This window comes from Lactuca serriola, chromosome 5, assembly GCF_051521515.1.
Source record: "Lactuca serriola cultivar US96UC23 chromosome 5, Lser_US96UC23_V15, whole genome shotgun sequence".
In the NCBI taxonomy this organism is placed as follows: Eukaryota; Viridiplantae; Streptophyta; class Magnoliopsida; order Asterales; family Asteraceae; genus Lactuca; species Lactuca serriola.
In genome coordinates, this window is record NC_136412.1 from 76,219,612 (window position 1) to 76,291,700 (window position 72,089).

Sequence of the window (72,089 nt, forward strand, 5' to 3'; positions counted from 1 at the left end):
ACGCAACTCTTGATGCGATGACCTGGGCTGATTTTACTACCAGGTTCAGAGCCGAGTTTGCACCAGTTATTGAGGTGCAGCAGTTAACTAGGGAGTTTTAGGACCTCACTCAGACTACAAAGACAGTGGCAGAGATTACCGCCAAGTTTAAGGAGAGCGCTCTTCTCGTTCCTCAGTACGCAGCTGATGATGAAATGAAGAAGGTCCGATCTCATGAGATGTTGCGGAGTGATATCCGCCAGTTTGTAAGCCGGTCCAGCTGTAAGACGCTGGATGATATGATTGCGAGGGCTCGTGAGCGAGAGATAGATCTGGAGATGGAGAGGAAGAGGAAGCCAAAGGTGGCTTCTGGTATAGGGAGTTCGGGCAAAAGGTCCAAGGTATCAGATCACATATTTAGAGGACAGCAGGGCTACAGTCGGTGTGGCAAGTGTGGGAGATTGCACGATGGGGCGTGCAAGGTAGGGAGTCTCGGTTGCTACAAGTGCGGCTAGACAGGGCATATGAGTAGAAATTATACAGTTACTACCACCACCACCACATCATCTAATCTGATTTGCTTCCATTGCAATTAGAGGGGACATAAAAAGTCCCAGTGTCCGAGTTTAGCAGCATCAGGGAAGGTGGCGACACCTGCCCCTGCTACATTGAGGATTATAGACGGCCGTTAGGGCCAGGGTGAGGCGACAATGGTGAAGAGTAGAGCTTTCTAGATGACAGCAGAGGAGGCGCGAGCGACTCCTGATGTGGTGAAGGGTATGCATTTTCCTCTTACCTTTTTATTGATATTGATTGTTTCTCATGGTTATATGTTTTCGTATAGGTTCGTTCTTAGTGAACGACATTTCAGCTATAGAATTGTTTAACTCGGGAGCTACCCGATCATTTGTTTCACTTGCGCTTAGCAAGAGGTTTAGCAGAGCTCCGGGGGAGATGGATTGTCCACTTGAGGTTGAGATAGCGGACGACAGTACCTTCAGGGTCACGAGAGTACATAGGGGGTGTTTGCTGCGGTTATTTGATGAGTTGTTTTTAATGGATTTGGTTCCTATTCCCCTGCGAGGGAATAAGGTTATAGTGGGTATGGATTGGCTAAGGCCCTATGGGGCAGTGATTGATTATGAGCTGCAGTTAGTAAGTGTTCGCACTCCCAGTGGGGGAGAGTTAGTGATTTAAGGCGAGAGACAACAGTGCAGACCAGTCCTTTGTTCAGCAGCGAGAGCGAGATGCTACATTCAGCAGGGTTGCGCAGGGTACGTCGCCTATGTTATAGATGCCCAGGAGAAGGGTAATGCGACAGTTGACGATGTACCAGTAGTGCGAGAGTATCCGGACGTATTCCTGGAGGATTTACCTGGGATACCTCCGAAAAGGCATGTCAAGTTTCAGATTCACCTGGTTCCGGGTGTGGCTCCGATAGCCAAGTCACCATATCGGTTGGCTCCTCCAGAGATGCAGGAGTTGTCTACGCAGTTGCAAGAGCTGCTAGACAGGGATTCATTAGGCCGAGTAGTTCACCATGGGGAGCCCCGATCCTGTTCGTGAGAAAGAAGGATGGGTCGCACCGTATGTGCATTGATTACCGGGAGTTGAATAAGGTAACGGTGCAGAACTGTTACCCACTCCCAAGAATAGATGATTTGTTTGACCAGCTTCAGGGAGCATCTTGGTTCTCCAAGATTGATCTACGGTTAGGATATCACCAGATGCGGGTCAAGGATGAGGATGTGCACAAGACCGCTTTTAGGACCCGCTATGGCCATTATGAATTTGTGGTGATGCCGTTCGGGCTCACCAACGCACCATCCGCGTTCATGGATCTCATGAACCGCATATGCAGACCTATGTTGGATCGGTCAGTGATAGTGTTCATTGATGACATATTGGTTTATTCCAAGACTCAGGAGCAGCACGAGGAGCATCTGAGAGAGGTGCTAGAGACGCTGAGGAGGGAGAGACTTTTCGTGAATTTCTCCAAATGAGAGTTCTAGTTGCGCGAGGTGCAGTTCCTTGGTCACCTCGTCAACCAGAAGGGTATACTAGTAGATCCAGCCAAGATAGAGGCCGTGATGCAGTGGGAGGTCCCGAGGTATCCAACCGAGATTCATAGCTTCCTAGGATTGGCAGGGTACTACGGGAGATTCATCTAGTATTTCTCCAAGATAGCAGTTCCACTCACCCGACTGACCAAGAAGTCGGTGGTGTTTTGCTTACGCCTCTAGACAGTTGAAGCCTCATGAGGCTAACTATCCGACGCATGACTTAGAGTTGGGGGCAGTAGTTTTTGCCCTCAAGATTTGGCGGCATTACCTCTATGGGTTCTGTTGTATGGTTTACACAGATCATAAGAGTTTGAGGTACCTCATGGATCAGCCGAATCTGAACATGAGACAGCGCCGATGGTTAGACGTGGTAAAGGATTATGATTGTGAGATCCTTTATCATCCGGGCAAGGCCAACGTTGTGGCCGACGCCGTGAGCCGTAAGGAGGTAGCAGCCCCGATCAGGGATATATGTTTGAGGATGACAATAATTACTCCATTGTTGGAGAAGATTAGAGAGACACAAGTTAAGGGCCTAAAGGAGGAGAAGCAGAAGTGCGAAATGATTATGGGCCGAGTAGCTTCCTTCGACTATGACAGTCGAGGATTGTTGACCCTTCATGGGAGAGTTTGGGTGCTGTACTGGGGCGGAGTACGGTAGGTGTTGATGGACGAGGCTCACAAGTCTCGATTCTCCATCCACCCAGGGGCGACGAAGATGTACTGAGATCTTCGACCAGATTATTGGTGGCCCTGAATGAAGTGGGACGTAGTCGGGTACATGGAGAGATGCCTGGCCTGTAGGAAGGTCAAGGCGGAGCATCAGAGACCCCACGGCAATATACAGTCGATAGATATTACCGTGTGGAAATAGGAGGATATCAGTATGGATTTTATCACTAAGCTCCCTAGCACCACACGTGGAATCGATTCGATTTGGGTCATAGTGGATCGGCTGACCAAGAGCGCGCATTTATACTGATTCAGGAGAGCATATTGACCGAGAAGCTAGCCGATATTTATGTGCACGAGGTAGTGGCACGACATGGAGTGCCTGTATCAGTAGTATCAGATCGAGACATCCAGTTCACTTCCAGGTTTTGGAAGCGGTTTCAATACGAGATGGGGACTCGTCTTCACTTCAGCACCACTTTCCACCCTCAGACGGACGGGCAAAGCGAGAGGACGATGCAGACTCTCAAGGACATGCTTCGGGCATGCATCCTAGACTTTGGTGGTAGTTGGGATACGTATCTTCCGTGGCGGAATTTTCGTATAACAACTGTTACCACACCAACATTGACCGCCCTCCCTTTGAGATGCTCTACGGGAGGAAATGTAGGAACCCGATATGTTGGGGCGAGGTTGGTCAGAGAGTCATCGGGAGTACTGAGGTGATGCTAAGGACTACAAAGTTGATCCAACAGGTCCGTAGCAGACTGCAGATTGCGCAGAGTCGACAGAAGAGTTACGCCGACAGGAGGCGTTCGGGTTTGGAGTTTCAGGTGGGCGATATGGTCCTCCTGAAAGTGTCACCCTGGAAGGGTGTCATTAGGTTCTGAAAGAAGGGAAAGTTGGGCCCCAGGTTCATTGGTCCCTTTAGGGTTTTGGCTCGGGTGGGTCAGGTTGCTTACCGTTTGGATCTTCCAGCAGAGTATAGCCAGATCCACAACACTTTCCACATTTCTCAGTTACGGAAGTGTTTGGTGGACAAGTCAGCAGTAGTAGCATTCGAGGATATCCAGGTTGATAGCAGCCTGAATTATATCGAGAGACCAGTTGCGATCTTAGATCGAAAGACGAAGACCTTGAGGAACAATGTGGTTCAGTTAGTGAAGGTGTAGTGGTAGCACCGGAAGGGTTCAGAGTTGTAACATACATGTTCAGTTATCATGTATTGTAAATTATAAAAGTGAATAATATTACGAAATATTATGTGAATTTGAATGTTGAGTTCTAACAGATGGTTTTTACTAGAAATAAAGTAAAACTATGCTTAGAATCATTCATAAAGTATTGGAAGTCTTACGAGATTCCATTGAAATAAGTACAATTTTATTATTTAAAGGTGTAAAGAATCTCGTTAGAAAAGTTTAGACGAAAACTTTGTCGAAATCCGAGTTATAACGAAGAAGTTATGACCAATCGAAGATCCACGATAAAACCGACAAACACTATGTCGCGTAAAAAGTGAGTTTACGATAAACTACTTTTTAGCCTTAATAATCTAAATAAAAGTTGTAGAACACGTTAAAATAATAAACCTTCATATAAAGAACATTTAAATCTGACTTCGTAAGAGGAAGTTATGATTTTTCTAAGTTTCAGAATAGCAGTAGACAGCTAAAAACTCGAAATAAAGATCGAGCGATATTTAGCCAATACAACCTAAACGAGAATCAAAGGTCCCGTCAATAGTTGTACAACGGTAAAAAGTACGACAAAAACGAACATTGGATGAAGAAGTTATGAATTTTTAACGGATTTTCCTGTCCCGGTTTGTTAAAAATAATAATATAAAAAATAAATTCAAAATTAGCCGACGAAGTCTAAAAGAAATTTGTAGAGCATAATTTTACCTACGTGTGCCTATAAATAACGTCAAAAACGGAGCCCGTATGTGAAAGTTATGGATTTTAGAAGTTCGGGGCACAAAAATCAAAATAAATGCAAAATCCGAGAAAATTCCCAAGGCTCAGGTTCGCCCACATCATCGGATCCTCCCTGCTCGCCCTGTGTCCGACCCATGCGTCACCGGTTCCTCACATCCAACGCGTGTCACGATGAATCCTTGCATCCGAGGCGCTAGACCAATCCGAAGCCGACACGTGTTGCGCCGGTGTCCGATCTTCGCTTGAGTCGCGTGTCTCTCTCCCTCGTTGCCACCTAGCTGCTGCTGCTGACGCGCCCTTCTAATCCGGCCTCGCATCCTCGCCCTATAAATACAAGGCATGCAAGCCTTGCCGAGTAATTTTGGAAAATTGCCAATTTTGACCCTTTTTTCAATATTTTCACTATTTTGACATCCCCCGAAGCCTCGATATCAATTTTAGCACCCGAAACATGCCCCGAAGTGCCCGAAGACCCCGAGAAATTTATTTTTTCAGTTTGAAGCCCTACCTTCGTAGAGCCCGGTTTTCAAGAAAGCTCCCGGTTTTTATAGAAGAAAGCTATTTATAGGAACGAAGTGCTGCACAAATTACTATTTTAACCCCCGGTTATTTCAAAGTGAGCTTCAATATATAGAAACAATTGTATGTTATGTGCTATATGTGCTATGTGCTTTTCAATTGTTATTATTTCCGTTATTTATGATAGGAAAATTATACCTTTGACCATGTGATCAGTAAAAGGACTTAGATTCACGATGGTACTGGTATGTAGCCTCTGACCATGTAGAGCATGTCTCCGTAAGAGAATGACTTCTATTCTATGGTATTGGCAAATGGTTAGACATGGCTATAAGCATGAAATCTACCAAAATGTTAATCAGAAATTGTATGTCTTCTGTGCCATTTGGGCCGAAGCTTTTTTGATACATATCAAGTTTGGAAATTGTCATGTCTCATTGATTTTATATCTTTGAATCAAGTCATTGATTAATATGGAAAGTTTGTCACATGATTCACATATGCCTTTTTTGTCCCTTGTTCCTCTTTGCTTCTGCCATATTGAAGTGTACATATGGCATAACGTTATATTGTATCTATTATTGAACTCACCAAGCGTCACCACTTACCCCTCTTAATGTTTAACAATTGCAGGAAATAAATAAGCAGTATGGTAGTATAGTGTTGGAAGATTTAGAATAGTTTGTAATAGTACTTTTGTATATGGGTTTATGTTTGTATAAAATTACAATATCCTGGATAGTTATATAAAATATTAAAACTTAGCCTGTTTGTATCCAGTCGTTTGTAAACAAGTTATCAATGTAAAATATTACTTGTGAATATGCATGTAACATGTTTTGGAGTAATAATGTAGAATTTATGAAAGTGTGGGTCTTTCAATCATGGTATCAGAGCAGTAGTATAAGTGAACTAAATTCCATGGAGATGACCCATAGAATTCTAGGTGGGTGATTTCGTAATGTTGAAGGTATCCCCATGGAAAGGTCTTATGCGATTTGGAAAGAAAGGAAAACTAAGTCCCAGATTTGGTGGTCCTTTCAAGATTATTCAAAGAATTGGTAAACAAGCATACCGCTTGGAATGACCTGAAGATTTAGCAAGTATTCATGATGTCTTTCATGTGAGTTATCTGCGCAAATGCTTGAGCATCTATGATGAAATAGTTCCATTATCCGAGGTGAAATTGGATAATAAGTTAAGATATGTAGAAGAGCCTGAAGATATCGTGAATGAAAGAACAACTAATCTACGTAATAAAGAAGTAGAATTGGTGCTTGTCAAATGGAAACACCATCGATGCCTAAATTATACTTGGGAAAATAAGAGTGAAATAAAAGCAAATATCCCCATTTGTTTTAATCGATGTAATTTCGGGGACGAAATCCTCAAAAGGATGAGGTATTTGTAACATAAACATTTAGTTATCGTGTATTGTAAATTTTAAAAGTGAATAATATTACGAAATGTTGTGACATCCCCAATTTCACGGCCAGAAAAGACCGATTTGTTTATGCTTTGTTTTTTAAATCAGAGTAATCTTTTAAAGAAAAAAGTTGCGGAATTTGTTCCCAAAATATGACAAAGATTTATCAAAGCATTTCTTTAAAGAAATGTATTTTCATTATATAACAAAATCTTGGGATGTCATGTTCCTATACAGGCACATAAGCATAAACAGAACTTACATTATTTACACTAAAGATTTTACATCTCCTTTAATCTCTCTGTGAAATATATCTTCGTATTGATACCTGTGATACAAAGAAAACAGAGTGGGTTAGGCTTGAGAGCCTGGTGAGCATATAGGTTTTTCATCCCACAATATTATATCATATATTTATAAATATAGAACATTCAAACTTGTACAATTTCACCATATAAAGGCAACTCTTATCCCACCCCATAGATCCTTACAACGACACGATCTAAACTCTCGTATCTAAAATTTTCATCTTTACCTGATCCCTACTCACGGATCTAAAACTAACCTTTCCACCTGATCCTTACTCATAGATCTAAAATTTCCTGATCCATACTCACGGATCTAAAACTAACCTCATGATTTGATCCATACTCCCGGATCAATAATTGTACCCAATCCATACTCCCGAAATAGGGACAATTAACTCTACCTTAATCCTGATCTGATCCATACTCCCGGATCAATAACTGTGCCCAATCCATAATCCCGGACTAGGGACAATTAACTTAGTCTTAATCCATACTCCCGGACTAATAACAAGTTTTATCTTTTTACCTGATCCATACTCCCGGATCTAAAACTAACTTCTTGGTCTAATCCATTCTCGTGGATCTAAAATTAGCCTCTTGATCTGATCCCTACTCACGGATCTAAAACTAACCTCTTGATCTGGTCCATACTCACGCATCTCATCTACCCATGTATTGCCCAACATATTTGTAGTTATAAAATACATATACAGTTTAGCTCATTAAAACCTATATAGTTCATCCATTCCACCAACATCTCAAATAAACAACAATACATAAACACAAAGCACGTATTTCGTAGCAAATACTTCATACTTATGTGTTAGAAGAAAGTAACTATACACTCACTTGATTAGAAGATGTCCGGACAACGTTACGACTTATAGAAGTAGTATTCTTCGGTAGATCTTCACAAAAATTGGCTTCTCGCAGGCAGAGCTTCGGCTCGGAAACTTTACTCCTCGGGATCTTTGGGGCTTTGGGATATTTCTTGCACAAAAATCGAGGCAAAACGAGAGAGAGATAAGAGAAAATGAGCAAAGGAATAAGGCAGCCCCGCATTCTATTTATAGGTGCTGAATCCGGGATTACGTTGGGCGTCCTCAGTACGCTGGGCATACTAAGCCTTACGTTGGGTGTACGCGACGTCATTGCATGCGTATGCACTCGAGTGACGTCATTGCATGCGTAGCTGAGGCGGTTCTGAGTACGCTGGGCGTACTCCAAAATTACGCTGGGCGTACTTGATTAAGCAGACTTCAAACTTGTGTAACTTTCGTATACGAGCTCCGTTTTTGACTTCTGTATATCCACGCGTAAGTGAGACTAAGCTCTACAGCTTTCATTTACACTCTGTCGGCTAATTTTGACTTTATTATTATTATTATATTATTAATAGGCCGGGACAGGAAATGTTCGTTAAAAATTCATAACTTCTTCCTCCGACGTCCGTTTTCGTCTGTCTTTTCACCATTGCACTACTAATAACGAGATCTTCAGTTCTCGTTTAGATTGCTTCAGCTAGAATTCACTCGATCTCATAATCGAACTTCGGGTTGCACACTGCTAAGCTGAAACTTAGAAAAATCATAACTTCCTCATACGAAGTAAGATTTGGGCATTCTTTTTATGCACGCTCTCGGTTTAACGAACTCTACGACTTTCATTTTGATCACTAAGGCTAAATATCTCTCTAAGATTAATTCATTTTTTACGTCATTCAGCGTCATGCCGGTTCAATCGTGAAACTTCGACATGTCATAACTTCTTCGTTATAACTCGGATTTCAACGTTCTTTATATGTACGGAATCCTTGTAACATATACAACAATTTAGTTAAGATTATTCATTCTAAATAATCTTCTATCAAAAAGACATTTTTGATGCTTATCGTCTCTAAATTGACTAGCCCTAATCTACGGGCGTTACAAGTATTAGGTGAATTTGAATGTTGAGTTCTAACAGATGGTTTCTACTAGAAATAAAGTAAAACTATGCTTAGAATCATTCAGAAAGTATTGGAAGTCTTATGAGATTCCAATCAAATGCCAAATACTGAAATTTAGCAAAAATATAAAATTTGAAATAAGTAAAATTGTATTATTTAAAGTTGTAAAGAATCTCGTTAGAAAAGTTTAGGCGAAAACCTCGTCGAAATCCGAGTTATAACGAAGAAGTTATGACCAATCGAAGATCCGCGATAAAATCGACAAACACTATGTCGTGTAAAAAGTGAGTTTCCGATAAGAGAATGACTTCTATTCTATGGTATTGGCAAATGGTTAATCAGAAATTGGCAAATGGTTAGACAGGGCTATAAGCCTGAAATCTACCAAAATGTTAATCAGAAATTGTATGTCTTCTGTGCCATTTGGGCCGAAGCTTTATTGATATATATCAAGTTTTGAAATTGTCATGTCTCATTGATTGTATATCTTTGCATCCAGTCATTGATTAATATGGAAAGTTTGTCACATGATTCACATATGCCTTTGTTGTTCCTTGTTCCTCTTTGCTTCTGCCATATTAAAGTGTATATATGGCATAACATTATATTGTATCTATTATTAAACTCACCAAGCGTCACCGCTTACCCCTCTCAATGTTTAACAATTGCAGGAAATAAATAAGCAGTATGGTAGTATACTGTTGGAAGATTTAGAGTAGCTTGTAATAGTACTTTGATATATGGGTTTATGTTTGTATAAAATTACAATATCCTGGATAGTTATGTAAAATATTAAAACTTAGCATATTTGTATCCAGTCGTTTGTAAACAAGTTATCAATGTAATATATTATTTGTGAATATGCATGTAACATGTTTTAGAGTAATAATGTAGAATTTATGAAAGTGTGGGTCTTTCAAGAGTGGACGTGGGATACTGAGGAGGAGATAATGGAGCACTATCCGGAGCTATTTTCGGGATCAGTAGCAACAGACTTCGAGGACGAAGTCTAAGATAAGTGGTGAAGATTTGTAACACCCCAATTTCTGGTATGTAATTTAAATATGGTTTTCCCTTTTTAAGAGGTACTCGACGAGTCAGTGGCCTGACTCGTCGTGTAGAGACGCGATTGGCTTGCGTTTTTAGCGGGCAACTCGACGAGTCCATAATCCGGACTCGACGAGTCTGCTAGTCTGGATGAAACCCTAAATCTAAAGGTTTGTATCATATATAAACGTCATTATAGCCTCCCGTTCCAGCCTCCAACACCTCTAGAGCATTTCCCCTGTAAACCCTAGCCCCATTGTTGAGATTGAGTGTGTTTGTGCTAGCTTGGAAGCTTTAGAGGAAGAGGAAGGAAAGAAGATCAAGAGAAGAGAAAGGAGGTCCAGAATCTAGTCTCCATTTGCTGCATATTTTGGTAATAAAGTTAACACCTTGCTTATTGTTCCATTAAACCCTCTTTTATGCTTGTTTATGCTTCTCTTAGAATGTTGGTTTGAGTCAAACTCGAATTTGAACTCCTCATTGGATGGAAACCATAGATCTGGACATTATTGAGCTCCAGGAGCTCAATACAGCCACCTTTATGCAATCATAGACTTGTTCCAAACCCTAAGTGCTTATTGTTGGAGGATTTTGGTGTTTAAGCCCCATTCTCTTGTGCATGCACGTAAAGTTGGAAACGTTACGTGTAAAACCAGCCCTAGAAGCCCAGATCTATGAATTGGAAGCACTGAAATCGACTAGAATCGACTGTATAGTATTAGCATGCATGAGACTCGACGAGTCATCCTTAGGACTTGGCGAATCGGTTCATGCCCAAGAACAGACTCGACTTGTTGTTCATACAACTCGTCGAGGCACAGATTGGACGTGTTCATATGATGAAGGAGAACTCGACGAGTTTTTCATACAACTCTGCGAGTAGGATATTGTTAGACTCGATGTTAGTATCGAAGAAGAACTCGTCGAGTCTTTGCCAAACTCGACGAGTAGAAGCGTGTAGAGGATTAGAACGGATGATAGGGACTCGGCGAGTTGGCGGCCCAACTCGGCGAGTCCGGTCAACTGAAACTTGACTTTAACTAGGGGTAAAATAGTCATTTTACCCTGAGATTAGTTATCGGTATTTGATTTAGTGTTTATGGGATTTGTAGCCGGGGAGTTTCAGAGCAGTAGTCAGACAGTTTCGGATTTCGCATCTTAGCAGCCAACGTTACGAGGTGAGTTTCCTTCCAGTAGGAATAGGTTTACAGCCACAATGTCGACCCGCTTAGTTAGCAGTAGTTCCGGACTTCGGTCTGATGCAGTAGTTCAGTGTGCTTGATGTCTTTGTGATTCAAGCATGTCTTTGTGTTATGTGTTCCGGACTTCGGTCCGATGCAATATGCAATATATGTGTTTATGCTAGTAGTTATGATTAAGCTATGCTATGTTCAGTACGTTCCAGACTTCGGTCCGATGCAGAGGGCGAGACCTTGGTTAGTTCCGAACTTCGGTCCAATGCAGTTTCCGGACATCGGTCCGATGTAAAGGGCAAGGCCCTGGTTAGTTCTGGACTTTGGTCCGATGCAATTTCGGGACAACGGTCTGATGCAGAGGGCAAGGATCTAGTTAGTTCCGGACTTTGGTCCGATGCAGAGGGAAAGGCCCTGGTTAGTTCCGGACTTCGGTCCGATGCACTTTCCAGACTACGGTCTGATGTAGAGGGCAAGGCCCTGGTTAGTTCCAGACTTCGGTCCGATGCAGTTTTCGGACATTGGTCCGATGAAGTGGGCAAGGCCCAGTAGTTGCTTTATATGTTATTGTATGGTATGTGGTAGTTTCGGGGAGCTTAGTAAGCTTTGGGCTTACAGTTTCAGTTTTTGGTTTCAGGTACTTCCGCAAGTAAGGGGAAGAGCTTGGGATAATGGCATGGCACACACCACAACTTCAGTTTAGCCTAGTAGTTAGACTATGATATTTTGATATGATCTTGACACTAGTTTCGAGTTGATAAACTTATTATGACATTTTGAGATATAAGATTCATGGTTTTTATCTTTTGATACTTGATATTATGGTTTAGTAAAGTTTTCAAACACAAATTTTGGGTTGTATTTTTGGGATGTTACAGAATATTCATCTTATCTTTATAGCTAAAATCATATGGATAGAAATCGATCAACTTCCGTAACTTTGATGGGCCAAAGTCACAAAATGAATCATGTGGATTCAAATCTGTCATACAAATAAGCAATTCGGAAGTTACTTCACTATAATGATCACCGAACTCTTGAATTTGCATATCCAAAACCATGTTAAAACAAATAACTCGTAATAATGGTGATTGGAGATATTGGTATGTTGTCTTAGATTTCTTGGATTAACATAAATATCCTCCATGTTCAGCGTTTGAATTTCATTATTCTCACAAAAAGAGTTGATGTCCAACATAAGTGAATCAAACCCATCATTTCTCATCTTTTTTAACGTTGCAGCGGTTGATTTCACCAAACTTATGGCATTCACGATATCTTAATCCTTTCTTTATAGAGATTGTGACAATATGTTTGTGATCCCTAAAATTTTCAACATCAATTGTAAATGGAACACAAAATCAAATGATCGAAACTTTGGCTAAAACTATTAATGCGTTCATCCTCAACATATTCAAGCACATCAATAACAGATGAAACAAACCAACCAAATGCAATAGAGTTTTGAAATGAGAATTCCAACGTGTATCTCTGGCTCTAGTAAGAGAAAGCTCTTGGTTTAATCCACATCCCGTTTCAATTTCACCACGGCCGATGGAATCTTCCAGTTTATCTTTTTGGCTTTCACGCATCATATTTGTCTGTTTACAAGAAGCACACACAACATTCATTAGAACGGCTACCATATAAAAAAAAGTCTCCAACGTCATGATGTTTTTTGGCAACCGCCACAATAACTAGTTGAAGTTGGTGAGCAAAACAATGAACATAATAAGCAGAGGCATTTTCTCTCATGATCAAAGATTTTAACCCGTTAAACTGTCCACTCATATTGCTTTCTCCATCATAACCTTGACCCCTGATCTTCGCCAAACTCAATCCATATTCAGAAAATAAAGAGTAAATAGCAGATTTTAGCGACAACGCCGATGTCTCTTTCACATGAACAAGTCCAATAAACCTTTCTTTAACAATCCCACATGTAACATATCGGAAAACTACCGCCATTTGTTCTTTTTGGATATATCGTTGGACTCGTAAACTAATAAAGCAAAAATATCATCACCAATTTCTTCAAATTTTGATTGAAGTACTTCTTGTACGAAACAATGAGAAATATCTTTTTGAATACATGGATCCACCATCTGAATGTTCCCCGGAGCATTTAGTAATGTCACTTTACATACACTCTTATTTTGTTGTCGAATCAAATTCAATGTTTTCAGGAAATTTCCTCTAAAAAGAGACATTTCAAACTCATCGTGACTACGAAAAGGCAATGCACATTTCAACAAATGTCTACAAGCATCAATGGAAGAAGATAATCGAATTCGATGTTCAATCTTAACAACCTCATTTTGCTTGTGAAGAGCAGTAGCAATTGATTGATTTTGTCTCGTTAAGTGTTCACATTTTTTAAGGGCAATGTAATGAGAACTATTAACATTATCTCTATCATGAGTTTTAGATCTTTCTGGTTTATTCTAACTAGTAAAGCCTTCCGTCACAAAAACATCACCCTCACCCATTTTACTTGATCCATCTTTAAATAAATAACATTAGAAACAAAATGCTTCATCTTTTTTCACACTATATTCCAACCATTTTTTTTAATCATTAAACCAATATGGATTAAAATATCTTGTCCTCTTTCCTATCACCCTTGGTAGAAACTTATGAACACGTGGTTGAGAATGTCCTCTAATTAAATATTTTCTTCTTATTTCATCTCTTTGATTTGGGTGATAATGTGAAAACTTTTTTCTATCAGCCGGATCCCAAGGAATTTCAATCATATCATCTTCAATCAGGACTCATGGAATAGAGCTAAGTTGAGGAATTTCATTAGAAACAGTTTCGGATGAAGATGCTTCATTTGTTGATGGTTTGCTTTTCAAATATCTTAACATTTTCTTTGTTAAATAATCATCGACCTATAGATAGCATATTTAAAACATAAATTATTAGAATTGTAGTTCAAAATATTTTAAACAGAATGTAAATAATCATTTTTTTGCCATATATGAGTTAATACGTTTAAACAGGTAACCTCAATTACAATCATTTTTATATATAATCTATTTAATATTACTTCACCTATTTCCTTCCCATATATACTAATATGAGTCAAATTTTCCTTATAGTTAATATATTTGATATTTATAATCGTGTATTCTAATTTTTTATAACTAAAATATTCTCATAAATAATCAAAGAATTAAGATTTTTAACAATCCCAAAGAACATTTATTACAATCTAATACAATCAAAAGAACGTCTGATATCAACACCTAAAAAAAACAAACAAACTTCAACATTTCCCAAAATCCCAATGAATCGAACATATGTAAAAACAATATAACAGAATCAATTTCAAAAAATCAACATATTTAACCAAACAAATTATACCTAGAGTGATGGACTCGCGAACGTTCAGTTGTTGGGGCGGTCTTGCCGATTGTCTTTGACCCTCCGAGTTTCCGACAGCTTCTTCTTAAGGAACCGGCGGCTTGCTAGGTTAAAATCAAAGTAAAAATGAAGGAAAATGGAGGTTCTTGATATATTGGGGATTGGGGGATTTTAGAAGAGAGAGGAAGTGTGTAGAGTAAAACAAAAGATTGCTGAAAATTTTAACCAAAGTCAAGAGGGGTCAGACCAAATCTCAAGAGGGTACCATTTCTTAAAAAAAAAACCTAACAGGTTGGGTCCATTTTCAAGTGGGGCCATACACGCCACTAAGCAAAGCTTAGCTCCGCCATTGATCTTAAGCAACGGTGGAGCAAAGTCTTGCTTAGTGGGGTGTATGGCCCCGTTTGAAAGTGGACCCTACCTGTTATTTTTTTATTTTATTTTTTTAAAGAAATGGTCTCCCCTTGAGATTTGTTCTGACCCCTCTTGACTTTGGTTAAAATTTTCAGCAATCTTTTGTTTTACTCTGCACGCTTCCTCTATCTTCTAAAATCCTCCAATCCCCAACATATCAAGAACCTCCATTTTCCTTCATTTTCATTCTGATTTTAACCTAGCTAGTCGCCTGTTCCTTAAGAAGAAGTTGTCGGAAACTCGGAGGGTCAAAGACAATCGATAAGACCGCCCCAACAACCGAAAGTTCGTGAGTCCATCGTCCCTGGTATGATTTGTTTGGTTAAATATGTTGATTTTCTAAAATTGATTATGTTAGATTGTTTTTACATATGTTCGATTCTTTGGGATTTTGGGAAATGTTGAAGTTAGTTTTCTTTTGGGTGTTGATATACAGAGAGAAAAAAAGTCATTAGAGGTTCTTTGGATTGTATTATATTGTAATAAAAGTTCTTTGGGATTGTTAAAAATGTTAATTCTTTGATTATTTATGAGAATATTTTAGTTATAAAAAATTAGGATACACGATTATAATTATCAAATATATTAACTATAAGTAAAAACTGACTCATATTAGTATATATGGAAAAGAAACATGTGAAGTAATATCAAATAAATTATATATATATAAATGATTGTAATTGAGGTTATCTGTTTAAACATATTAACTCATATATAGCCAAAAAAATGGTTATTTACATTCCGTTTAAAATATTTTGAACTACAATTCTAATAATTTATGTTTTGAATTTGGTATCTATAGGTCAATGATTATTTAACAAAAAATGTTAAGATATTTGAAAAGAAAACCATCAACAAATGAAGCATCTTCATTCGGAAATGTTTCTAATGAAATTCCCCAACTTAGCTCTATTCCATGAGTCCCGATTAAAGATGATATGATTGACATTCCTTGGGATCCGACTGATAGAAAAAAGTTTTCACATTATCACCCTAATCAAAGAGATGAAATAAGAAGAAAATATTTAATTAGAGGACCTTCTCAACCACCTATTCATAAGTTTCCATCAATGGTGATAGTAAAGAGGACAAGATATTTTAATCCGTATTGGTTTAATGATTACAAAAATTGGTTGGAATATAGTGTGAAAAAAGATGAAGCATTTTGTTTGTGTTATTTATTTAAAGATGGATCAAGTAAAAAGGGTGAGGGTGACGCTTTTGTGATAGAAGGCTTTACTAGTTGGAATAAACCAGAAATATTTAAAACTCACGAGGGTGATAATGTTAATAGTTCTCATTAAATTGCCCTTAAAAATTTGAAGACTTAACGAGACAAAATCAATCAATTGATATTGCTCTTCACAAGAAAAATGAGGTTGTTAAGATTGAACATCGAATTCGATTATCTGCTTCCATTGATGCTTGTAGACATTTGTTGAAATGTGCATTGCCTTTTCGTAGTCACAATGAGTTTGAAATGTCTCTTTTTAGAGGAAATTTCCTGAAAACATTGAATTTGATTCGACAACAAAATAAGAGTGTATGTAAAGTGACATTACTAAATGCTCCGGAGAACATTCAAATGGTGGCTCCATGTATTCAAAAAGATACTTCTCATTGTTTCGTACAAGAAGTACTTCAATCAATTTTTGAAGAAATTGGTGATGATATTTTTTGCTTTATTAGTTGATGAGTCCAACGATATATCCAAAAAGATCAAATGGAGATAGTTTTGCGATATGTCACATGTGGGATTGTTAAGAAATGTTAATTGGAATTGTTCATGTGAAAGAGACATCAACGTTGTCGCTAAAATCTGCTATTGTCTATTTATTTTCTGAATATGGATTGAGTTTGACGAAGATCATGGGTCAAGGTTATGATGGAGCAAACAATATGAGTGGACAGATTAATGGGTTAAAATCTATAATCATGAGAGAAAATGCCTCTGCTTATTATGTTCATTGTTTTGCTCACCAACTTCAACTAGTTGTTGTGGCGGTTGCCAAAAAACATCATGACGTTGGAGACTTTTTTTTGATATGGTAGCCGTTCTAATGAATGTTGTGTGTGCTTCTTGTAAACAGAAAAATATGATGCGTGAAATCCAAAAAGATAAACTGGAAGATTCCATCGGCTGTGGTGAAATTGAAACGGGAAGTGGATTAAACCAAGAGCTTTCTCTTACTAGAGCCAGAGATACACGTTGGAATTCTCATTTCAAAACTCTATCGCGTTTGGTTGGTTTGTTTCATCTGTTATTGATGTGCTTGAATATGTTGAGGATGAAGGCATTAATAGTTTAGCCAACGTTTCGATCATTTGATTTTGTGTTCCATTTACGGTTGATGTTGAAAATTTTAGGGATCACAAACATATTGTCACAGTCTCTATAAAGAAAGGATTAAGATATCGTGAATGTCATAAGTTTGGTGAAATCAACCGCTGCAACGTTAAAAAAGATGAGAAATGATGGGTTTGATTCACTTATGTTGGACATCAACTCTTTTTGTGAGAATAATGAAATTCAAATGCTGAAAATGGAGGATATTTATGTTAATCCAAGAAATCGAAGACAACATACCAATATCTCCAATCACCATTATTACGAGTGTTTTTGTTTTAACATGGCTTTAGATATGTAAATTCAAGAGTTTGGTGACCGTTTTAGTGAAGTAACTTCCGAATTGCTTATTTGTATGACGGGTTTAAATCTACATGATTCATTTTGTGACTTTGACCCATCAAAGTTACGGAAGTTGATCGATTTCTATCCACATCATTTTAGCTATAAAGATAGGATGAATATTCTACATGAACTTTCAGTTTACCCTTCTCATATGCAACAAGATGTAAGATTTGCTACTTTGAAGAGTATATCCGACCTTGCTAAAGTGATGGTGGAAACTGATACACATCTTTCCTTCCATTGATTTATCAGTTAGTGAAGTTATAATTGGTCTTGCAGGTTGCTATCGCAACGCTGGAGTGATGTTTTTCCGCTATGAAGCTTGTAAAGTCGGATTTCTGGAATCGAATTTCGGACGAATTTTTAAATGATTGTGTACTTTGCGCGGTTGAAAGAGAATGATTTTCCAAGGTTAAAACTGAAAATATTATCAAACGTTTCTTAGCTATGTGTCCCCATAGATTTCAATTGTAAAATGACATTTAGTTGTAAAATTTAATGTTATTCTACTTTTTATTACTTTGTTTTATTAATTTCCACGGTCAACGGTTGTGCACCCCACCTGTCTTTCGGGTTGGATCTGCCACTCATCTTAATTGATAATTTTGAATTTGGTTAGAGTTTATTTGTACATGCTAGAAACTAAATCTGAATAAATGAACGTTGTCCAATGCATATTTTCAAATTCGGGTTGAATCTTTGAATTACATTGTATGCTTCCTTGAAAGTACCAAATGTTCATACTGTTTGGGTTGCTGGACAAATGATACCATTTAGACCATCCACAATGAGAGTTGTATGAGGGTTTAATAGATTAAATGTGATTATAATATAGAGGAATGAGAGAGAATGTGGAGTTGAATGATCATTGAACAGTGCAATAGAATTGTAATGAAAATTTATGAATTTTTTAAGAATTAAGTTGAATGTGTATATACTCTTTCCTACATGGCAATCCATACAACAATCCATAGGTTTAATCCATTGGAGATGATCTTATTACAATGTATGTTTATTTTCCTTTGAAAACCATAAAGGTGTTCCAAATGGATGAAGATGCAGGCGAAATAGGGTCATAAAATTGTTAAAAGTTCAAAAATCGTGTGAGTATTTACTGAATTTTTTTAGAATATTAATGCCATTTTATCAAATGATGGGTATGTTGGATTGTGTTAACATAGAACCTTCATTTGATTGATTTCATGGGGTAATAATATTTACTCTCATTTAGGCATGTGAGTTTTTTTTTTTTTTTTTTTTTTTTTTTTTTTTTTTAATTATTATTTATTTTTATTATTTTTTTTTATGATCTTATCCGAGCAATAATGATTCATAATCTTTTATTTCAGTTTTATATATAATATAATATATATCCATTTCTGAATTCTTTTTTGGTTTTATGTAATTAACAAATAACAAGAAAGCATATAGGAGGATTTCCATCCAATATCATCCTGATAAAAATCCATGATTATTTTGTGGACTATATATCCATTATCAAGCTCTAACAAATCCAATATCACATCAAATTTGAAAAATATGGTCATCCTGATGGCATGTACCATGTACCATATCTTCTTAAAAGACTAAATTACCCTCGACCGAATCCATTTCTTCCAAAACATTCCACAAAATTAAAGTCCATTAACTTCTTTAAATAGGGTATTGATTTGAGTATCTTTGTGAAAAAATAGGGGCTTCAAATGGGACTTGTCTTCCCTCAGTTTCTATTGAATATTGATGGGACATTAAGAGCAGTTAATTTACTTGAAATTGTTTGGATTTGCATTATTATGCCCTTGGTGATGGCTTTTATTTACTTATCAAGGTTATCTTAATATATTGGAAACTACGCTCAATATTCTATCTACATATTTCTATCTTATGCATGGGTAGGTCTATAATAGTGACTTCAAAGGGTATTATACACCTACCCATGCATTATAGACCTATCATGAATAAGATAGAAATATATACATAAAGTATTATAGACCTACCCATACATAAGATAGAAATATGTAGATCCCCTTTGCAGTCACTATTATAGACCTGTCCATAGACAAGCAACTGCAATTTTATGAGATGGGTCAAAATAATAAATCGAAAAATGACACCTTTCAGCTTAATTAGATGGAATGATGATATTAAGTTACATGAGTTGTTGAGGTAATGCGAGTCTAATGGAGAGAATTCTAACTGCTTTTTGATTCTTAATTGTGTTAGGTATTATTCTTCATATGGACATGTAGAGATCGAAGGCATTGTAATTGTTTTTGTTTTTATTTGTAGGTTATTAATGCTAATGGGTGTTTGAAATGTTTGGAAGATCTTCTATTACCTGAAGACACTTCTTCTAAATTCCTTTCTTGAACCAAGGCTTCCACCTATCTCACTTAGAAATGACTTCTTTCATTGGGATGCGAAGATGTCTTTTTTTAATCTATGTTTTTAACACATATATATGATTTTAGTTTTTTGAAGGGAGCAGTATATGGTGGATTCATTTTAATATATTTAACTACTTCGAGAACAGTTGCATTAAAGAAGAGTGATTGTTTGTTTTTCTTTTTTTATAAAAGCAGCTCAATAACATAAATAAGCTCTCTAACCCATGCAAAGCATGGGATACCTTCCTAGTTAAGGAAAAAGGGGGCCAGCTAATTGCTTTTCATGGTTTAATCATCACAAAAGAAAACTTCACGAATGAAGATCTTGTAAAACACGACGATGATGTTTTTTTTTTGGTCAACTTTTGAATCGTATGGGACCTACACGCTTTTGAAATTTTGTGTGTATGGGTGCATGAGACTGATTGATCCAGCTGTCTATTTTATTTGTTGTCAATTTAGAGGGCATGTACCATATAATACAACCCCTATTGCCTTGCCTTGAGTATAATTTTGTAAACTTTTTCTTTTAGAAACGTAAATATGGCAGTGTTGGAACATAAATATGACAATGAAATTAATTTTATGACTTTAAACATCATAAAATAAAACTTTTACATATATTTTATTAATCTAACTGTAGATAATAAAATGTGAAGCTACCAGCCTTTTGTTGAGCCTTTTGTTCACTGTACGTATTTAAAGTTAGGTACCTTTATTGTACATGTGTTTTAGCCAAGAGTGAAACTCTTGAGGTTTCGACATAAATTCTTTTTTTTTACTCGTTCAAAGTGATCTTGCTTTCAAGTTGATGACATCTACCTATATATATATATATATATATATATATATATATATATATATATATATATATATATATATATATATATAAAAGCAAACATTTTTCCGTAAACCTCATGGATTTGAAACTACTATTACTATTTTATTTATACGAATTAGTTTATGATTAATTGAAATATTATGATTTGTAACTTTCAAAACTCTTCAAATCATGCTATTTAATTGACAAGTTAAATAACGTATTTAGATTATATAAGAAATTTATAGATTGCATATTGCTGTATGTCAACACAAAATGATATATTATATTTATAAGGTTTTAAAAGTTATGTGAGTGGTTCCATGAATATAAGAAAATGATTGCAAAATTTCCAAATATAAATTCATATAAACTCCAATTGGATGCATGTAAAGTTTTAGATATTAACCAATGTTTAAATTTATGTATGTTTGTAAATGTATATTTGAGATTATTTTTTAAGTTTATATGTTATGTATATTTCTATAATTACAGGATGATGAAGTGGGACTAACAATCACTTATCATGAGCTTATGATAAATCAACCTTCAAATTATTTATTAGTTAGAACAATTAATTTTATTAACATATATGTATCTTTATGTTGTCTCTCATTTTTATGTTAATAAATATATTTTATGTTCAAAAGAACATTATTCCATATGTATTTTATGCTATTATAAATTATATATTATGTTAGTTTCTATCATTTATTTTGTTGTAAATAACATCGATGTAGTTTTCTATAAATGATTTTAATGAAAAGAATTTACAATTATTATTCCAAATTGTTGGTGATAATGATGAATTAGACCGAATGACTTTTAATATGATATGACTTTATTGTTGAAAACCAATGATTATGTATGTTATAAAAATGATTTCTCTATGTTTTCCAAAACTTATATGGATGTATCCATTTTAAATGTTATTATAGTAATAAAAATAAATTATTATCTTATTACATTTGTCAATTTTCTTTTTTCTCTATTCGTTCTTTATTGTAAAGGAAAAGTAAAATAAATAAAATATTAATATTTTCATAAAAAAAATATAAGTGATAAAAAATACCTCAGGTTTAACACTCCTACTCCCCTAATCTACTCTTTATATATATATATATATATATATATATATATATATATATATATATATATATATATATATATTAGTCATAGTACATAACAATTATTATAATTTTCAAATTCAAATCACCATTTTATTTGAATCGTTCATTCTCTTCCGATATTTAATAGCTTTAAGGATAAAAGTAAAAGTACAATACAAAAGTATGATAACTTTTTTTTTATAAATATAGTACTGAAGTTTTTTCAAATAATTAGTTTTTAATTAAGTAAAAAAAATAATTGGTTAATATAACGTAAACTAAATAATATATTATATTATATTAAAAAATTATTGTTATTTGAAATAATAATAATAATAATAATAATAATATAAAATAATAATAATAATAATAATAATAGTATAAGAAATAAAAAATATTTAAATACATTATTTATAAATTAGTTAAAAATACCTCTAGTTTAAAATAATTTTAAAAATAAAAAACTTAATTAAATTTGATTCAAACATAATTTTGTATATCTTTCTTCTTGTATACTTAAAATTATTATAATATTAGTTACAACTTAGTATTAAAATTATTATTTCAATGATACATGTTTATAACATTGTTTTTATAACATATAATTGTTAATATTTATATTACATTATTGGTCACAACTCAAGAGTTTAAAACTCCACTACAACTCAATAGTTTTTTAATTTAAATTTAATTATGATTTCAAATTTAATGTAATTAGCCATGTCTTTATTTTTTCCACTAGATTTAAAAGTTTTTTAAACTTATGGTTATTAATATACGATGCCTTTTTATTTTCCACTTATTTATTATACACATTGTAGCTATGTTAGTAGTATATAAGTACGTTTTGATTAAAAAATCATATGTTTGAAAAAAATTGTAATTCAAAATAAAAGAGTTTGAAAAAAAAATAAGTTTTGTCGTATCAATGTTTATTTCAACATATATTTTTTATAACAATGTTTCTATATATCAAATGTATGTTGATTTCTAAAGATTAATTTTGAATCATTTATAAGTTTTTAATAAGTTTTGTTTGATGTAAATGTTATATTACATGTTGTAGTGTTTTTATTTTATTAAAAGCTATAGTGTTTTTCCATATAATTTGTTATTTGTTTTATATACAAATATGCATAAATTTATATATAATTTTCACAACTTAAAGCATTCTATAAAATCATCAAAAGTTGTAGTATTTATTCTTTCATACTACTTTGTATTTGTTATATATAGAAATCACTATATGTTTGATATATAATTTACATAACATAAAACCATCTATAAAATTATGAATTAATAGTGGAAATAACTAATGATATAAATTTATTACAATTAATAAAACCAATATGTTAACTATAGATTTTGTGTTGCTTCTGTTGGTTTTTCATGTGTAAATATCAAATAATAATATGTTAAATGTTATTATTTTAATTAAATAGTTATATTTACGCGCAACACGCGGGGATTCGACTATTGTGTGTGTGTGTGTATATATATATATATATATATATATATATATATATCATTATATCTATATATATATATATATATATATATATATATATATATATATCATTATATCTATATATGTATATATACTTATAAATGAAACATTTCTTCTTTCACCACATTCACTTGAAACTCCCATGACTTTTCAATTTCTTTCTAATAATGGTTATAAGTTGGTTAATAAGATTAAATAAATATGAAACCTAAAGTGTAATCATATATAAACTAAATTTCAATATTAAATGAATATATTTACTTCTACTTATAAAGTTATATATATTTTTTTAACTTTTAACATGTTATACTCAATTTATTAGTTTTAATATATTGTTGGATGTAAACCATTATTATTTTAAAACTACAACTTTTGAAAAAATTGTATAAAATACTTCAATTACAAATTTAAATATAACATTACAGGATCAACATAAATATAAATTTTAGTTTAACTTAAACAACCCAAATGAATATTTTATGAACAGTTAAAAGTGATAAATTGTAGTGCTAAATGCAAAAACTAATTTATAATCTCAATTTAACTAAAATATTTCCTAATGATAATTTAATAATCATTAAAAGTTTTCAAATAAATACCTAAAAATAACTTACAATAACTATAGTTAAAAATAAGTCTATATAAATGATTATATTGTTACATTTAAAATTAAAAAACAGTGTTTGATGTTTTAAATAATTATAATGATAGAAATTAAAACGTTCGGCAAATTTTTTTAAAAGATTACTTAAAAATAACAACTATAAATAACATTTAACGATATATTATATTTAATTTTATTCATGAGTAACTTTCGGGTAGATGTCATTCAAATGGTTGACATTATGCAGTTATAATAGATGTATATATTATTATATAATTCAAAATAATCAATATATTATATCAATTTAGTATATGAATTATTATATCAAATTCAATAATAACTTTATTGTTATATTTAAAAAAACATATATTTGTAAAGATTTCAACTATATAGGTGTTTGTGCGCAACACCCGGACATTCGCCTAGTATACTTGTAATGAAATTATTTTTCCTTTCACCACATTCATTTGAAACTCCCATGACTTTTCAATTTCTTTCTAATAATAATTATAATTTGGTTAATTAGGTTAAATAAATATCAAACCTAAAGTGTAATCATATATAAACTAAATTTCAATATTAAAATAATATATTTACTTCTAGTTATAAAGATATTTTTTTTTAACTTTTAACATATTATACTTAATTTATTAGTTTTAATATATTGTTGGATGTAAACTATTATCATTTTAAAGATACAATTTTGGAACAATTTGTATAAAATACTTAAATTATTAATTTAAATATAACACTACAGGGTTAAGTTAAATATAAATTTTAGTTTAACTCAAACAACCCAAAGAATATTTTGTAAATAGTTAAAAGTGATAAATTGTAGCATCTTTCTAATAATGATTATAAATTGGTTAATAAGGTTAAACAAATATCAAACCTAAAGTGTAATAATGAATAAACTAAATTTCAGTTTTAAAATAATATATTTACTTCTACTTGTAAAGTTATGTATATAACTTCCAATATATTATACTTAATTTATTAGATTTAATATGTTGTTATATGTAAACTATTGTAAGTTTAAAGCTACAACTTTTGAACAGTATGGACAAAATACTTAAAATGTTAACTTAAATATAACATTACAATGTCAACTTAAATATAAATTTCAGTTCACTTTAAAAACCAAAGAATATTTTGTAAATAGTTAAAATTGATAAATTGTAGTGATAAATGCAAAAACTAAATTGTAATCTCGATTTAACTAAAATATCTGCTAAAGATATTTTTATAATTGTTTAAAGTTTTCAAATAAGTAGCTTAAAATAACTTACAATAACAATTGTTAAATAACTCTATAATAAATTATTATATTGTTACCTTTAAAATCTAAAAATAATGTAGCAAATAAATTTTAAAAAACTAAGTAATAATAACAGCAACTATAAATAACATTAAACTATATATTATATTTAATTTTATTCACGGGTAACTCGCGGTAGAAGTCAACGATTGAGATTATGAAGTTATAATAGAAGTATACATTATCATATAATTCAAAATAATGAATATATTATATCAATTTAGTATAAAAATTATTATATCAAATTTAAAACAACGTTATTATAATATTTAAAATAACATATATTTGTAAAGACTTCAACTATATAGGTGTTTCTGCGCAACGCGCGAACATTCGCCTAGTATACTTATAAATGAAACATTTTTCCTTTCACCACATTCATTTGAAACTACTATGTATTTTTTCTTTCACCACATTCATTTGAAACTCCCATGACTTTTCAATTTCTTTCAAATAATGATTATAAGTTTGTTAACAATATTAAATAAATATCAAACCTAAAGTGTAATCATATATTTTAGATAAATAATCAATATATTATATCAATTTAGTATACAAATTATTATATCAAATTTAACAACTTTATTGTTATATTAAAAAAAAACATATATATGTAAAGATTTCAACTATATATGTGTTTTTACGCAACGTGCTGACATTTGCCTGGTATATTTATAAAAGATGCATTTTTATTTACGCAACATGCATTTGAAACCTCCATGAATTTTCAATTTCTTTGTAATAATTATTATAAGTTGTTTAATAATGTTAAATTAACGCAAAAACTAAATTCTATTAATAAATTAACCAAATTACAATATAAAAATATCATATTTTACTTCCATTTTATAAAATTATGACTTTAACTTTTTAACATATCATAGTTAACTTATTAGTTTAAATATGTTTTCATATGTGAGCAATTATCATTTTAAGTCACAACTTTTGTATAATTTATGATTTTATGCAAAATAGTTAATTATTAATTTCAATATAACATTAAACGGTTAACTTAAATTAAAATTTCAGTTAAACTTGAAAAAATCAAGAGACTATTTTATAACTAGTTATGAGTTATAAATTATAGTGTTAAACTTGAAAAAAAAATAAGAAACTATTTTATAACTAGTTATAAGTTATAAATTATGGCGTTAAACCTAATTTGCAATCCTATATTAACAAAAAAAAAACCATGAATTTTTTTTGTAATCATTAACAATTTTATAATAAGTAGCTTAAAAATAACATAGAATAAAAATAGTTAAAAGTAATATTATATAAAAAATTATAATGTTATCTTTAAAAGCAAAAACAATGTTTGTTGTTTAAAATAATTACAATCAAAGAAACTAAAAATATTCATCAAATAATTTATAAAAATGTTAAATTTCTGAAACCAAATTAAAATAGTTAAGATTTTACAAATACACTATTTTAAATAACTTACAACAACAATAGTTAAAAGTAATATTATATACAAAAATTATATTGTTACCTTTAAAAAACAAAAATAATTTTTGATATTTTAAATAATTACAATGATAGAAATTTAAATCTTAAGCAAATAAACTTTTTAAAATTAATTAATCACAACAACAACTATAAAAATTATTTAACCATATATTATATTTAATTTTACTCCTTAGTAACCCGCAGGTAGAAGCCATTGAAACAATTAGGACTATAGAAATTTAAGAGATGTCTACATTATCATATAATTTGAAACAAATAATATTTATACCAACTTATTATAAGATTTATTATATAAGAGCTAACAACAACGTCATTGATATGTTTAAAAAACATATATCTGTAAAGATTTCAAATATATTGTTATATTCTGCACAATGCATTGTTATTCACCTAATGTTTATTGTAATAGAGGCAAAAATACTCTAACTATATTCATTGGAAACCTACAAAACAACCCATCTTCTCTTTTAACTATTCATTTGAAACCTATAAAACATTCCATCTTCTCTTTTAACTAATAATAATCAACGATAATAACTCAAATGTTTTTTAACCCATAATGTTTATGATAATTAATTGGTTGATATAGTGGTATATATAAGTCATGGAGATATATTATGTTGCTAGGGTTTTCAATTTGTTTTGTTTGGTTGATGATTAAAATATGGTTTATATATTTCTATATCATGTACGAAGTTTTTGAAGTTTGAAACGTTAATGAGTATTTTGGGTTTATGTAGAGTCTATGTGTTGTAAAAGTCGAAGTGTTTGTTTCTTTGTTTTCGCATGTTAGTTATTTTACTAAGTCTTCATTTGTGCGAAGCGTATTGTCTAGACTTAGTATATTTTTTTTGTACACTCAGGTTGCCTATAAATAGGGACTGAGGTTAGAAGTAGAAAAAGCTTTTGATGAGTATTCATTCTGCTAAAACATTGTAATCAGTTCTTCATCAATATAAGATCTGATTAATATTTACTCTCTGTGTTCATACTTTTCATTCATTGAATCATGATTGCTTTCTAAATCTCGATAACAATTCTCTTCAATTGGTATCAGAGCAGGATTCAAACTGCATTGATCTGATTTTCATTTTATAATCATTTTGCTTTTCGAGTAGTAATTTTACTCGAAATTTTCCACGCATTTTGGTTTTGAAAATCACTCTTGATCTTCAGATTTGAATCGATTCTGCCTTTGAATTGTTTAGTCGAGTGATCGATTAGCAATTTATGATCATTTCATTTGATCAATTCTCAAATTCATCAAGTTTTTCAAGCTTTCTGAAATTCTCGTGTTCATCAATGGCAAACTTCAACATGAATACCATGACTTCTTTCTCTCATTTACTTGGTTATTCAACCAAAATTCCGATGTTAATCCTTGAATACTATGATCAATGGGCTGATAGAATGGAGGATTACTTAAATGGAATAGATGAAGAACTTTGGAATTGTATCAATGGAACAGTTCAAGCTCCTGCAAATGTTCAATCAATTGGACAATCTGCTACTTCAACTGAAGTTGTTGAACAACAAAACCGCTTGAAGAAGAACGAGAAGAGATGCATGAGGGAATTAAGAGGTGCTCTACTTCCTGTGGTTTACAATTACATTCGTAGTTGTAAAACAGCCAAGGAAATTTAGATCACTCTGAAAGAGAAATATCAAGGTAGCGAAAAGACGAAGATCAACTCTGTGAAGCAATGTCTTGTTGAACTTAAGGAATTCAGACAAAAGGATGCTGAAAATCTCGAAAACTACTATGATCGTCTGAATGAGCTTGTTTATCGCCGCAATAGGTATGGAATCACAAGGTCTCTCATGGAATTCAATCTAACATTCATCATGGGCCTTCGCAAGGAATGGCGAAGTGTGAGTATGATGATAAAGAATCAATAAAGCTTTGATACAACCAGCTTGAATGATCTCTACAACCAGTTGAAAACACACGAAAGTGAAGTTTTAGACATGTTTGAAGAATCAAAACAAAGTCTAGGAGGTCCTTTGGCTTTTGTTTCAAAAGTTTCAGAAGTTGAAACTAATGAAACAGTTGATTCAGACAATGAAGGTTTCTTAATGAACTCTGATGATGAAGCTGTAGCATTCTACTCAAACAACAGAGTTAAGAAATTTTTCAAAAAGCTTTTCAATCCGAAAGGAAAGTCAAATGATGCGAAAAGTGGTGTTGCAAAAGCTGGAGGTAAGGAGAAGAAGAAATTGGAAAAAGTTGATGAAAAGCAAAAAGATGCGAAGGATGTGAAAACGTTAAAAGGTGATTCCGGAATTAATTTTCACTACTGCAATGGTCCTAATCACTTCGCAGCTGATTGCATGCTGAGAAAGAAAGAGGAGAAGAAGAGCAAAATTAAAGATGAAGCTTACAATGCAGAAAAGCTTGAAGAAGTGCGTGCAAAAGCGAAAGGAATGTCGCTAGTTGCGAAAGGAGAGTCTGATGAAGAGGAGAGTGGAACATATCAGATTTGGTCTTCAGGATCTGATGATGAAGAAATGAGGCATCCAACTCATGGAGCAATGTTCGCAAGCTTTGAAGACGATTGCGAAGAAGATGGCCCAGGTCGATGCTTTGTGTCCAAATCCACAGACAAATCTCCAATGACCACCAAGGTACGTGCTATCCTTGAATATTTTAATATTCCTTTATCTGCTTATGATGCTGAAATTACTTCATTTGATGATATTGTTGCTTATTTTGATTCTGTTATTGTGTCTGCTAGTACTGAAGCTCAAAATCTAAATATGCAACTAGTTGAGACACGAAGAGAATTAGAAATAAAACGTAGCAGAGTAGATAAACTTGAATTGCAGATCAAAAATGTAAATTGTGATAGGTACAATCTTGGAAATGAAGTTAGGTTGTTACTAGCACAAAGAAACATCTACTGTAACTCTGCTAAGCGTTTGTATGCAAAATTAACAGCTTTACATCATTCATCTGAAATTAGCAAAGAACAACGTTGGAAACTTTTACCTTTTCTTGAATATGAACGTGAAAAAGTTGATGTTGTTTCTTATGATTGGAAAATACAATTGCTCAATTTGACAAAATACCTGATGATAGATTCGCATATGGTATTGTCAAAATTGATGAAATCTTGAATGCTGATGAATTGGTTAATATTGTTAATGAAATTTTGACAAAAAATGAACAAGTGAAAATCTTAAAGAAAACCGAAACTTCAACTCTTGATTCTCAACTCAATTATGCTGATGTCAATGACAATTCAGATAATGTGAGTGAAATCAGTGAGATCGAAGAGGAAGAAGAGGTTGATTGTTCTCAATTGTCAATCATTAATATCACATCTAAGATCAACGGTAAAGAAATTATAGTTGATTCGATAGTAAAGGATGAAAATGATAAACCCTCTACTTCGCAACATAGTAATTTTGATAATGTGGAAGTTCAAAAGCTGAAAGACTGATGACACCGACGAAAACAAAGAAGATGTAAAGGTTTCAAATGAGACGCCTCAACGAGTTGTTGTTGATCAAGTGATTAGTGATAGAAAAGAATTCGACAAAATTCTTAATGACAAAGGTGCATATTATTTGGAAACTAACACTGTGGTTTATCCAAATTTTACATGCACAGATAACACAATTTTTCCAATAAGTTTTTGTCACAACTGGGAATGCTGAGAATATTAAACCTGAATTCAACAAAATGGTTGAAAATGATAATCAAAGGTCAACTACTGAAGGTTTCTTCGCAAATCAAAATACAGTAGAAAACAACTTAACTCAAAATTCATATGTTTTTCAAGGACGAAAACCATCACAAAAATGGGTGGTTAAAGGTGAAAAAGAAAATAAAGTTTTTGAAAAAGTTGAAAAACCAAAGATTGAAGTGAAATTAAATTCTCATGAATTTAAATTGATGGTTGGAAATTATTCAACAGAAAATGATGTTTCAAAAAGAAAAGCAAGAAAAGCAATCTTTTGGCAAGTTGTGTCCAATGATAAACCAAAAGTTGAAAAAGCACAGATTTCAAAGTCAAAATCATCAAAATTTCAAAGAATATATAAACAAAAGGATACAAGTTTTCACAAACCAAAACATTCTGTTGACAAAATTCCAATGCACAATAATGATAAATTTATTCAAAAATATGACAACATTAGAAAATATGAGACTTCGCAAAAATTTTTGAATGATCATAAGTTTCACAATGTTGGCAAATTAATGAATAATTCATCAACTTTGCATGTAAAAACTCAGGCAAAAATGAAATTTTCACCAAAACAACAAAATTTTCCAAATCCTTCAATCTCAAAACCGACCAAAGTTTCGTATACAAAAGGAACATCTGATGTCTATACAATCAACCGTTGGCTTGAAGGGAAAGGAAGACAATATCACAATGGGAGGTTTTTGTTCAGAACAACAGATAAAGACTGCATTTGACAAGTTCGTGAATAACTCTTCTACTGGTAGTTCATCATCTCATGATTCGCAAGTTCCGGTACAAAAATGGAAACCAGTTAACAAAGTTGCGAATGTTGTGAAGGATGAGATGAAAGTCAATGGAAATCCAAAACTGTTGAACAACTATATTTCAATATCTAGATCTGATGATGTTGATATAATGGATAGTGTCACAGACAAAGTGAAAACATGGTTTTTAAATTCAAAGCATTTGTTCAAAACTACTAATGAAGGACCCAATAAGTCTTGGGTTCCTAAATTTTTTCAATAAATGCAGGTGATGTGTGACAAGCAATATGATGCGAAATGGTATATTGATAGTGGTTGCTCTCGTCACATGACTGGAAGAAAGGAAAACTTGCGAGATTATTGAACCTTGGAAAATGCAGGAGTAGTCAAATTCGGAAATAATCACAAGTGTCAAGTGAAAGGCTATGGAAAAGTCACAAATGGACAATTCACCGTTAACATGGTTGCTTATGTTGAAGGTCTTCAACATAACTTGATTAGTGTTTCGCAACTTGTTGTGGGTACTGGAAATCAGGTTATGTTTAACGAAGAAGGAAGTGTCATTTCAAATGCGAAGACAAATGAAGTACTTCTCAAATCCAAAAGATATGGTGATATGTTTACACTAGACATCAAACCAATCGTGGGCAAACCTGCTGTGTGTTTACTATCAAAGGCCTCTAATGATGTTAGCTGGCTTTGGCATCGAAGATTGTCACATTTGAACTTTCGCAACATTAACAAACTTGTCACTGAAGATTTAGTTCGAGGCTTACCTACACTAAAATTTGACAATGATACTTTGTGTGCAGCTTGCGAACAAGGAAAACAACATAGAAAAGGTCATCCAATTGTGATAGATTCAAAGATCGTGGAACCATTGGAACTTCTTCACATTGACTTATGTGGACCGTCGACTGTTGCTACAATCAATAAAAAGCGGTACATTTTAGTTATGGTTGATGATTTTTCTCGGTTCAAATGGGTATTTTTTCTCAGGTTAAAATCTGAAGTTGCCCAGACAATGATTGATTTTATCAAAAAGATTGAGATTAGTCTTAAAAAGAGTGTTCGTAAAATTAAAAGTGATAATGGGTCTGAGTTTAAAAATCAAACATTGGACTCCTTTCTCACAGGCAAAGGCATTTCGCATAATTTCTCATCACCATATACTCCACAACAAAATGGTGTTGTTGAAAGAAGAAATAGGTCTTTATGCGAAACAGCCATAACCATGTTGGCATATGCGAACTTACCACAATATCTTTGGGCTAAGGCTGTATCAACTGCATGTTTTACTCAAAATCGGTCATTCATTCATCGCAGATTCAACGTCACTCCATATGAAATACTCAACAATCGAAAACCTAATGTCAAATTCTTTCATGTTTTTGGTTGCAGGTGTTTTATAATGAATCTCAAAGATAATTTGACAAAGTTCCAAGCTAAAGCTGATGAAGGCATATTCTTAGGATATTCGCACAATTCAGTTGCATACAGGGTGCTAAATAAGCGAACAAGAAAAGTTGAAGAAACTTTCAACTTAACCTTTGATGATTACTATCTTAAACAAACGGATAGTAAATTTGAAAATAAATCAATTCTTGTTGATTCAGATACTCAAATTGATAATTCTGAAATAAATGATTTTGATTATGACTTAATTTTCGGAATTCCTGACAGGGCAATTGATGCGGAAGTTAATGCTCCTGATAATCAAACATCAGAATCCTCAAAACTTACTGATGATTCAACCATCACTACAAGGTCAATATCTTGCGAAAGTGTGCCTGAAGTTCGTATGGAAAGGGAGCATACGATCATTAATGAACAAAGACAACAAACTTTCGAGGGGGGAGAATAAGAATATGAATCATCAAGTTGAGGGGGAGCACTCACAATCTCAACAAAATCATCAAGTTGAGGGGGAGCATTCGCAAATACAACAGGAACATCATTTTAAGGGGGAGCATCAAGATGAACATCATGTTGAGGAGCAGCATGATGCAACAGAGCAAATTAATCTTGGTGAAAATGATGAATTTCATGAATTAAATGATAATTTTTCTGTTGCAGGATCTGAAAATGAAGATATGTATGAAGATGCACCATTGGATTTTGATCCTGATTTTCCACCACTTGAGAAATGGACAAGAAATCATCCCAAAGAACAGGTGATTGGAAATCCACAAGATGGTGTGTTGACAAGAGCTCAAATTCGTGCGAAAATTGAGGTACTGAATGCGAATCAAGAATTATGTATGTTTAATGTTTTTATTTCGAAAATAGAGCCAAAGACAGTAAAAGATGCTATGGAACACTCAGATTGGGTTGTTGCTATGCAATCTGAACTTGCTAAATTTGAACGAAACAAGGTTTGGAGATTAATTCCTAAACCTTCTGATGTTTCAATTGTTGGGTTAAAATGGATTTTTAAAAATAAAACCGACAAAGATGGCAATATTATTCGCAATAAAGCTAGACTAGTTGTTAAAGGATATTCGCAACAAGAAGGAATAGACTATGAAGAAACATTTGCTCCCGTTGCAAGACTCGAAGCAGTTCGCATATTTTTAGCTTATGCAACTCACAAAGACTTTGATGTTTTTCAAATGGATGTTAAGTGTGCATTCTTAAATGGAGAGCTTGAAGAAACAATTTATGTTGAACAACCACCAGGATTTATAAATGAGGAACATCCTGATCATGTCTACATTCTAGACAAAGCAGTTTATGGGTTAAAACAAGCACCAAGAGCCTGGTACGCAACACTTATAAATTTCTTGAAACAATCTAAATTTAAACAAGGATCAGTTGACCCCACTTTGTTTGGCAAGAAAGTTGGGAATCATCTCATGCTTGTTCAAATTTATGTTGATGATATTATTTTTGGCTCAACTGACCCAGCATTGTCAATTGAATTTGAAAATCTAATGAAGAGTCAATTTGAAATGAGTATGATGGGAAAGATCAATAATTTTATTGGTTTGAATATAAGACAGAACAGGGATGGAATATTAATCAATCAAGAAAAATACACAAAGAACTTGCTTGAAAATTTTGGAATGACCAACAGCACAAAGCTGAGAGTACCAATGGCAGTAGGAACAAGACTAACTCCTTCATTAGATACCCCTGCTGTTGACTTAACACTTTATCGAAGCATGATAGGGTCTTTATTGTACTTAACTGCAAGCAGACCTGATATTATGTTTTCGGTATGTAATTGTGCTAGGTATCAAGCTAATCCCAGAGAACCTCATTTAACTGCAATGAAAAATATTTTTCGCTATCTTAAGGGGACAATTTCGTTAGGACTTTGGTATCCTTCGAAATCGGGATTCTTCATTCAAGCTTTTTCAGATTCTGATCTAGGAGGATGTACGGTGGATGTCAATTATTGGATGGGAAGTTGGTGAGTTGGCAATTGAAGAAGCAAACTTGTGTTGCTATATCAACTACTAAGGCTGAATACATTTTAGCTGCTGCTTGCACTTCGCAAATCATTTGGATTCAGAGTCAAATTCGTGATTATGCTATCAATATGAAAAAGATTCCCTTGTATTGTGATTCTCAAAGTGTAATTCGCATTTGTCATAATCCAGTACAACACTCAAAGACAAAACACATAGCACTTCGATATCATTTTATCAAAGATCATGTTGAAGATGGGAATATTGAAATTTATTTTGTTAAAACCACTGAACAACTTGTTGATATTTTTACTAAACCTCTTGATGAAAAATCATTTGTAAGAATTTTAGCAGGATTGGGGATGATCGATGTGAATTCAGTTTCAAAATCAACAATTCAAGAATGAAAGGTCCATTCAGCAGCTCTGAGTCGGAATCATTCAGAAGTTACTGTGCATTTAGAGGCTTTGCATGGCTTCGCATCCATACAACTGGTAACTAATGTTCAATTTTTTTTGAAAAACTTGAAAAATCAAAAATATTTTCTTTTGTGTAGTTTTCATTTTCAAAAATACAAAAATCCAAAAAGATTTTATTTTGTTATGTTTTTATTTTCGAAAATTCAAAAATCACAAAAAAAAATTTCTTGTTAACTTTGTTCTTTAAGTATTGTGTGTTTTTAGTCCAGTGCTTAATGCGAAGAGGTCATGCTTGTATGTTTCTATGGGAAGGTATCATTTCTTTCAACTTTGTACTAGTTAGGATGTCCCTAGAAGCATGCTGCAGCATGTTGACTTAAGCCTCGAATGACTCTATGTGTGAGAAACGAAAGCCTTAATGAAATTATCACATGAAAATTTCTTCCCAATAAGGCTTGTATTCGCATTAGTCGAAAGAGCTACCTTACTCTTCTCATATGAGTTAAGAGTTTTCTGTTTGGTCCACACATAACAGAGGTACATTCGATCTTATAACCAATCTTTTTCATCACAAAATTCTTCACACAAATCACACACAAAGATGTATGTCCGAGAGGTCTCTGATCAAAACCATCGAGACTTAGATATACAAAAATTATGTGTTTATGATCTGACATCATGAGTTCGTGATGAAAGTGAAACCCAAACATCTTACACCTTAAGGAATTGACGGGGAACATTGTTCAAGAAATTAACGAAACTTTTGTTTCAGTACCAAAGCTCGAAACTCCAAATCATATTCGATTCGCATGCGTGGTCTTGATCAAACATTCGAAACCCACGATGTTTGTTACCCAAAAAGATTCAGTACAACAATTTTTAATTGAATATGATTTATGTGTGAGTTTCATTCGCATATCCTAGTCATGATAAATATTTTCAAAAGCAGACTTGTTACTAACTACACTGGTCATACAAGTAATTTTAGTTACAATTTCTCACCTTATGTTAAGGTTGATATGTAATGGAATTTTAAACCAACCCAACACTCACTTTTCAAAAGACACCCTTTGATACTTATCAAAAAGTATTCGATTGTAATTCACGGGAACCTACACAAGCTGTTGATCACCTCTCTTGATGATTAACGAAGCAATCTTAGCCCGGGGTTTAACTGCCTTCGTGTCAAAATATATTTTTGACATCACAGAATTCCATTTTTTTTTACATTGCTTCTTATCTTATTTCTTGGATTCACACTGTACTCACGAAATCCTTGAGGTTCTGAGTAATACCAACTCAGGCTGATGATTTCAAACATCTGACATATGACTTCGCTTTTCATCCCAAAAGTGAAAGAGCCCAGCCTCCATGCGAAGGGTCATAACGGTTACAATTCCATAAAGGGAATATTGAAAGGCTGTGTGTCCGTGACGTATGGAATTCTGTCCGGTTTTCTAGGTGAGGTGACTGTTGCTTTTTGACGCATGGCTACCTTTTCGCAGTAATGGTCTGATTTTCAAGGTGCCACGTCGGATCTCATTAAATGCATCCCGATTCAAATTCAAATCGATTCGGGTTACCTATAAAAGGGGATTCAAGAGTGTTGTATACGGTTATGCGAACAAACACACTCACTCCTAAATTCTCTGATTCTTCATCTTCTTCAAACCCTAACAATGGCTGCTACTCAATCCAACACTGAAGAAGTTCTCTCACAATCTCTCATGAAGATCCAAAGCACAAATTATCAAGTAGATCTGAATGTCTCATCCTACCCTGAAGCATTGAAAATGTTGATCTTTGCACTTAAAAGGTCACCATTGTCCACCACAATGTTCAGTTCTTTTCTGGTTCCAATGACATGGTTGTCCATGGCGGCATCATCTGCATCCTACAACTATGCCACTGATGTTATCACATTCAACATGATGAACAACAAGAGGGTTCGTCTCAACAAGAAGATGTTCATTGACTTCTTGAACATTCCCAATAACCCTCCGTTCTTTAAACCCATCAATTCCCAAATCATTTTCATGTTCAATGAGATGGGACATCAGCCATCTCTTGAAAAGACCAGTGACTTCAGGAAGTCCGGTTTTCCCTGCATGTGGAACTTTCTTTTTGGGATTGTTCTAAGGTGTTTAACAGGGAGGATTGTTGGACTCGACAGGGGTCGCATGGAAGTATATGAAATGGTGATGGGTCTCTACTATGATATTAATGTTGACTACGGAACTCAATTGTGGAAGGAGTTTGTCAAAAGTTTGGAAAACACAAATGCTGAGAAGGGTATTTCGTGTGCAAGGTACTGGAGCCTCATTCTTGAAAAGGTGTACACAAAAGAGGGTATCTAGGTTCCAGAAGGTGGAGAAGTTGTAGAATTTTCATTATATCAATTCCCAAAAGTTGTTGAAGATGATGAAAATATCTTCACCAATGTCGCTCGCATTTCGGATGCGATGCTTCGCAAAGTGCCCTCAACACATAAAGTTTTAATTAGATACTTGAAAACTTTTGATCTAGCTGTGCAAACTAGAGTGTTATTGGAAGTTACCGAAGAATCCTCCAAGAAGAAGAAGAAAACTCAAAAGGAAGCAAAAATTCAATCTTCCAAAGTTTCCCAAGCTGAAGAGGTTGAGAAAGAAGAGACTTCGACAAAACGACAAAGGAGATTATACCCTCAAAATCTGGGGTATTAAAGAAACTTTGCTCCTCTTCGCAGACAACGACTTCTTCTCCCAATATTCGCAAGACAGAAGTCAGTAGTAAGGGCTAATGTTTCGCGATGTTCCAGCTCCGGTTTCTCCTGGCTCAAAGTGCAAACGAGCTCAGGAGGTTGCGAAGCAGATCAAACAAACACTTCACAAGAAACGCAAGATGATCATTCGCAATGAATCCTTCGATGAAGAAATTGTTCCGTAGACTCCACCTGTTGCCATTGAGGTAACAGTTTCTATTCCACCTGTTTCTATTCCTCATACTTCGCAAATTTCTACCACAACATCTATTCCACTTGAAGTAGTCACTACCAAATCAGTTTCTGAGGAGGTAGCTACTTCCGATATGGTTGTCAACGTATCTGATACAGGGGCACCTATCACAAGTGTCGAAACCACCCTTCCTATCATCCTATCAGCTTCATTACCCATCTCTTCTGCGAATGTCTCTATTTCATTACCACCCTTTTCTCTTCCAACCACTACAATTACTACTTCATCAATTTTTGATCATCCTCTACAACATCCATTTACCAGCTTATTTCCATCACAATCACCCGAAACTCCTCAACCTTCGCAATCCATGTCCGATGATGAAACCGAATGAGGAGGTTTTGGAGGGACTTTTGAGGCCCTACATTTTGATTCAGAGGAGGAGGAGATACCTGATCATATGCTTATGTTAGGTAAGCAATTCAAAATCCTGAACCGAAAATTAAATGCCATTATTTAGTCACAAGCTGATTCTGGTTCAAAGTCAACAATGTCGGGATTTGAGGTGGAATATCTGATCAAAGAAGCTGAGAAGAGAATACTTGAAAAAGTAGACCAGTCAGACAAGAACAATGAGCTTCGCATTCAAGCTCAAGGAAAACCGTTTAATGGGGTTGTGATTGAGTTGAAAGCTGTTACAAAAGAACGTCATGTTCTTTTTGTACAGGATGTCAAGAAGGTCAGAGAGGATGCGAATTTTAAGGTGGAAGAATTAAAGAAGGAAATTGAGAAAGAGCTTCAAGACATTAATTCTCAACATTTGGCAGTTCAAAAGAAGGTTGATGTGGTTGCCACTGATCTTAAGAAACTTATCACTGATTCTCACTCTCTTGCTTCACTTATCGAAGCCAAACAAAAGGAGAATAAGGAGCAGTTTGAAAAACTTATTCAGTTGGTGACTGAGTTGAAAACATTGGTTTCGCAAACTACTCATCAAACAATTTTGACTCCAGAATTCTTGTCTCTCAAAGTCAATACTTTGGAGCAAGCTATTCAGAAAGCATTGGCCCCAATTGCGAACTTTACTTCTCTGTTGCCAAAGAATGCCCCACCTGCTTTCACAGGGGTGCAAGGGGAAGAGAGAAAAGGAAGTAAAGATGATGATGCGAAAACAGTGGGAAAGGTGATTTCTAATCAACTTAAAATCACTCTGCCAGTGTTCACAATGCCAATTTCCTCAACTGTAATGACCACAAGACCAATTACCAAAGGAATATCTATTGGTACAAAAGAAGGAGGAAGCTCAAGTGCGAAACCACAAATGGATGATGTGAGTAAAGGGAAAGGCATAGCATATGAAAAATCAAAGGAGGAAAAGAAAGCAGAAGCAGAGGCTGAGATGGAAAGGTTGAGGCAAGTTCAGAGTATCATGAGGCAAAGGGCAAGTGATCCACCAACGATGAACAAGGGTGATCCTGCAAAGCTATATTCGTATGAAACAATTGAATCAAAGGTGGTGGGGAGTGAAATGTATGAGTTTGAGAAAAAGACGAAGAGGAGCTATGACATCGCAAATTCGGACAAATTCCAATTGGATTTTCCGATCAATGAAATGTTGTTTATAACGGCTCAGTACAAGATAAGTGAGAAATTTGAAAATGCTGATGATTATATACACATGAAAATCAGATTTCATGTTGTTTTGGCGAAGAATCAAGATGAAGTCTGGTCCTTAATGAAGATTAAGAAGGCATTGTCAATCAAGAAGGATATGATGTTCGAGACCATGCTCCAAAATTTTAGATATTTTGTTGTTCGAGCAAATGACAAGCAGTATGATTTCACCATAGCCGAATTTCCCTTGATGAACTATAATGATCTTATTCAAGTTTCCCTTGGGAGACTACTTTGACCCAATCTGCATTGTCAAAGTATGCTGATGGAGAAATATGCCTTAAACCATTCGGCATGGTATTTGCAGGGAAAGATACGAAGGGGAAGCCCAAGAAGTTTTTGTTCAAAGTCTCAGAGATTGAAAGATATACTTCTTCGCAATATACGAATTTCATTATTCGTCTGAATAACTGCAAGAAGAACAACGAAGGAGACAAGAGAGAGCTTAAAAAGATTATTACATGGTATGCTGAAATACGAAAGACAATACACTCAGCTGTTCAGAGACTCACAAACTGAATAGTTTCGAATTTTTACAAAGGGGGAGAATGTAGAGTCTATGTGTTGTAAAAGTCGAAGTGTTTGTTTCTTTGTTTTTGCATGTTAGTTATTTTACTAAGTCTTCATTTGTGCGAAGCGTATTGTCTAGACTTAGTATATTTTTTTGTACACTCAGGTTGCCTATAAATAGGGATTGAGGTTAGAAGTAGAAAAAGCTTTTGATGAGTATTCATTCTGCTAAAACATTGTAATCAGTTCTTCATTAATATAAGATCGGATTAATATTTACTCTCTGTGTTCATACTTTTCATTCATTCAATCATGATTGCTTTCTAAATCTCGATAACAATTCTCTTCAGTTTACTTTTCAGTTAATATAGGTGCCAGATATATTTTTAGCACATATCATGAACATAAAAGTTATTGATACTTAAAGAAGACGAAAATTGTGTAAGAACCTGTTCGAGTAAGTATTTAGATCTTAGTGTATATGGCTATAGATTTCTATAAATCATGTTGGGAAGGTGAACTTCAGATTGTAACAATCCGTTTTAAAAATAAATTAATAAATGAATAGTAGATCTAAGTTTGGAATAATTTAGCAAGGCATTGGTTTTGGAGGTTAAATGATTTAATTTGGACTTGTGGGGTTAAAGTGTAATTTTCGGGTCACTTTGTAAATATTTCTGAAGGCGGGGGCTAGTTGGTAATTATTAGGACTTAAACTGAAAGGATTTTTAAATGCTGAGGGTTAAAGGGGAACTTATGGGGCTTGTATTCTAATGAATTGTTAAAGATATGTGATGAGACTAAAAAGTCTTTAAGATTGATTAGATTCTTAACAAGCAAACCAAGAATGTAAATCAAACAAGAACACAAAATGAACCAAACTGTTGTCGAATGATTAAGAAAGCCATAACCTCAGAAGAACTCTATAAAGAATTGCTACTGTAGAGGTGTGGTAGGGTTACAATATTGTTTGGAATGATAAAATCAACTGTTAACCTAATACTATGCATGCATGCACCATATATATAATAACCCTAATAATAAACGGTTGGACAGGCCCAAAACTGTATAATGGACTTATACTAACTGGCCCAAAGACGTAATCTAATTATCCCCAACGATCTCCCCATTTACGTCGTTTGGGGCAAGAGAGATTCACTAACGTGTCTTCTTGACAGTCTTGAAGAGTTTGGGAAACACAACAAGGAAAGTCCTACGAAACAGGATGTACCAGCGAATCATGTCATTAAAGTGTCTCTTTGCAGCATCATCGTTCAGGTTGCACTTGTTGATAATTTCCAAGACATGTTCCAGACAAGATGTAGAGAATAAATGCTTGCCAGGAAGAGCAAAAAGACATTGTTGAAAAATTCCAACAACTTCAGTCCTGTGCTGAAACATCACCGTCAAATGAGCCATATCAATTTTTCCCAAAGTCATTTCGCTTATGTCGCTGGATTTGCCGATTGGATTAACAATAGGCTTTTTCTTTAGATAATTATCATCAAACTTGACATAATAGGTCTCTTCTATTTTCTTGAATCGTTTGTTGAGAACCCTATACGCCTTGGAGGCTAGAGGATAACCCAGAAAGATACCTTCGTCTGCCTTCACATCGAACTTGTTTTGGTTATCTTTATAATTAAAGATGAAACACCTGGAATTGAAGACATGGAAAAACTTGATGTTAGTTTTGCTATTATTTAAAATTTCAAATGGAGTAAGAGTAAATCGCTTATTCAGGAAAGATCTATTCTGAGTGTAGCAAGCAGTGGTGATAGCATCAGCCTAGAAATACAAAGGTAAGCATGCGAAACTGAGCATGGTTCAAGCGGCTTCACACAAGGAATAGTTTCGTCTTTCAACTATGCCATTCTGTTGTGGAGTATAGGGAGGAGAGAATTTGTGAGTTACTCCCTTTTCAGATAAGAATTCTTCAAACTCGTTGTTTATGAATTCCAGTTCGTTGTCGCTTCTGATGTTGCGAACCAGCTTTTGCAACCGAACTTCCACTTGCTTTATAAAGATCTTTAACTTTGCAGCAACCTCTGATTTTTTTTAAGAAAATACACCAAAGTAAAATGTGAAGAATCATCAACAATTATTAGTATGTATTTACTACCACCAACACTCTCAATTACAGAAGGTCCACAAAGGTCGATGTGTAGAAGTTCAAGAGGTTCAATGATCTTCGTGTTTACACGAGTTGGATGACTTTTTTTGCTTTGTTTTCCCATTTTCCATGCAACACAAAGATGATCTTTGTCAATCTTTAATAGAAGAATCTCTCGCACATGATCACCAAGAACAAACTTGTTGATGTCTTTGAAGTTGAGGTGCGAAAGTCTTCTGTTTCATAGCTAGCTATCATCAATATTAGCTTTCGTTAGCAAGCATATAGCAAGCTTCCCTCTTATCGGGTTTAAGTTTAAGGGATACATTCCCCTTTTCGTTGTGACTTCAGTAGAACTGCTTTTGTTTTCTTCTTTATTATCTCAGATCCTTCGTCGTCAAAAGATACTTTCAGTCTAGTCCCTACAACTAATTGTGAAACACTAATCAGATTGTGTTGTATTCCTTCCACATAAGCCACCTTCCGTATTGAAAAATCTCCATTTGTGATCATCCCATAACCCTTTATCGTTCTAAAGGAATTATTTCCATATTTGACACATCCACCATCTTTAAGAGCCCGAAACTCTCTCAATTCTTCCTTTCTTCCTATCATGTGACATGAGCAACCACTATCAACGTACAATTCGTTGTCGAACTGATCGTCACGTATAACCTGCAAAAATTAAGCACATTTAGGAACCCAAAGTTTCTTGGGTCCTTGTGAGCCTTTTATAGAACAATGAAAAGTAATAGAATGATCAACCAAATACATTCGTTTTATTAAAGTGGTTTCGTCTTTCCTTTTAATGGTGAAAACCTTAATTTTGTTATTTGTTTTGTTTGAATCAGTTTGTTTTTCTTTAGGTTGATTCTTAACAAATTCTTTCTTATCCTTCCTAAGGTTAACAGTCGTCTTCTTTGTTGGAACTTTAGAATCTAAGACGAGCTTTCCCTTCCCCTTAACATCCTTGACAGGAGTTTTCTTTGATTGAGAATGAGGAAGATTGGGTTTTTCAGAGAACTTTTTAGGAACTGATGACATATGAGCGAAACTTCCTTTTTGTTTCTGTGAAGCACAGGAATGACAGTGTGAACACTGTGTGGGTTTCGCCTGTAAATGTGTTTTTCCTTTTTGACTGAAGGCCTTTTCTAGACGCACATAGTTGGAGTTTTGGGATTACCAAAACTGCTTCTTCTTATTGAGATTTTTCTGATATCTCCTATTTAGCTGATGTTTTTGCTCTGCAAGTTGTTTGGATGATTTATGAATATTCACATTCGATTTCGTTTTCCTTGCATCAGTTTCACTTCTTACTGATTGAGATTTGCCTGTATTTTTGGCTTCTCTTCGAACCCCCTTAGTACCACCTGTACTGCCTCTCTCGAAGCTTGATGGCTTGTTTATTGGTTCTGCAACGTAACAACCTTTTACTCTCTAATAGGTTCGTTCTAATAGTCCTACTGTTTCATCTGCATTATCGATTGGGGTAGACTAGAAATAATCATCACATCCATCGGCATTATCTTCGTCGACCAAGGCTGTTAGTTCAACTGTTTGACCCTTGGTAACTCCAGTGGCAGCGTACACTTGGTTTGGTATGGTTTGTAACTTTTGGTATACCACAACCATCTCTTTCATGACTTTGATCTGGTATTTAGACAGACAAGCGAACTCAATAGAGTTTTCAGATATAAGGACTTTCGTTGGTTCAGGTTCGGTCTTAACAAATTCAGAATAGTCAACCTCGTCCGCTACATATATTTCTCTCATGTCATTGTCCTCATCAAATTCATATGTATTTTCAGCATTGATCTTTTTATCTGAACTCAACATAGAAATCGATGAATCAAATTTTTGTATAGTTTTGGTCTTTATTTTCAATCTGTCATTTTCATCCAGTAAGTTTTTGAGCATGTCCTTGTGGTCTTTGGACTTAATAAATGACTCAATTTTGTCCAGTCCAATTCCGTAGGCTTCAGAGGTTTCTTTTGACGAGACAATTGATTCACAATTATAGCAATCAACATCTATTTCACCTTCCTTTAATTCAAGGAAAGGTAAAATCATTGTGTGAATCTTTTTGCCAATCTTACAATCTAAATGCAACTGAGTAATATTGAAATAAAGACGTTTAGCAATCAAGCAAAAAATATTCCTTTGTTTCAAAAACATTAAGTTGTCACGTTGCAAATGAATCAATTCGTCTCTTGCCCTAACCAACTCTAATTCCTTCTTCTCTATCCACATCATTCGCTCCTCATTCTTGGAAGTCACCCTGCTAATTTGATCAGTAAGGTTAGAGTTCATGAGGCGAGTTTGTTTTAGACTACTACTTAAACTAGAGAAGGTGAATTTTAAATCATTCAATTCTTTTTCATAGTTAGATACATGTATTTTAAGAGATTCAAGGATGGAATTTACCTTTTTGATCAACTGATCACACTCGTTGGTCTGCTCTTCGACTGGTTTCGCAGTAAAGCATTTGTCTTCCCTCTCCTTTGCTTCTTCGCACCCGCCACCCGTTGTGTAGCCTCTCATTTGTGATACACCAGCTGCCACCATTAAACATCTGCCAACACTCTCAGAACTTTCTTCCTTCGCAACAAATGCCCTGCCATGTGTAGGCTTGCGAACTTCTTCATCTTCCGAGTCAGTAGACCAAACCTCTACACCACCGAATTCATCATCAGCTACATTTTCCTACACAATAGAACATGCATATATTTGTCATTAGTTTTCTTCTTGTTAATCTCTTTCAGCTTACGCATGTGGTAAGCCTCCTCATCCTCTCCATCTTTCTTCTCATTTAGCTTTCCTAACATGCAATCCTTCACCAAATGATTCTGCCCGTGACAGTAGTCGCAATCATACCCAGAGTTACCAACTAAATTTCCTTCCTTCTTCTCTTCTTCCTTATGAGGAGTATTTGTATTCTCCTCCTTCGCATTCTGTGAGTTGTAACTCCCTTTCCAGTTTCGGTTTTTGGCAAATAGGAATTTCTTCCTTGTGAAATATTTGGGGTTAGATACCATCAGAGCATACTCTTCACTAGTCAAATCGCATTCAGAAAGATCTTACTCTGCTTCTTCTTCAACCACATTCTTACTCTTTGAGATAAGGGCCAAGGATCCAATGCCCGAGACAACTTTCGCTTCTTTTGTCACGACGTTTTCATGTGACTTGAGAATCCCCACAAGCTTTGCCAACGAGTAAGCCTTGAACTGTTCATGAGCTTAAACAGTTGAAACCACCACCATCCATTTGGGTCTTAGACCATTCATGAAAGTAACCTTTTGCTTGATCACTTCTCTACCAATTCCATGCTTAATCATCTTGCTGAGAAGACGGTTGTAATGGTTAAATGTTTGAACAAGACTTTCCTCTGGTTTTTGCTTGAAGTCACCAAACTCCGAGAGTAGAAGAGTTTGGATAGAATGCTTGGGATCTACATCAGTGGAATACAACTCCTTAAACCTTTCCCAGATCTCATTTGTAGTAGTACAAGAACTCACCAGACGAAAGGTATCAGATTGTAAAGCGAATATGATCATCATCATTGCTTTTATGTTGGTAATCAATTTGTCCTTCTCATATTGAGGGACTTCTTTTATGTCTATCATCAGCTGATTGTACTCTTTCTGTGTCTTAATGGTTCTATTGGTTCCGGAATGAACGAAAGGGCCCAATGTAATAGCCTCCCAGATCAAATATCCGTTATCCTCTGAGCCAAGAACATAGTGTTCAAAATGAAGAGTCCAGACTTCATATTCATGAGTATATAGAATCGGAATCCTTATGGTCGAGCCAATGCTGTTGGAGATGTTGATGGGATTTGTTTGAGACTCGCCGTGAGACATGATGACTTGATCTGCTTACCTGTCAAGAATCAGACTTGTAAAGATTGAGTTAGGATAAAATCAAAATTAAGGAGCAGCGTCAATAAAGTGATGACGGCTCCAATAGATTCGATAAAAGTAGAAACCCTAAAGATTTTCTTCAAACAGAAGAGATGCGTATGAATTACACAACCTCCTGCTCTGATACCAATTGATGAGGATAAAAAGTATTTAAGATCGATTAGATTCTTAACAAGAAAACCAAGAATGTAAATCAAACAAGAACACAAATGAATCAAACTGTTGTCGAATGATTAAAAAAGCCACAACCTCAGAAGAACTCTATTAAGAATTGCTACTATAGAGGTGTGGTAGGGTTACAATATTGTTTGGAATGATAAAATCAACTGTTAACCTAATATAGTGCATGCATGCGCCATATATATAATAACCCTAATAATAAATAGTCCCAAAACCGTATAATGGACTTATAGTAACTGGCCCAAAGATGCAATCTAATTATCCCCAACAATAGGTCTGTTTGGTAAATATTGTAATTAGTTTGAAAGAAAGAGAAGGAGGGACTGGAAGTGTCATTATGGAAAAATTTTGAAATGGACTCAACAGCTGCCACCTTATACCTCCTAGCCACCGGCCGCTGTCACCACCCATCTGGTCTGTTCTCTGACCAGCTAGCAGCCACCAAGCGACCACCTAAACTCCTTTCTTTTCGACCGGTTGAAAATCCTTGCAGTTATCGTCATTATCCGACGACCATGCCGTCGCACAACGCTGTTGTTGTTCCATTTCCAGTAACGATGAAGACCACTAAAGGGTGTCCTTCCCACTGCCGTTGCTGCTGTTGTTCGTGGTCACCACACCTCTAACCCATTTTTCATGTGGAAGCGTCGTCTCGATGAAGAAGAAGCCGTTATTTCCGCCGTATGGCTCGTTTCAGTTACTCCGCTAACCATTTTCCACCCTGAAGGGCTGTCGTGTTTGTGTGTGTGGTCTTTCTGTCGAGTAAGGTCATCAAGAACCACCATGGCAACCGGCCATGGTGGCTACTGCCATCCACACCGCCGTTGACCACTGCTGTTGCCATTTCGTGTGTTGTTGTCGCCGTCGTACGCCACCGGGAGGGTGGCTAGGTGGTTGCAAACAGAAGCATTAGTGGGTGTGTTTTTGTTGTTGGTGTGTTTGTTTGTATGGTGTTTTTTTGCCGGAAAATCGAGAAAAGCTACTACCATAACCGTGAGGTGGTGGCTACTACCATGTACCACTACCGGCCACCACAAGGGTGGCTATGTGTGTGTTTATCTTAGCGTGTGTGTGTTATTTGGGATTTTGGCATTATAAATTCTAATTAGTGACTAGTACATTCAAGAAAACTCATAACCACCACTGCGAGGTGGTGGCTACCGCCTTTTTGCCACCACCAGCTGCCATGTTGGGTAACGGTGTGATTTTACTTGTGTTTAGCTTGCTTTTGGATGCTTAGACATAATGGGACTAGAGCCATAACCACCACCATGAGGTTGTGGCTGCCGCCGTGAGCTGCCGTTGACCACCACTACCAGAGGTGGCAGTGGGTGGTGCCCGACTTCGGAAAACCCTAATTCACCTAATGAAACCCTAATGGGCCTAAGGACTTAGCTTATGGACCTAATTGGATTATGATGGGTTGGAAACACTAATTAGGGTTTAGAAAATCCTAAATGTGGATATATGGGCGTTACACTATCAGGATCCGCATTTTTAGATGACTGGGTTGGAATTTTGTATTAAGCCCAACCACATTATATGATTGACCCATTAGATTGATGGACTTAATGGATTAAGTCATTAATGGGTTATGTAAGAAACACTTAACCTTAATCGTCATTTTATGTGAAAACCCTAATCTTGCTTGGGCCTTAAGTTGGGCCTTTCTATTCGGTTTTGGTGATTGGGCTATTGATGGACCATCCAAGAATAATCATATAGGCTAAGAATATATGGATGAGCCTTAGGGTAAGGCCCATGTGAGGGTGTGGGCCTAATATGGAAAATTAGGCAATAGATGGGTCACAACTGGGCCTTGAGGATTATGAGAAGTTGGACCATTGGAATACCATGTGGTTGGACTGGACTAAATGGTTGGGCCTTAAGATAAGCCCAATTAGGGGTTTGGGACCAATTTGGAAAATTGGGCCATGTGTTGGGCTTTGGTACATAGTTTGACTTTTGGGCCTATGGATTGAGCCTTGGACTGAATAAAGCTAAGTTAGGGGTAAAGTAGTCTTTTTACCCCAAGCATGGACTTATGGTTATGTATTGGAACCCAATTATTAATTGGGTGTTGTTTTGATGTTGACAGTTCGGGTACCTGTCAACCAGCAGCTAGAGTTTTATCCGTTACGAGGTGAGTCTCCTCACCATACCAATGGGTCGAAGGCACCAAGGTCGGCCTATTTACCTAGTTGTAAAGATTCTCGCGGATATACTATCAATACAATATGTATTCATGTGAAGGCCATACGGGGGTTCCCTTGGCAAATAAGTTATATGTAGTATGCCAGTTGTCTTTGTGACTCTTATATGTAGTGGATATTTGCGAATGTGTTGTCAATATGTTATGTATTTATGTGAAGACCATGTATGGGTTCTAGTGGCCTATTTTATGCTATTTGGATTGATAATTGAATATATGATATGTCGTTATGACACTTGTATGGAAGTCCTCGGGGGTTCCCGTGGCAGTATATTAAGACCATTAGGAGGTTCATAAGGCAATCGGTATAAGTCCTTGGAGGGTTTTGATGGCTTCCTAGTATGTTTACTTTTTTAGATTGTGTGATATTACCATGATTAATGTAGACCGTGTGGAAGTTCCTGCGCTAATTAGCCAAGACCACATGGGGGTTCTAGTGGTGGCTATTAAAGACCACGTGGGGGTTTCCCGTGACACTTGGTGTAATACCTTGGAAGGTTTCCACGACATCCCTATATGTTTATATGCTTGTCTTATATTGTTTATGTAGCTTCCATAGTTAATATATATGATATGATTATGTGGTTTGTGTGGGGTATGCTCCGGGGAACTCACTAAGCTTCGTGCTTACGGTTTATAGTTTTGGGTTTAGGTATCATCGATTTAGAAATGAAGGGCTTGGATTGATCGTAGTTCACAGACCTATGATTTCCACAATAAATGATTTTGTGATGAACTCTGATAAATGTTTTAGTTAACGATGTTTTGGAATGTTTGAAACAAATGGTATCAATGTTTGGCTATATTAAAAATGAAATTTTTACCCTTGATCTTTAGGACGTTACACAGATCATAAGGGACGATGGCTATCTGCTCGCGGTCCATTGGATGGCACGACTTGATGTAACTCGGATCTTTGTTAAGAGGCTGATCGATTTGTTTTATCTGTTGTCTGCTTCAATAGCAGCCTCGATTTAATAATTGTTAAATTTATTAACAAGATCGTTAGAGTAGCCCCAGGACCTGCATCCCGGGAGCAGCCTCCGACGATCAAGTCAGTATCGATATGAAATGGGAGTCGAATGTTGGATTAGGTCTCTAAGCTTATAACTATAATTTGTATGTACTTGACCCGACAATAGCATGGTCCTTTTGGGTTGCCTTCACCATAGCCACTTGACTGGATGAATAATGGAGAAAAAGGTTAATTGTGATTTATTAATATATTATAAGAATAATATATTAATTGAAAATTATATTATTTAATTAGTATTGATTAGAAATTAATTTGGTGATCAAAAGAGACTAATTAAATTAAGGGGACCGGTATTGCAATTATCTAATAGTTGAAAAGTTGGGCTTGTGGATCCCTAAGAAGGGATGGACGGTTTCTTATGTGTAGCCCACATAGATTTCGTCCATATGATAGCTTCTGGAAGGATCTACTGGGCTGCTTAAGGCTTAAGCAGTTGCATTAGGGTTTTACCTGAAACCCTAGAAACTCAACTATATAAGGAACCCCCTGTACTCCTAAAATCGGCCACTAGCTTCCCTAAAGAATACGCTATCCGATTTTGAGCCTCCTAACCTCTCTCATATTCTTCCAACTTGCTACTTGGTGTTTGTGATCCATTTGAGGTGCAACATTTGAGGTACTAAGCTCTTAAAGGTCTAGATCTACAAGCTACAAGGAAAAAGTATTCTTCTAACTTAGTTTTATGTTACAAATTCCGAAAATTGTATGCTAGTTAGGGTTCATGCTTTGGATAATTTAATTTCCATGTATAAATTAAGCATAACATAGATCCGAAGCATTAGGGTTGCATGTACACCATATGGATGTTGTAGTGATCAAAATCCATCAGTGATATGAGAGCTTAGGCTCTTTTTCTATTGTATTTGAAGCCTTGCTTAATTGTTCAAAGCTGAAAAGAATCGATTTTTGCCTCTGACTGATGAACTCGAAGAGTCCATATTGGGACTCAACGAGTTGAGGCAACACGACGAGTCCCAAGCTTGACTTGACGAGTTGACTCGTCTGATTGCAAGATTTTTGGAATTTAAGCCTATATTAGATTTGGAAGATAATTGTCAAAATTCAGATAATTACAAGATTATATGATAAACTAATTATTTGTAAATTTTGAATTGTAATTATCTTGCCAAATAAAATTGGATAAGGTCAAATTTGGAAAATGGTAAATTTATTTGATTATTTTAATTATTTTTAAGTTTGATCTAGAAAGTTTTGAAATGTTTCAAAACTAGCCCTCAAGTTTTGGGATTTAAAATTTCATTAAAATGTTTTAATTTTGAAATATTAAATTCTAAACCCTAGTGTTTTAAAACTTTAACATACAACCGTTATACTATTATAATATTAAAATCTTAATACTTATATATATATATATATATATATATATATATATATATATATATATATATATATATATATATATATATATATATATAAGATGAGACAGTCTTATCGTTAATAGGCTTTATTCATGAAGATGATCTATAAAAGGGGTATAAGGAAACTACCTATAAAATGGCGGTTGAATGGGTGTCCACTCTCACCCACCGCTTCCTTGATTGGTGGAGGGTTGTTAGCCGAACGGGTAGGATAGGACAAATAATTCCTCATTAATAAGTATAATGATAAAGTAACTAAACGATTTTCATAAATTCTTAATCTTAGTTACTTTAGGAAACATGTGAAAATGATGTTATTCCATGAAAATTCACTTTGCACTTTGCCAAGTCGTTAGTGGGGCATATGTGGTTAACTGACACACTAACTTGGACTAACAAGGGTGGCAAATGGTAGCTAGATGTTTATCATAGATCAATAGAGCATGTGTGGTTAACTAACACATTGATTAGGTGATAAATGACATCAAGAGTACCGAGCACATTTTCATGGTTATTCACACCTTGTTTATGATCCTTGGTATCCCAGTCACAAACTTGAAGGGCATAATCAAGATTGAAACATGCCATTGAAAAGTTCAATGAATCTCAAAGAATCTAGGAATTTCAATTCATTTAAAATCTAATGTTCATTTTCATTTTTCATGGTGGAATTTGGTAAATCGACATTTTCATACCTTCAAATATTTTGCAATTGGATTATGACATCCCTTTTCCGAATTGTAGAATATTTTTTTGGATCATAGCCTTAATATTTCATTTGGGTGTTATATTACGGATTATTATCTAATCTAAACTTTTTTCTTTTTCAGATGTCAAGCTCAAACTCTTCCAACGCCAACTCCTCGAACCCACTTTCTCTTTGGGGCATTTGTAGGAGGGCTAAATTTGATGGATCCAACTTTAACGATTAGATTCGCAACATTCGCATGGCCCTAAGGTATAAGGACAAGGAATATATTCTTGGCAAAGAACTCGTCGAGATCAACGAAACTACTACTACTCCTGAAGAAATCACCGAGTATAGGGCTCGATGCAAGGAGGCGACAAAGGTGTCGTGCATCATGGTAGCCATTATGACTCCCGAGCTTCAAAAGTTCTACGAGGACTATTGGCCTTATGACATGCACCATGATTTGATGGAAAAGTACCATCAAAGTGCTCGTCAAGAGAGGTACAAGATAGTTGCCTTGCTAATAACAACCAAAATAAAGGATGGAGAGTCCATCACGACCTTCTCGCAAAGAATGCAAAGATATGTGGATCGTTTGCTCTAGTTGAATGTCAACTTCAATGAAGAGCAGGCCATTGATATTATCCTCAACTCTTTACCTCCTTGTTATAAACAGTTCAAGATGACTTATCATATAAACAAGGATAAGGTGATTTTTAGCAAACTTCAAGGGTTGTTAAGAACTACTGAAATCGGCTTCAAAGGCAAAGCTATCACATCAACTCCTACTTCTGCTGCCCCTGTCTTGGAAATTGGACAATGCAAGGGGAAGAATAGGAAAGCTCGTTCTAAGAGCCATAAGGGAAAGTTTCATGAGGGTTCTTCTTCAAGTGGAACCAAAGGTGGTTCTGTTGCTCCTTCGTCTAATCTGAAAGATGCAGAGTGCTTCTACTATCACGAGAAAGGGCATTGGAAATGAAGCTGCCCAAAGTATCTGAAAGATTTGAAGGATGTGAAGATAAAGCCCACCTTTGCATGTATTTACACTATTCAGTCTAATAACTCATCACATGCTAGTTCTTAGGTCCTTGAGACAGGGTGTGGTTTCCACATTTGTTTCGATTTGCAGGGTCTATAAGAAGTAGGGATGTGGAGCACAGGAAGATGAACTTAATCATGGGGAATAGGAGAGTGTCGCATGTCACTAAGATTGGAGTTTATTCTTTATTGCTTAGTAATGGGTTAGGATTAGATTTGAACAATTGTTGATATTCTTCAAAAATGATGAGAAACATTATTTATTTTCATGGTTTGTACAAACAAGGTTTTAGATTTTTTTGAATAATGAAATTGGTTCTATTAATGCTTTTTATAATGGTACTTTCTATTTTGAAGCATTTCCTTGTAATGGTATATAGGAAACTGTGATGATTGTAGAACTCTTAGGAAATAATGTGTTGCATATTGATTCATCCAATGGTTTAGACAAGGCATGTTTGTGGCATTGTCGTCTTGGACATGTAAACAAGAAGCAAATAGCCCAACTCTAAACATATGGAGTGTTGGAGTCATTTGACCTAAAGTCGGATGACACGTGCGAATCTTGTCTGCTTGGAAAGATGACTAAGTCACCTTTCAATGGTATTTGTGAAAGAGGTGAAGGATTATTAGATCTCATACACACCGATGTGTGTGGGCCCTTTAGATCCACTAAAAGGGATGCAAATCGCTTCTACATGACTTTTACCGAAGATTATAACAGATATAGGTATATCTACTTAATCAAGCATAAGTCATAAACTTTTGAAAAATTCAAAGAGTTTAAGAGAGAAATGAAGAATCAATTGGGCAGGAAGATAAAGATGTTCCGATCCGATCGAGGTGGTGAGTATCTTAGTATCAAGTTCCACGACTATCTTAAGGAATCTGGGATTGTTTCACAATTGACGCCGCCTAGAACACCGCAACTGAATGGTGTGGTTGAGAGGAGCAATCGAACCTTTTTGGACATGATTCGTTCCATGATGAGTCTAGCTTTGTTACTTATCTCATTTCGGGGGTATTCCTTAGAGACTGCCGCCCATATCCTTAATCTAGTCCCACCTAAGAAGGTTGCGAAAACACTTCACGAGATGTGGACAGGGAAGGTTCCCTCGTTGGCACATATCAAGGTTTAGGTTTTGCGAGGCTTTCGTAAGACGAGAGACTCACGACAAGCTTGAACCTTGTAGTGAGCGGTGTATTTTCATCGGCTATCCGTAGAAATCCTTTGGATATCTCTTCTATAGACCGAGTGATAATGTTGTCTTCGTTGCGAGGAGAGGGTTTTCCGAGAGAGAGAACTCATATGCCAAGAGGACAGTGGGAGTCAAATTGACCTTGAAGAGTTAAGAATCAAGTGATGAAGGAACATCAAACATTAGAGCTCAACCCGAAGAGGAAACCCCTGTTGAATCGATTGGCGAGTCCTTACCTCTTAGACGTTCCAGTAGAGTTAGTGTTCCACCCGTATTATATGGCTTCCATATAACTGCTGAGGGTGATACGTTTATTATTGATAGTACACTAACAAATATGGATGAACCTAACAACTACAAGGAAGCCATGGTAGGACTGGAGTATGCAAAATGGAAAGAGGCGATAGACAGTGAGATTCAGTCCATGTATGAGAATCAAGTTTGGAACTTGGTTGACAATGTACCAGGTTGTAATACGGTCGGGTGCAAGTGGATCTTCAAGAAGAAGACTGACATAGATGGGAAAGTGCATATATTCAAGGCACGATTGGTTGTGAAGGGCTTTACACAAACCCCTGGGGTTGACTATGGTGAGACGCACTAGTGGCCATGATCAAATCTATAAGGGTTATGCTAGCCATAGTTGTGTTTCATGAGTATGAAATATGACAGATGGACATCAAAACTACTTTCCTTAATGGAAAGTTGGCTAAAGATGTTTACATGAATCAGCCAAAGGGTTTTGTGGATGCAAAGTACCTGAATAGAGTGAGCAAGATTGAGAAATCCATCTATGGATTGAAACAAACATCTCGCAGATGGAATCTTTGTTTCAATGAGAAAGTCAAAGAGTTTGGTTTTTTGAGAAGCAATGATGATTCTTGTGTATATGTCAAAGCTAGTGGGAGTATAGTTAACTTCTTGGTATTGTATGTCGATGACATACTACTCGTAGGAAACAACTTCCCAACCTTGTAGGAGGTCAAGTCCTATTTTGGGAAGTGTGTCGTTATGAAGGACCTTGGAGAGGCTGCTTATATTCTAGGGATAAGGATATTGAGAAATAGGAGTAAGAGACTAATAGGACTTAGTCAAAGTACTTACTTGGATAAAGTGTTGAAACATTTTAGCATGTAGAAATCCAAGAAAGGGGAGCTACCAATCCAGAGCAATACCAAATTGAGTAAGACTCAAAGACCGAGTACCAATGTTGAGTTAGTAGAAATGAGTCGAGTACCATATGCTTCCGCCGCTGGCTCAATCATGTACGTTATGACGTGTACTCGCCTTGATGTGGCTTTTGCTTTGAGCATGTTCAACCGATATCAAGGGAACCCTGGTAGAGCTCACTGTATAGTGGTAAAGAACATTCTTAAGTATCTACGAAGGATGAAGGACTGGATCCTTGTACTTGGTGGAAGTGAAGACTTAAGAGTGACAGGGTATAGTGATGCTATTTTTTCGACCGACAGAGATAACTTCCGCTCTCAGTCAGGCTGGGTATTTACCCTGAATGAAGGAGCAGTGACTTGGAAAAGTTCCAAGCATGAAACTATAGCTGATTCAACATGTGAATCAGAGTATATAGCAGTGAGCGAATCATCGAAGGAGGCGATATGGTTGAAGAACTTCATCGGAGATCATCGAGTTTTACTAGCCATAAAGGAACCTATAGAGATTTTCTACAATAATGAAGGAATGGTTGCCTTGACCAAGGAACCAAGGGATCATGAAGATCCAAACACATCGACAGAAAATACCACTTCATCAGACATCGGGTAGAAGAGGGACTCATCATAGTAAAGAGGGTATCGTTAGAGGAGAACCCAATAGATCCCCTCACAAAGGGTCTGAGCAGGGTTAAGCACTTACCACATTTAAGGAGCATTGGTCTGAAAGATGATATTAGTTTTAGTGATAAGATAGTTGTTTAGAAACTTTTAATAGATAAAATGTAATTGACATTTGATGATTGAATAAAGGAGTTTTAGTTATGAGTAAAGTTACTATCTTGTGTAAATTGTTTACTATTGTTTCAATTTTGCATGTTTTGCCTTCCAAAATAATAGCATTATTCGAATTATCCACAGTCGATCATACTTTGGAAGTTGGCTATGAGGTTAGTCTGTCATGAATTGGTTTGTAGATTGTCTAAGCGTTTAGACATAACAAAGGTTTGCTGAAACTTTCATGTGTGCTTTTGAAATAAGATTTGAGTATTGGATTAAACCAATGCTCATATGAATCACTTCATGGAATTTATCATAAGTGATTGTGTGACGATAATATCGTATAGTGTTTAAACCAAGATATATGAGTTGTTGTTTACAAGTTGGTTGTGCATTGATAGTGTGTAAACACATTAGTAACTTGATGTTATAAAACGTATTGTTGTGCACGATTTAGTAAGTAAATAGTACAAGCATATAATTCAAATTTTATCTGCTCCTTTTATCCTAAGAGGTTTAAAAGCGATATATTGGGGCCCTCAATGATTTTGTGTTGCCTTATATGCAGGGCCCGGTCAGGACTAAATTGATGTGTTCAATTAAGTTTTATGTCAAACAAATCAGAAATCGGGAAACTAACTAGTGGACAAGAGTATGATTTCATTTGATGTCTTTGTCCACCTGATATCTTGAGAACGGAGGACTACATGATCCCTTATCAAAAGGAGGCGTTATTGACTAGGTCAAAGTTCAACAACGGATTTTGAGAGGTACGATTGCTAATTGGATCTTGAAGTCATACTTGAAGTTATAGTTATTAGACTTATCCAAGTGGGAGACTATTGGATTAGGTGTCTAAGCACATAACTATAATTGGTATGTACTGGACCCGATAGTAGCATGGTTCTTTTGGGTTTCCTTCACCATAGCAACTTGACTGGATGAATAATGGAGAAAGAGGTTAATTGTGATTTATTAATATATTATAAGAATAATATATTAATTGAGGAATCATATTATTTAATTAGTATTGATTAGAAATTAATCTGGATATAATTTGGTGATCAAAAGAGACTAATTGAATTAAGGGGACTGGTATTGCAATTGTGTAATAGTTGAAAAGTTGGGCTTGTGGATCCCTAAGAAGGGATGGATGAAATCCTATGTGTATCCCACATAGATTTTGTCCATATGATAGCTTCAAGACGGATCTATTGGGCTGCTTAAGGCTTAAGCAGTTGCATTAGGGTTTTAGCTGAAACCCTAGAAGCTCAGCTGTATAAGGAAATCCATGAACTCCTAAAATTGGCCACTAGCTTCCCTAGAGAATACCCTAGCCGATTTTGAGCCTCCTAACCTCTCTCATATTCTTCCAACTTGCTACTTGGTGTTTGTGATCCATTTGATGTGCAACATTTGAAGCACTAAGCTCGTGAAGGTCAAGATCTAAAGGCTATAAGGAAAATGTATTCTTCTAACTTAGTTTTATGTTACAAATTCCGAAAATTGTATGCTAGTTAGGGTTCATGCTTTGGATAATTTAATTTGCATGTATAACTTTAGAATAACATAGATCTGAAGCATTATGGTTGCATGTACACCATATGAATGTTGTAGTGCTCAAAACCATCATCGAATACTTCGAGTGGAAGGATATCGATTGTATGTATGTAGAGAGAGAGAGAGAAATAGAGAGAGAGAGAGAGAGAGAGAGAGAAAGAGAAAGAGAGATAGAGAGAGAGAGAGAGAAAGAGAGAGAGAGAGAGAGAGTGTTTTGCGATTACTTTTGGATATGTATTAAAAGGTGTATATATAGTTGGGTATACCTTTTTCTTGGAGAGGAAGTTCAACAGCTGGCCATTAGAAGGTTGAGGTGACTGTTATACTTTTCGCTTTGGGAAGGATCAGTCAAGAACTACTGATGGCTGAACCATTAAAACGAACAAACCAGTGTAAAATGACTGAACCATGGTAAGATGAACGAACAATCATGAAACAACCGAACCATGATAAAACGACCAGACCATCATGAAATGTCCGAACCATTGTAAAACGACCAAACCATATGAAAAAGGCTCAACCATCGTGACATGCCCGAACAATTGCTAAATGGCCGAACCATCTCTAAAAGGCCGATGAGATGTACATATCAACAATATATATATATATATATATATATATATATATATATATATATATATATATATATATATATATATCCTCCCACATTTTGTTCCTACAATTTTGTAGGAGGATTTTTAGGAACAAAAGTAGGAAGATATTTAATTTCTCTCTCTCTCTCTCTCTCTGTGTGTGTGTATATATATATATATATATATATATATATATATATATATATAGTATTTTCCTTTCATTTTAGTTGTATTCTTTTATTATTCAATAATGAAACCCTAGCTATATTATGTTCATTAGTTTACAACTGTGCCCGTGTATTTAAGATATGTTACTCACAACCATGATAACATTAATCTGTCTTCTAGTTTGTCGATTAAAAAGGTTAAATACTTCTTGAACACAATAATAAATTAGTCTTTGGGGTTTTTGCAACAATTTTCATTTTGAATGGTCCTTGAATATTTCAATATTATTTTGGCCAAAGGTAGAAAAACACAATGTACTTTCAGGAATTTATTGCTTTAGCTACTAAACTATTTTGCCGTGATTATACTTATCTTTTTTTTTTACCATTTAAAAGAACTCTTTTCCGGGTTACGTTAGAAGGTCATACCGTACGTTCACCATTCTATCATTTTAGCCACTAACCTATTAATTATTTATGATTATCATAATAATAGTTTAATTACTAAATTGATCATTGGCGAAAGTAACTTACTTTTTTTATATATTTTCCTCTTATCGAAAACATTATTTGTATTATTTATATATTTACTCATTTCATGGATCATTGTGTGACGACTCACGTGAGATTCCATCCATGTCACGAAAAATATCTCGTAGTAGCTACTGAAATTGTCATTTTGGACGTGGAGACAGAAGCAATCTGAAATTTGTTACATGCTCTTTTCTACTTGTTTATCCTTGCATGTTTTTATTTTTTTATGGTTAGAAAGAGCAAAATACTTCCATTGATTTGTTTATTATAATATCCTAGTTTCATTTCTTCATTTACAACATTGTACTTCGAAAAATCTATAAAATGGTTTTCACAGCTACATTTGGATAGAGTTTTCAAAGTATAATGTTCCAATAGGAAAAAGATGGAGTACAATGTTATAATTGGGTTGTACTTCAAAGTGTTAGATTATATATGTGTAGTATAGGGGTTTATATAGTTCCTGATGTACCCTTTTATCTAATTTCCTACTTAGGTACTCCTTTGCATATAAATTGATGCTTAACCTCACCATCGATTACAAGAAATATATTCTATAAATCCAATTTCTTCACAAAACCGTGCAATGCCTTCTTTCGAAGTACAACAACTTAATAAAAAAAGAACTGAAAGTATAATGTTGTAATAAAAAGAATATAAGAAAGTTCTATAATACACAAATGAATAAAAGTGAGTTTTCATTTTCTTCATTTTAGATCAATGGTGATATTGGGTGGGATTTTACATTTCTAGGGGCACATCAAACCGATTCATTTGGTTTTGTAGGATCCGAAAGGTGAATATTTGGTGTTTGTTAGTGAGGACTGGGTCAGATTTTGGTCCCTTATGATAGGAAATGAAGGGGGTTGCATACACGTCCTTCTATCTAATAGGAACAAGTTCCATTGTTATGCTTTTCATCCTAGTAATACTTTCTTATTAGTCATCAACTGTTACTAAGTCATCTTACAACCTCTTAAGTCATATTATAAAAAAGCAAATACTAATTTAATGATATTATTTTTGTGCTCATTTTTAACATATTAATTGTCAAGCAAGATAACCAAAATTATCTGTAACCTTATACTTCTATTGTTGAACCACTTAAAGTGTGATTACTTTGCAAGACCCACTTTTCAGGTATGAATTATCCTTTAGGATTAAATTTTTTGAGTTTAGTTGAGTTAGGGTTCTTAAGAAACTGTAGTGCAAATGTGGTGCATGTTGCAACGTTACCAGGTCAAAAAAGTAGCAGCGTAGTCAAGTGTGGACCACGAAGTGGTGGTGGCTAGACTCAAAACCCTAGGTCTTAGACAAGCATGTAAAAATCGTTCGACGGCAGCTCGATGGTTGACAGGTGTTAAGGGATTAATCGGTCTTGGCGGGGATTAATCGGGGACTATAGATTATTAATAAAATTTTAATATATTTTAAGAAAAACAAGTACATGAAAATTAGAAAATAAGAAAGTTTGTAATTTGAAAATTTTAAAATACAAAAATATGAACATTTTGGTATAATATTTGAAATTTTGAAATTTTGAAAAATTTTGGAGTAAAAAAAAAGTTGATTCTTTGAAAAAAAATTTGAACTTTTTTGACATTTTTTTTCGACTTTTTTTCGACTTTTTTGATTTTTGTTAACCGATTAATCCCGCCAAGACCGATTAATCCCGCCAAACCCGATTAATCATAAATTTCCGATTAATACCCTAATCCTCGACGATTGGAGAACGCCAAACGATTAATCCCGATTTCTGCAACCATGGTCTTAGACCTTGGGCCCTATCTATACTTCACTAAATCCTAAGGTTTATCTCCATCAACCTCTGCGCTCTCAGAAATAGAAACCATATCTTGTCTAAGCCTTTCCGCTCTTCATTCCATAAGTTATTGAAATTTTTGGAACTTTGGAAGGGGGATCCAACTCCCTTGGAGCTTGTGGTGTGTTTTTGTGGTGGTGATTATCCAGTATTAGCTTCTTCTAGACCATTATAAGTCTTCAAGACTCAACCTTTATACTTATTACTCTTTAGATCTTGAGATTTAAGCTTGTTTTGCCTATTTTTATGGATTATGGATGGAGTTTGGTAAACTCCAGAATAAAGGTGGCAACATTATTTTCCCTTAAGGTCACATAAGTATTTTGTGTCATGGATCTAGTCTTTAATCTCTATATGGTGCCACGCATGGGATGATGACCATATTTTTACCATTTTTTATGTAGAATGGTGTGAGACATGCATAAGATATGTTTGTGCATAAAGTTACAATTTTTATGGGTTATATGTATTAAAGCCATCTGGAAAGTATAGGTCATTGACTTAACAAAATAAGTGCTTAATAAGTTTAGTGTCCTACTAGAGGAACCATGACACGACCAAGGACTGGCCATGATGTGGTTATCAAGTGAGTCATGTGACTCTTTTGTTGTGGCTAGACTGTGATGCGACTAAAACCTAGGTCGTGGCAAGGTAGCTGTTATTTGTTAACATTTGACCGTTGACTTTTTGACCAACTTGACTTTTGGTCAACTTTGGTGAAAATGATTCTTAGATCATTAATTAAGGGGTAAAATAATATTTTACCCTTAGATCCGGGTAAGAAAATAAAGACTCATTTATAATGGAAAACTAAGTATTGTACCTTAATCATAGAATTAGGGTCACTTTATCCTGTAGTGGATCGAGGGTGTATCAGTGCCACTAAGCTCGTAGTGTGGATTTACCTTACCAATCATTCATGTGAGTTCTTAAAAGCTTCCTTCTTATATATACTATGCGTAACCACAAGCAACCTCTCGGAGGAACGATATAATCATATAATCTAATCACAAATTTGAGGAACGATACGATCATATATAATTTGTGGATCATGATTAGAAGGAACAATACGATTTTCAATTATATATGTATGCATAAAAGTAGTGATTACCAAACACTTAAGTAGGGAAAATTTGAGTAATCTTCAGGAACAATTACTTATAGGTGTGCAAGATGGTATGAGCACGTACCATCAGAAGCATATGATAGGTAATTAGATTTGGAGGAGTCATGAATGGGCCCGAAGTACTAGTGTGAGGTGTTATATTCTGAAATACTAATGATATATACAGTAGTATGTGCTCAATCCTAGTGCAAGTTGCGCCTTTGTGTTCTACTATGGTTAACACTAGAGGTAGGCTTATGACTGGACCAGGGGAAACAAGGGTCTTAAGACTCCGAATTGTACGGAAGTGATTATCAGCGAGGTTAGGGAGGTAGTTAAATAGATGCTTTCTGAGTTGTTCACTCATATCATCACCGAGTTGTTGGAGACTACAATTCAAATGTTTTTTGAGTCTACTAAGGGACTAGGGTTAGGACATGTTCGAGGGTCAAGCTGTCTATATTTCTTTTCATCTCATTCACCATAGTTCGCGGGGTGAAAGGAACCTGTTACTAGCTTTTTAGGATGCTTTTCACACCAAGGTTCAATATGTTACGAGCCTTTTGAGACATGCGGTAAAGGATTGGTGGAAAATGGTTTTCAATGTTCGTTTACCTTAGGGGATCAAATATATTGTTGGATTAGGTGTCTAAGCAATTAACTAAATTATTATAAACTTAAATTATTAGCAAAGTCTTTTTTTGGGTTGCCCTCAAACCTAGTAAGAGACTGGAATGCTATTTGGAGAGAGAGACTGATTTCTTAATTTATTATATGATTAATAAATTAATTAGAAATCAAAATAAATAATTTATTAATATGTTTTGAGAAAATATAGCAATTCTAAATTATATTGTTTAATTATAAATTAATTATAAATTATATTGTTTAATTATAAATTAATCAGAAATTAATTGGAATAATTAAAAGTGGATGGAGTAAAGATGACAATGTTCAAAAGATTGAGCATTAACCAATTCTAGAAACTCCCAAAGGATGGACGGTTCTAGGATGGGATTCTAGATGGTTTCTAGAGCTTTTCTTGGGCTCTAAGGTAACTTAACAGGAAAACAAAAGGGATAAGGTTTATCCAAGGAAACCTCTTCTATCCAAGCCTATCTAGTCACATTTATAAACCCTTCATGGGTCTCATATTTTAGGCACTCTCATTCACCAAAGGAATTCTAAAAATTACCTCCTCTCCCCTCTCTCTTCAATAAGCCTCCAACTACTAGGGTTTGAGTGTAGCCCTTAGAGGCATGAGATTTCTGGTGCTAGCTTTCTGAAGTTCTATAAAGAAGGATCTCTAGTTTGTTAACAATAATAAAATAAAAGGTATGTTTTCTAATATCCATTATCCTAAATCAAAAATAGAAATGTACTCTTGGGTTCTTGAATTCAAATTGTTGTTTGCAAATCATAGTGAGAACATAGATTCTTTAGGGTGTATGCGAACTTAGGGTTTTATGTTTTTTCCGCCAGAAATATGATTTTTTGTTATCTATAAAAGCCATCAGTGGTATCAGAGTGTATGTTCTCTGTGATCTTTCATAAAGTTGAATAAGAATAAAAACCCTTTTGATGTTTTTCGAGTTGGGCAAGGGTTTTAGAAACCCTAGCCTCCTTCTTTATTTCTCGAAATTGCTAGGGTTTACCTGTTTTTGATAATTATTAGTTTTAAATGCCTTGAAATTAGAGAATTACGATTTTGGTAAATCCCAAACCTTAATTTTGAAATTAGAGGGTAATGGATTAGGATTAAAATTTATTTGATTAATTGTTTAATAGTAAACAAATTGTTTAATCCTTATTGGTTTAATTTAAATTGAATTAATATGTATTAATTTAGAATTTGTAATTAAACTTAGTATTTTTGAAATTTATTTAAAATACACCTTATATATATATATATATATATATATATATATATATATATATATATATATATGTATAATATTAAAAGTTAATTACTATATGTATAAACCTAAGTCAGTCGGATCTGTAATATGCCTCATTCACAAAGGTGAACTATAAGAGGGGTATAAGGAAACTGTCTATAAAATGTTAGTTGAATGAGTATCCACTCTCATCCACCACTTCCTTGTTTGGTGGAGGGTCGTTAGCAGAACGGATCAGATAGGACATTAACTTCATTAAAAGTAAAATGAAATTAAAGTAAGTAAAACACCTTTTATAAAATAGAACTATTAGTTACTTTAGGAAAAAATGGAAAAGTATGTTAATCCATAAAATAGCACACTATACTTTATTGTAGTTAGTGGAGCGTGTGTGGTTAACCAGCAAACTAGTGGTGAATGTAAAGAGTAATAATGGGCATCTCAAAAATTATCATTCAGTAATGGAGCATGTGTTGTTAAATGATACATTAATATGACATGATAAATGACATCGAGAGTACCAAGCATATTTATATGGTTATTCACATCTTGTTTGTAATCCTCGGTATCCCAGTCACAAATATTAGAGCATAATTTGAGATTAAACATGCCATTAATAGATTCAATGAATCTCAAAAGATCTAGCAATTTCATTTTCATTGAAATTGGTAAATTGCTTTTAGCTACCTTTATAAATTCGCAATAAAATTACGACATCCCTTTTCTTAGTTGTGAATTGTTATTGTAGATTCTATCCTTAAATGTTTATTATGGGTTAAATATTAAGGATTATTGTCATCTATCTAAAAATAGTATCCTTCTTTATAGATTTCTACTCCAACTGATGTTTCTGCTCTATCTTCGTCTACCCACCACTCGGGTTTCTCCCTACTCTCTATCGTTTCCAATGTGACCTTTGATGGCACCAAATATGATGATTGGATGTGCAATATCAATATGGATCTTTGATTCGAGGGCAAAGAGTATTTCCTTAAAGAAAAACTTGTTAAAATCAATGAATCCACTACTACTCCCGAACCACTAGCCTCCTACAATAAACACTACGATGATGCAACAAAATTTGCTTGCATCATGGTCACTACAATGATCACCAAATTGCAAAGGTTCTATGAGGACTATTAGCCATATAAGATAAACATTGACCATGTGGAAAAGTACCACAAGAGAGCTCGTCAAGAGAAATATGAAGTAGTCAAAGCTCACGTGGCTTGTAAGATGAAAGAGGGAGAGTCTGTGTGCAACTACCTACAGAGAATGCAAAGGTAAGTGGAATGCCTTGTTAAGATCAATGTGCAGTTCGACAAGGATTTAGCCATTGACATGGTCTTGAACTCCTTGCCAAGTTGTTATGATATGTTCATTTTGGCCTATCATATGAACAACACATAAACCACATTGGCCCAATTCCATAACTTGCAACATATTGCTGAGTCGGGAATGAAGGGAAAGAATGAAGTCCATACTACTACTAGTGCTCCCGTTCTCGCCATTAGGAAACGAAAAGGGAAGAAGAGAAAGGCTGCTCTTAAAGCTAACATGAAGAATAAAGCCCATGCAGGGTCATCTAGCAATAGACCACAAGCAAGGCCCTACTCATACATTCCCACTGTTAGTGACCCCAAAGAGTCGACTTGTTACTATTGCAATGACAAGGGCCATTGGAAGAGAAGCTGCCCCAAGTACTTGCAAGAAATCAAGGATGGCAAGGCGAAGCCATCGTCAACAAGTATATACACTATTCAAACTAATAACTCAACATCTACTCATTCTTGGGTCCTTGATACAGGATGTAGTTTTCATATTTGTTTTGAATTGTAAGGGCTAAAAGAAAGTGAAGAGATTGAGCATGGGAGGATGAATCTGATCATGGGAAATCGGTGATCTTCTCCTGTTACCAAGATTGGGACGTATCATCTAGTGCTTAGTAGTGATGTTAGTTTAGATTTGATAGATTATTTGTATCTGTCAGAAATGACACGAAACATTATCTCATTTCATGCATTGTTCAGAAAAGGTTTTCATTACGCATTTAATGATTTCACTGGCTCACTTTTTGTTTATAAAAATGGAATTTTTACATTTGAAGCCTTACCTTGTAATGGTGTGTATGAAACAGTGGATTGTGTTGATAGCTTAGGCAATAGTGTATTTCACATTTATTCATCTAATGGTTTAGATAAGGCATGTTTGTGGCATTGTCGCTTTGGGTACATTAACAAGAAATGCATCGCCCAACTCCAAAAGGATGGGGTGTTGAAATCATTTGACCTAAGGGAAAATGATGAATGCGAATCTTGTATAGAGGAGGAGAGTATCTTAGTATCGATTTCCATGACTACCTCAAGGAATATGGAATAGTTTCACAACCAACTCCTCGTAGAAGACCACAACATAATGGTGTGGCTGATAGGCGCAATCGGACCTTTTTGAAAATGGTTCGTTCCATGATGAGTCGAGCCACTCTTACCATTTCCTTATAGGGGTATGTCTTAAATACAATCTGAAAGACCCACACTTTCATAAATTCTACATTATTACTTCAAAAGATGCTACATGCATATTCACAAATAATATTTTACATTGATAACTTGTTTACAAACGATTGGATACAAACCGACTAAGTTTTAATATTTTACATAACTATCCACAATATTGTAATTTTATACAAACATAAACCGAAATACAAAAGTACTATTACAAACTATTCTAAATCTTCAACCAGTATACTACCATACTACTTATTTATTTCCTGCAATTGTTAAACATTGAGAGGGGTAAGCGGTGAAGCTTAGTGAGTTCAATAATAGATACAATATAACGTTATGCCATATATATACATCAATATGGCAGAAGCAAAGAGGAACAACAAAGGCATATGATAAATCATGTGACAAGCTTTTCATATCAATCAATGACCCGATTCAAAGATATACAGTCATTGAGATATAACAATTTCAATACTTGATAAACATCAATAATGCTTCGGCCCTAATGGAACTGAAGACAAACAATTTCTGATTAACATTAAGGTAGATTTCAGGTTTTCACGCCCTGTCTAACCTTCTGCCAATACCATAGAATATAAGTTATTCTCTTACGAGACATGCTCTACATGGCCAGAGGCTACATACCAGTACCACCGTGAATCTAAGTCCTTTCACTGATCACATGGTCAAAGGTATAACTTTGCTATCAAAATAGCAGAAATAATAACAACAGAAAAGCATAAAGCACATATAACACATAACATACAATTGTTCCTATATATTGAACTCACTGTGCTGTAATCGAAAGTTGCGATAGAATTCTGCATTTTGATGAAATTACACCATCCTCAGGCCTATAAAACCTTCAATTATACCCCAGGAGTTCATATTTCAGATTTCATAAGCAATTACTCAACTAATCTCAAGTTATGTTGTTTCCAATTTAGAAATTTTAGTTTTTGTTCTTTGTATAGTTGTCACTTGCAGACCTGTTTTACCCTTCTTAAATATCAAAATAACTAAGAAATTCTAAATATTAACAAACTAGACTCTTATATCTTTCTAGTTCCACTGACCTCACATTTTTATGATTTTTCTATAATTTACTATGAATTTTACAACACAACATCCCAAAGCTGTCAAAATGTCCCAAAGCTGTCAAAATTCAGCCTTACTGCACTGAACATATAGCTGTTTTCACCCATCTTAAGTCCGGAATTAGATTTTGGTTTTAAAACAAAAATCAAAGTACACATTATCATCTTTCCAGGGATATAGAGCATATATCCATACGATTTTTCTATAATTTTTGGTGATTTTTACAACAAAACAGGACAATTATACCCTTTATGATTTCATTTTACCCTTTACATGATCAAACCTCATGATCAATATCATTAAGTTCTTGTTTTACAATGATAACACTGAATATTTTAGTAATTCATGCTAATTAAAGTATAAACCATGAGTTTCATTACTAATTTTCACTAATTACTCTTAAACCATGAATAAATCTCAAGTTTACATGTAGTTACTCGATTTCCATTTAAGATTCTAGGTTAAAAACATAAACTCATACCTAATTTCATGAAATCAATGGTAAAACCACTTTGATTAAACCCTAATCTCTTAATAACTTACTAATTACAAGGGTTAATCCAAAAATTAAGAGTTCATACATTGATTACTAGACTTGATATTTCAAGAACACTCAAAATCTTGATTTAATCTTCAAAAGTTGTACACGATTGATCATGTAACAACCGAAAAATACAACCAATTTTAAATTTTTCAAAAACATCTCGATTCCATTAAATCTTTACAAAAAGGTTTTCAATACAAAACATTTAACGTGTTCCCAGAATAACAATACTAAAAAATCATGAGGAGCGGTACGATCACGCCTTCGCCTTGCCACGATCTCCTGAAGAACCTGAAAAACATTTAAACCACAACTGTAAGCCCGAAAGCTTAGTGAGTTACCCCCAAAATACCAACCACAAATACCATACACGCATAACATGCCATAACATATCCGATCACAGAACAGCCATGCACTTCGGGTCTACTGTGTGACTGGTCCGCCGCACCGGCCTACAGTCCACCTGGTCCACCCTCTAAGTCTATCCACATACATCGAGTCTGCAGTGTGATTGGTCCGCCCGTTCCCGGGCCTTCAATCCACCTGGTCCACTCTCTGAGTCTACAGTATAACTGGTCCGCCCGCATCGGGCCTTCAGTCTATTTGGTCCACTCTCCGAGCCTTCGGCACGTCTGGTCCACCCTTCCTGGGCCTACAGCCTATCCGGTCTGCTCGCTGGGCCATCAGGACAACCGGTCCGCCCTGGGTATCTTGGCCTACAGCACACAGCAGGACCCGCCTAAACCCAACTCCAGTCCAAACAACCATGTGCACATATACATACAATCATATAACAATTCACAGTCAACAAGCAGATCAAACAGATCACATAGCATATCATCATCCTAACCAGGATTCCGACCTAACAGGTCACTAGCATAGCATCTCCCTATCTCTCAGGATACTGATCTCAATCAGGTCTCTAACATATACCACCCTAGCTCTCAGGATGCAAACATATCACAACAACAACATAACAACTACTCGGATCTCAATTCGATAAGGGTCGGCCTTGGTGCCGTAGACCCTGTTGATATAGTGAGGATAACTCACCTCGAAACAGCCGACTGAACAAATAACCCAAGCTGCTCCGATCACTGATACGACCTCCACCACTGGACAACCACCAATGCACTGAACTCAAAACAATAATCAACAATTACCAAAATGCCCCTGGAAACCACTGTTAACCCTTGGTCAAAGACAAGGCCAAAGTCAACCCCTGACTGACTCTACTCGCCGAGTTAACCCGATGACTCGCCGAGTCCCCATACTCAGAACTTCCCTCAATCCGCGACCTAACTCGCCGAGTCACCCCGAGACTCGCCGAGTCCAACAACTCTGAGTCCACTCGCCCACAACTCACCGAATCATTCCTTGACTCGCCGATTCTCGACTCAACCAGGAAATATTAGAACTCTTCGACAAGACCTGCCGAGTCCAAGAACAGACTCGCCGAGTCTAAGGCTATCTTCAACCTACTCGCCGAGTTGTTCATACAACTCGCCGAGTTCCAGGCCATCTTCAAGCAACTCGTCGAGTACACCCATGTGACTCGCCGAGTACTACCGGTCTGAATCCATTCAGAAGCATTGCAGGCCATGCAATTGCTCCAAAACATAGATCTAGCCTCCTACAACTCATCCATCACGTAAAGTGGCAAACTTTACGTGAATCCAAAGAGATCTATGCATTTTGCACATTAGGGCTAAGGTTTGGGACATGAGAGCTTCATCCAACACTCAACACAGGGACTTTCATGCATTCCAATTCCTCTCCATTCCAGATCTCAGGTAGCAACCTCAGATCTAACCTCTAAACTCCAAAACACCAAAAGATATGATCTCAACACCCCCAAAATGAAGAATCTAGACAATAGCAGTTCAAACAATGGAAAGATACCTCAAAAGGAAGCTCCAAGAGAAGATTATCCCGAATCCTTGCAAAGCCCTTTGATCCAAGCCTCTTCTTTTTTAGAATCTCTTCAACAACCACCTCTCCAAGCTCCAATTTGCTCAACAATGGTGCTTCTCCACAATTTTAGGGTTTCTGGAACTCAAGGGGGGGATAAAGAGGCTGGGAGGAAAACATAATGTTCTTTATATAGGGCCCAACCCCGAGAATTAGGGTTTTCTCCACTCAGCGCCTACTCGCCGAGTCCACCTCATTGACTCGCCAAGTCGGCTAGTTAACATGCGACCAAATCGAGACTCTACTCGCCGAGTCCATCCATGGACTCGCCGAGTCACTCTTTCCCAATTTACTCTTTTAGCCCTTCCACTCTACTCTTGATATTTTGGGATGTTACAATTCTCCCCCACTTAAATTAGGCTTCGTCCTTGAAGCCTACAACACTTCAATCCCAAAGATACTCCCACAACGCACCACCTGGCCTTAACCGGGCCAAATCCCTCAAGGAATACCCATCGAAACTCAACACACTCTCTCTTCCCTTACGGTGTCCTGACCACCGTCTCGAGCCGGGCACCGGCTGTACCCTCTGATAATCACACTCAACAACCGAGAATTACCCATGAAGCATCACTGCCCCAAATCCCAACAATCACTCGACCCATAAGGCTAGAAAGCCATGAACCATCGGATTCCCGATCTGAATCCCACTCTATCCATTCCATGATGACGGAAAGACCCATTCTCAATCTCAGAGAAACTCCCACAAGTTCTCCTCTTGCAATCACATATACATGCTGAACTTTCTCCAGCACCCTCAGGTTGGGAAAACCTGATACACTGATGATATCCTCCAACATCCCCCAGGATGAACCTCTAATACATATCTAATACCCTGATCAGGCTCACACTGAGAGCCCAAGACTCTCTCCCTGCATCCCTTCCGAATCTCTTGGCTCTACATCTGCGGAATTCCTCCGCAACCTCAGCAGACATCCCAAACCGGATGAGCTTCTAATCCACTGCCGCAAACACGCTGCTCAAAAACCATACTCGAATTACTCTAATCATAACTCTGCTTTTCTGCTTTCACTTCCGTGAACTTGCACTCCCTCTTGGGGTTACGCACCTCTCTCACTTCCTTTTCCAAGGAATCCACTTGGCCATATTGCCACTCCAACAAGTGTCACGGTGCTCGCCCAACGCTACACCACCCTTTTTAGCGTATCCGCTATCCATCCAACACACATACTCTGACTCTCATCGCAGGGACTCTCAAGCCCCTGCACTATCTCCACTAATCAAGATCACTACCCGGGGACAGACCTTCTAAATGCAATCACACTGCAACATACCCAATCCATATCCTCAACTGATCCAACATTACCTGCAGAGTCTTCAGCATGACTGGACCGCCTCACCAGGCCTTCAGCCCATCTGGACCACTCTCAGAACCTTCAGCCAATCTGGACCGCTCTCAGTGCCTTCAGTTTGGCTGGACCGTTCTCCGAGCCTTCGGCCTGACAGGTACGCCTACCGACCTTCAGTCTATCCGGACCGCTCAACTAGCATTAAACATTCCAGGCTATCCCCCCAGAAATCCTCCCATGCATACCGTTCTAGCCCTCTAGGGGTTCCGAACTCTAACTCCATCATACATAATCGATCCCGGCCTGCTCCCAGGCCCTCCACAGTCAAATGCCCAAGGTCTGCATCCCGCCCCGCATGCCCGACACTTACTCCTATCAGCCTATACTCTGGGCTGACAGAACACTTGCTGAATCCCAACAGCTAAGCACTCCCAAATACTTATCGATCTCCCGGAGAATTCTCCAATTCTCCCCCACTTAGGCACTAACTATCAACCACCGGTCGCCATCACCGACCTCCCAGAACAACTCTTGTACAAAGAAAACACTTACACGCGGACTGCTTCTCATAAGCATAAACAACCTCAACGAGATCTCACATCAACACCGATCGACCTGCTCAAAAGAAACTCTATCTGCATCTAACCACTCCTCAGAAAGCAGATGCTACCCGGCCTGCAACCCAATACCGAGTTTCCACTAATAACCCTCATGAATGATAACCAACGGAATTCCCAAAACAATAACCCATAACCAAAACCACAAACCCGCAAAATAACGAATACCACATCGAAAACCAAACAAATACCAGCTCATAAACAATACACCACAATAATCACAAGATAATAAGACATCAAGAAAGAATCATACCCGCAGCTGCATCCGGCATTGCTCTGACCTCCTCTGCTACAAGCTGAAAAGCACGACCCTAAGCCCTTGGGGGCTCTGCTCCACCCTGACCTCCACCTGTGATCCTCAAAGTGGCCGGTGCAGGAGCCTGCACCGGTCCTGCAGCAAGCTGAGGACAGTTGACCCTCAAATGTCCAATCTGATGGCAATGATAACAAATC

The 72,089-nt window shown here is 35.6% G+C and overlaps 1 pseudogene; it reads right to left on the minus strand.

The window, feature by feature from the left end:
- Positions 1-11,967: 11,967 nt before the first annotated feature.
- LOC145049615 (uncharacterized) lies at positions 11,968-22,774 on the minus strand (annotated as a pseudogene).
- Between the last annotated feature and the right edge of the window lie 49,315 nt (positions 22,775-72,089).